At 34.0% G+C, this 71,410-nt stretch overlaps 4 protein-coding genes and 3 pseudogenes across 8 annotated transcripts in view; 4 read left to right on the top strand and 3 right to left on the bottom strand.

Annotated features, from left to right (window-relative positions):
* The first annotated feature begins 11,009 nt into the window (after positions 1 to 11,009).
* On the top strand, positions 11,010 to 14,308 carry LOC145596618 (tubulin alpha-2 chain-like). The gene is made up of 4 exons (XM_081652819.1): positions 11,010 to 11,219; positions 11,653 to 11,887; positions 13,003 to 13,373; positions 13,456 to 14,308. Exons 1-4 carry the CDS (start codon positions 11,127 to 11,129, stop codon positions 14,110 to 14,112), a joined length of 1,356 nt encoding a protein of 451 aa, XP_081508945.1. The 5' UTR covers positions 11,010 to 11,126; the 3' UTR covers positions 14,113 to 14,308.
* Positions 14,309 to 21,702: 7,394 nt separating this feature from the next.
* Positions 21,703 to 24,413, top strand: LOC145596619 (F-box/kelch-repeat protein At1g74510 pseudogene; annotated as a pseudogene). The gene is made up of 2 exons (XR_014103269.1): positions 21,703 to 22,111; positions 22,610 to 24,413. The product of XR_014103269.1 is annotated as an F-box/kelch-repeat protein At1g74510 pseudogene (transcript).
* An 11,761-nt stretch (positions 24,414 to 36,174) lies between these two features.
* LOC145597115 (transcription factor PRE6 pseudogene) lies at positions 36,175 to 36,836 on the top strand (annotated as a pseudogene).
* On the bottom strand, positions 36,775 to 46,640 carry LOC145598848 (large ribosomal subunit protein uL2my, C-terminal part pseudogene; annotated as a pseudogene). 3 transcript variants are annotated; one of them, XR_014103633.1, is made up of 2 exons: positions 45,933 to 46,640; positions 36,775 to 36,924 (listed from the first exon to the last, which is right to left on the bottom strand). The product of XR_014103633.1 is annotated as a large ribosomal subunit protein uL2my, C-terminal part pseudogene, transcript variant X3 (transcript). The 3 variants fall into 3 exon arrangements; XR_014103632.1 differs by lacking the exon at positions 36,775 to 36,924 and adding an exon at positions 38,458 to 38,834; XR_014103631.1 differs by lacking the exon at positions 36,775 to 36,924 and adding an exon at positions 38,458 to 38,812 and having other exon boundaries at positions 45,933 to 46,638.
* A 7,254-nt stretch (positions 46,641 to 53,894) lies between these two features.
* Positions 53,895 to 58,892, top strand: LOC145596615 (microtubule-associated protein RP/EB family member 1B-like). The gene is made up of 8 exons (XM_081652816.1): positions 53,895 to 54,331; positions 55,614 to 55,682; positions 55,769 to 55,855; positions 56,564 to 56,670; positions 56,797 to 56,936; positions 57,054 to 57,130; positions 57,580 to 57,693; positions 58,603 to 58,892. Exons 1-8 carry the CDS (start codon positions 54,224 to 54,226, stop codon positions 58,726 to 58,728), a joined length of 828 nt encoding a protein of 275 aa, XP_081508942.1. The 5' UTR covers positions 53,895 to 54,223; the 3' UTR covers positions 58,729 to 58,892.
* Positions 58,893 to 59,609: 717 nt separating this feature from the next.
* On the bottom strand, positions 59,610 to 63,567 carry LOC145596616 (HVA22-like protein a). Its single transcript, XM_081652817.1, has 5 exons — positions 63,367 to 63,567; positions 62,638 to 62,664; positions 62,014 to 62,136; positions 60,199 to 60,448; positions 59,610 to 59,950 (listed from the first exon to the last, which is right to left on the bottom strand). Exons 1-5 carry the CDS (start codon positions 63,429 to 63,431, stop codon positions 59,885 to 59,887), a joined length of 531 nt encoding a protein of 176 aa, XP_081508943.1. The 5' UTR covers positions 63,432 to 63,567; the 3' UTR covers positions 59,610 to 59,884.
* A 2,327-nt stretch (positions 63,568 to 65,894) lies between these two features.
* The window catches only part of LOC145596614 (uncharacterized), a 10,357-nt gene continuing 4,841 nt past the window's right edge, over positions 65,895 to 71,410 (bottom strand). Inside the window, exons 7-10 of the mRNA XM_081652815.1 lie at positions 69,754 to 69,831; positions 69,169 to 69,234; positions 67,001 to 67,081; positions 65,895 to 66,180 (exon numbers count right to left, since the gene is read on the bottom strand). Coding sequence (XP_081508941.1) covers positions 66,073 to 66,180; positions 67,001 to 67,081; positions 69,169 to 69,234; positions 69,754 to 69,831 — 333 coding nt within the window. The 3' untranslated portion in view covers positions 65,895 to 66,072. The remainder of the gene's footprint in view (positions 66,181 to 67,000; positions 67,082 to 69,168; positions 69,235 to 69,753; positions 69,832 to 71,410) is intronic.

Genomic DNA, 71,410 nt, shown 5'->3' with positions numbered 1-71,410 from the left:
TAGTTTAAATGAAAAAGACATCAAATTTTCACGTCCAAATCCATAGTCATGTTATTTATTCAAACCCAAAACACATGTTCATTTTTTATTCAAAAATTTAAAGAGCATAGGTCGTATTGATAATAGCATAAAATATAAGAGCATTTATATTTCAAAACCAAATTAAAGAACATATTATGAACGAGTGCTCTATGAACATCTGCACCAATTAATTTGCAAAAAGAACATAAGTTATTTCAACATCTTACTCTTTATCTTTTATTCAAAACTAACGTTATTCCAAACCGGCCCTCTCCTAACTATTCTCTCACTCTTAGCTCCATCCAAATTAAATAAACTTTATAACTTTGACTATAAAGTAAAACCCTAATTTTCTTCAAACCTATAACTAACAAATTAAAACCTCCAAAATTATCATCTACAATTCCATATTTAATTTATTCTAATTGGGAGCATAATCTCCAATCCAAACCCATACATAAAGTTAAGGGAAAAAAAAACTTGTGAAGCCATAAATGAGTACACAAGAGCTCTAAAATTTTAATGAAGAAACATATAGAAAAAGGTTGTATGTATACATTAAGTTATAATCTAAAGTAAAGGTACATATCTCTCAAATAAAAAGACACATGCATGGTTCAAACCCAAATAACATGTCTTATTATCTCTATTCATAAAAGAACATATGTAAAAATTAAAGAACGTAACATACAATGAAAGAGCACATAGTTCTTTTCATGCATTGAGAATTGAAGGAGGCATACATGTATTCTTTGTTGGAGTTGTTATGCACTGCGTGCTCAACGAGCAATGCATGTTTACTTGCCTGCACTATCTAATTTGCGCAACAATTTAGGGCAAAGATGAAACTTGCTTCTCTAGTTTCATAAAATTGTTAAAATGTCTTCACATTAATGGCCTAGAAATACATACATGTTTTTATCACTACACTCCATATTAATAATAATTGAATTATCGAAAATAATTGATTTATTAAATTGGCCCGAATAAATGTTCGTGTGCTCCATCATATATTTCATCTTAATTTTTTTTCCCTATGTGTTACATTATTAGTATAGCAATATATACTTTATTTATATATTATATAGCTTATTGATACACTTTGCTAGTTAATTAATTCAAATACATACTATCTCCGTAAAGTATTAGTTACAACTTTAAAATATTTTATATCTCAAATAATAACTCAAAGTTGTGACTAATACTTAACGAAAATAGTACATAAAAAAAGAAGAATATAACTCTTGAAAATTAAGTAATAGATTGATCGATTATTTAGGAAAGTATCCAAAGTTCCCATTTTTTAGGTTAGTATTTTGTGTTGCTAGATCATTATATATTAATTATTTTTAATCTTATCTCTGACCCTCATAAGTCATTACATGTGAGTTTATATCCTTTTAACTTGTGGATCGAATATATTATTACACATGAATGTGAAATTTTGATAATATAAGTATAAGGATTAAATTAATATATCACCAAAAAACATAAGTCGGTAGTATGTGACTTGTTAAAGTAGAGGATTGTTCTTGTTGCATGCAGATCACACGCAGAATACTGGATGAACACGTGCTTATTCACCGTCCAATAGCTGATCAGACATTTAAGATTTGGTCATTTAGGAGAAAAGATTGCATTTGTACAACTTCTATAGATTTTTAATCATTTTCTCATCATACTACCTGACTAAATCTTGTATTATCGTCTTTCTATCATGGAACGGTCAGCTTAGGTCATAACCCTATCATTACACGTAAGGTTCAATCCACTATAACTGGAGAGTCGTACGCGTGTCACCACAAAGGATAAAATGATGCAAATGAAATTCGATTTCAAGTTATAAATACTAATTTTTTAAGAATTTAACCAGCTACTTTGTAATAAAGTATGTAATTGACATTCACGAAAAAGGTAAGGTGATAGTAAATTTGTTATAATAGTGTTACTCTTATAAATTGGTGTCATGATGTGGTTTGAGAAGTTTCAAGAGTTGAATTGAGTGGGAGCTTTATAATGAAATAATAGAAAAGAAGATCGATCTTATAAGATTATTTACATAGTTTTGGACCACTTTTATAGTTTGAATATCTGGAAGAATCTATGGAAGTGTATAGTGTCCTTTTAATTGATTTAAAACCAAAAACAATTAGCAATTAGTACATGAAATTACAGGGGTAATTTAATTATGCCTGATAAAATGGTCGGTTCTTTTGAAGTATGATCAAATACAATTTTATTATGTTAATAAGCGATTATATTGGCTAGGTCAATGGCCCCGGCCCTTCACTATATGATTTTTAGCAAAATTATAATGTTCGTTTTTTCTATAAATTTGAACGGATAAACATAATTACAAATGTAAATTTTTTCCCAAAATAGTTCCTCATTATCATACTACTCAGTTTGCCAATATATGAGTAGCTAATAATTATGATTATCCAAAAACCTATGTAATTATTTATCCTGATTCCTGATCAATATCAAGGCACAAAAACACTACAATCAAATCTCAACAAAGTTCGTTACATAAAAATATCTCAAACGAGTTACTTTAACCTAAGCTTGTTTCCACTCATTTCGAATTTCAGTTTCAAATTTCGTGTTCATCAAGACCCAATACCTTTATAATTTATTGTTATGTATTTTCTTAATCGTGTCTTTTGGATAATTACACATAATAGCTTTGCTTAACAAGTCATGTTATCGTGTAATGATAGTAATTGACAACTTTATATACAAGATTACAACCATATAATGTTAGGGTCTGTTCTTTTCAGCTTATTTTCAGTTCAGTTCAGTTCTAATAAGTTCAGTTCAGTTCAATTCAATTCTTATCTTAATAACCTTCTCTCATAAAATATTGACTTCAGTTCAATTCAATTCCAATAAGTTCAGTTCAATTCAGTTCAGATTAGGTCAGTTCAATCAATCAGAAAAAGCCCTTAGATCAATTTTGCTTTTCTATATACGATAAACGTAAATGAATAATATAGTATATATGATGCTCATAAACGTAAATGAATATAGTATGGTGCTCAATTTACTAGTACTGCATTTTGATTAAAGAGTTTAATTAATTATTTGATTAATTAGGGATCAGAGACTGGGTTTAATGCAGCGTGCATCGCGGAGCACATGATCTTGATCTAGTAGACAGCGAATATTGTGCTCGACATCACGAGAATCATTAATAAAATTTTGCAATGAGTAGTCCAAGAAATTCTTATGAATATACATATACTATTTGTTGGTCTTCTTAGGAAATTAAAACAAGGTTTCTGATATGATTACGCTTCTAATATTTATATAATTAGGACAATTAATTATGCAAGTGGAGTTTACTTAATTAATGATTTTATAAGTACATTGCTCACTTGTTTATAATTTAACAAGGACTTAATCAATATTACAACTTTGTTTTTGCTTGATATTATGTCGGTGAACAGGTGATTTATTTCCTTAATCAAGAGTTAACTGAGTAATTTTTTTTTATCCGAATGAATCACAAAGACATTACAAATAGTAGAAGGAGATTTAAATTTGTGTGTCATATACATGGAACATGGTACATATTACATAGGCTCTCAATCTTTGTCACAATCCATAGTTGGGACTAATAACGTCAATTTTTCCAGTGACAAAATATTTATGGTACTACTTCTAGTCTTCTACTTTGCAAGTAAATAGCTATAGCAATAGCGTATTAACGTGTTCTAGTTTAAATAGCTCTCAATATAATTAAGTACTTGTCTCGCTGGATCTCTAAAAACTTCTCATGAACATTAAAAATATTATTATATATGCTTGATAAAATACTTTTTTTCTTTTTTTTTTTTTTGACAGGACGCTAGTTAAATTACTTATGTTCAATATAAGTTTTCATAAATTGTCTTTGAATTGAAATTAAATGTAATAACAGTCAAAAGTATGTGTACATGCAATAAATATTGTGCTAAATACAAATGACAAGATTTTTAAGGAACTAAGGGCCGGGGTACATTTTTTATTTATCATATCTATCAAGTTTCTTCAAGGTAAGGAGAAGAAATCTACTAAATCAACACCTTTTTATAGGTTAGTTTAGTTCAAATTTTATAGGTTAGTTTAGTTCAAATTATACAAGTTAGCCTTGTTAAAAGTGAAATCAAAGGATATGGAAATCCTCCCTCGAGCTTTCCCTTTCTTTTCAAACAGTGGAACACTCTCCTCTTCTCTTTTATTCTTACCTTATAAAACCTAGCTTGTAAATGTGAGCACCTTTACTCGCAAATAAAAGAGAGAGATCAGAGAATAAGGTATTCAAAAAGCCTTTAGAAAAATTGACAAAATTATGATTATCCTATTTTTAATCGCCAGATTGATTTTATCTTGAAGGTGTTTTGGAGAATTTTGATAAGAAATTATCTTTAGAAAAAAATTAACTAAGTAATTCATTACATCTCGAGATTATCATAGGAGAATCATAAAGTCTAACCTAGTGTGATACGAAGTATTTAAAAATACACTCAAAACTCTTATAGAAATCATATCCTACACAAATAAAATCAATGAACTCAAAGGGTTTTAAAATCTTGGGAGTATAATTTCCGTAAAAAAATCAATCTACTCATAGGCTCTTGCAATCGTGCATTGCACAATGACTAACCTAGGTTAATTAAGAAGAGTATGAAATATATAGGGTTGTAAAATCTATGAATTAGGAAGAAGCTAGAGCATTGCACGTGTATAGCTTCATCTGAGCATCTACTGCTACTTTATACTACATGTCAGCTAATGAACTGCGGTTGACTTGCATATGTACTACTGCAGTAAATGTAACGTACGTTATTGTGTCATGAGAATTGAACCATACGTATATGCGATGATAGCGGAAAATGATTTTGGCACACCCTTAATTGATTTTGGCACATCCTATTTGTGCTCTTAAATAGGGGTGTGCTAAAATCAATTTCCGATGATAACACAGAGTATACAAGTACTAGCTAGCTTAGCTAGGTATAAACCAATAAAGTGTTGGCTCATTTGTAAATGAGATTTTCACCTCAAATCCTAAAAGTTTGGGGTTCGAATCCTACTAAGTGAGGGAGTTGAGGTAGGGATTTCCTTACCTTCCCCAGTTTCTCAAGTGTCTAGTCCGTAAATATTAGACAAAAAAAAAGGAAATCTTTTGTATACACCCGGTTTTCAGTAATTTACTGTACATCGGGTATACTTTTGTCAGATTTAGTGTCACTTTTGTCAGATTTAGTGTCACTTTTGTCAAATTTATCAATGAAGCATAAATAACTCTTATATATGTCAGGGTAACTTTTGTGCGTTTTAGTGTAACTTTTGTGCGTTTTAGTGTAACTTTTGTGCGTTTTATTGTCACTTTATAGCGGATGTTCAGTAATTTACTGAACATCCGTTTTATTTAAAAGTTTGTCCAAAGAAAATTATGAGGGTTAAGGTATGATCAAGATCTTCTTAACCATTAAAAAAAAAAACAAAAATTACTTACTAAGTATAAATTAGTTTTGTCAAATGCCTATTTATGGGTAAATTATATTGTAGATATTAGATAGTGAATACAATCAATTTGATAAGCTTGATTAGTGTACATGAAATTAAGCTAGCATCACAACATGTTATATATTACAATCAGTGAAGAAGGAAATTTTACCTTTAAAATTAAGCTTTTTTTCTGAAAAATTAAGGTTTTTTCCATAAAAATTATTCACTTGAACCCATTAAAATTTATAAAATATTATTTGAACCCGTTAAATAATTAATCTGGATCCGCCACTGATAGATCAAGTCTGGCCGGATCAATCACCGTTAGAGCCTAGGGGCACTTGTAGGCAAGTACCTTTTTTCTAAGTTTTTAATTAATTTTGATCTAATGTTTAAAGCAAAAAAAATTTAATATATTTTTTTTCATTATTTGGTTAGATTATTTAGAAAGTAAGAGTTAGATCGAGTTAGCTCGAGCAGCTACTGTCTAACTCTAGTTATGGGTCATAAGCCAACTAAAAAAAATAATCACTAGTTTATTTTGTCTGATAATTGTATAATTAGCAGAGTATAATTGAGTATATACACTTGTTTAGTTTAGTCCTCCATTAATTAAATAATGCTTAAAGGACACTAATTATTTATTTCCTTAATTAAGCATATACTACGTACTTCCTTTGGCAAAATGGCATCATAATACAAGTTGCAAAATGTTGCAAGTTGTAAGATTTTTGATGCCTGATATAAGTAATTCATTGGTTCTCGGAAATCCATGTCTTAAAATTAAGAGCCACAAAATTAAATAACCAATCAACCATATAGTATAAAATAATTTAATCGTATAGTATATAGTATAATGTATGATTAAGCATATAACTCGGACGTGGAAACATTCATGGCCTCCGATCTTTGTAACACGACACCCTTAAGTTTGAGTTAAATGGAGCAATTTGCAAACGCAAGCAAATTTATACAGAATATACTGATTCTCCACCATCCACTATCCTTTTTAGGCATCTATCTTTGTTTTATTAAATCAACTAGGATTAATTTATGATGTAAGTCCAAAAGCTATAAACTTTTTTTGACAAAAATGAATTATGAGTGTGAGATCATCAGTAATGTAACTTTAACTTTTTATTTGTTGAAACTTGTATTAGTTGTAGATAATTATAATTGTAATGATATATATGTAGTTCAAATTCCTATCTTTAGGGTTTACAAAATTAATTAGGCCCTGTTTGATTCACCTTAATTTTGCTGAACTGAAATTATTTTTACTAAACTGAACTTATTTTTACTGAACTGAACTTAATTTTACTGAACTAAAATTATTTTTACTGAACTGAAATTATTTTTACTGAACTTAAATTATTTTTACAGAACTTAAATTATTTTTACTGATTTTCTATTATAATTCTTCTTTAAGAAAACTGAATTTTACTGAACTGAATTTATTTTTACTGAACTAAAATTATTTTTACTGAACTGAAATTAATTTTACTGAATTGAACTTATTTTTACTGAACTGAAATTATTTTTACTTAATATTATTTTTTTAAGGTGAATCAAACAGGGCCTTAAGAAATACTTCGTATAAGACAAAATCACACGTCAATACATACATGTATATATGTAATTATTCTAATTAATATTTTATTTTTACTTATTTGTATTCCACTTTTAGCTCTTTGTTATACATATATAAGAGCTTTATCAATCATTTTTAGGATTATATTTATTCCACTTTTAGCTCTTTTTTGAATTATATATTATTTTTTGAATTACTCTATATTTGGATGTGTCTACTATATATCAGTGGGGGCAATTTCAAGGAGTATTTTTCAATTTTATTACCATGCAGGGTCGATAATGATGCTTTAATGCTTTGTTCTATTCACTTTATTATATTCACCTATTATTCAGGTTTGATAAATTTAGATAAGATTAGGACTAATAAATTTAAGGACTAATAAGTTCAAATAGTACAGTATAATGCATCTCTTTAATTCTTTGTAAATACCAACAAGGCAACAACCTAACTATAACATTATTTGAATTTATACTATGGCTTTGTATTTTATATTTTTGAAAAATGACCAAAATGATTATAAGCAATTATTGAGATGTGTTAATCATAGTTGCCTTGTTTGGCATGAAATTGAGGTAGAGAGTAAAGAGCTAGATGACATGCATTATAAATATATTTATCATTAGTCATAGATCTTTAGGCAGCCAATGACTATGCTCTATAACAATCATGTGTTATACATACTATGAACGATAGTACAAGATATCATTGAGATAATTAGCTTTTGCAAGTCTATCATCCACCTAAATTAAAGGTCTAAAGATATGGATCTTATCTCATAAAATGATGCTTTTTTTTTTTTTTGCTTCTTTTCTAGTTGACTTAATAAGTTTAAGTGTATATTATTGTAAGAAAAAACAACTTAAACATGTAACTACTATACTGTAATAATTATGAACATTTGTAAGAGCTAATTGATGTCAAATAACTAAAAGAAATTATAGGTTTCGAACAATTTGTGCTTAACTTGTTGAATTCTATTGAAGAAACACGTGAAAACAAGAGGATTTTTAGCAATTAAAGCTGTAAAAGCTAAAATAATTATTCAAGTTTAGCCAGAAAAGGTTGACAATTAAGTACGTAAAATATAATTCAAACATGCATGCATGTTATATATGGCCAGATTATTAACAGATGATTCTATTAATTTGTTCAATACAGATCATCATCAACTAAGATAATTGTGTATTCATCTAACAAGTAAAATCCAAAGTATATGAATCTGATGTTCATCCACGAGCTAAATGACAGTGATGTTGATACGCCATTTGCGGTTGCCTAAAGTACTTTGTTTAATATTGCATTCTTATTTAATTTAGCTACTACGGTCTAATTATAGTATACTGTATACATACGGAATTGAGACTAGATTAATGGCCATTGTTATGCTCATACTCGCGGAGTTAGTAGAGGATTTCGTTAAATAGTAGTAATAATAATAATAATAATAATAATAATAATAATTATTATTATTATTATTATTATTATTATTATTTACTAGGATCGGCTTTTCTATAGCTAGAGGAGTGGGAGCCCAGATTGTATCTCGGCTTCCCACTAATTTTCTATAGGTTATATAACTTTGTATGTTTTTCAGATATAATAATAATAATAATAATAATAATAATAATAATAATAATAATAATAATAAATATATAAATAAATTAATAAATTAATAATAAAAAAAATAAACTTATAATTTATACAATGCGAAATACTTTTTATTAGGCCTTATAATGTTCACCTTACTTTAACGCATTTCATGTCTCAGCTCATAAGTATAATTAAGATATAAGTTATGGAAAATAAGTTCTGATAAGGGTTTTTAAGTTCAAATTAAAACTAAAATAAGTTTTAATATGATCTAATGAATTTAAGTTTAGATAAGTGAAAATCAGATGAACACAACAAATCCTTAGATGATAATACATGAGTAATAATGTATATACTTTGTATAACCCTCTTGTGATAGGAGGAACACCCGGCACACCCCCTGTTATCTTGTATCTAATTACCGTATGAATGAAATATGTATATGTAGTACTATACATGAAATTATATGTGAAATATCAAGTATATATCTATATTTTAGTAAGACAATGTGAGAATTGACATTTCAAAAAGGTATTATAATTTGATACTTATTGGATGCATCATGCATGGCTGCATGCATCCCAAACCTTTTTACTACGGTGTGAGATCATCACCAAGTAAGACTTAATAAACTCAATTGATGAAGTTCCTTAGCCTCAAATTAAAATTTGAAGGTGTAGGATTCAAATATTATCAAATGAGAATTTACTCTGTATAAAGATAGCAAATGAGCTTGCACTTATCAATCTATATATACATACTTACATACTACCTTCGTTTCTTATTATTTACAATAAAGAAAATTTTTATGTCTCACACATAATATCCTTTTGTTGCAAATAGTTAAAAAAAAAAAAAAAGATAGTACTCCGTATTATATTTGAGAATTGAGATATACTCACATTGCATATCAAAGGGTGGGGCCAAGCCGAGCCAAAATAGGCCATGATTTCATGTTAAGTGATTGGGTTGGACTAGGTTTTGTAGGGCTTTGAGCCAAATATGGACCAGTCAATTGGGCAAAGAGAAGATTAGCTCGAAAATTTTGGCCTATTGATAATGGACCTTGATAGTTCGTTAATTTGGGCTTTTGCCTAAATACATTTGTAGTACAAACAAACTAATTAAGAAAGCAACTAAAGGGCAATTATGAATTACATTCGAGCTCGCCTCAAGCTCTGCCTTCTTGGCTGTTAGTCTATTGTTCACCATTGTAACTTGTCCTTGACTATGCTAGCAGAATTAACGCGATCAATGAAAATATTTATACGACATCTACAAATAATTAACTATAGAAAATGATAATCTTAAGCGTCAATAGGTATATATATTTAATCAATCTATACAAGAACACTTGGTATCATTTTTCTTTTTTCATTCTGTTAACCTCTTATGTTAATAAATTCTATTTGCACAACTATATCGTAAATAATGTATATATGTCTCATTACTTCCTTAGCATTTACGAAAAGACTAAGAAGCCGATGGAGAGAAAATTATAGTTCCACTTTGTTTTTGTACGTCCTGCGTTTCAAAGTTTTTATATATTTTTTTTTGACAACAGCAGAAAGTAAACCAACTAAATTACATAAATTTAAAAAGAAATCAAAGTAAGACGACACTAATTAACATGTCTCTGTACATAGAATCTATTTTACACTCAGCTACACTATATTTAGAATCTACTTTGTATTATACACTCAGGAACACTCGGATAAAAAGCAAATTCTCCCTTAAGAATGACTTTCTACTCCTGAATTTAACCGAAATTACTGAGAAAACCCGAACCCGACCCGAACCGAACTCGAACAACCCAAATGTGACCCGAATTGACCCAAAGTTTATATTTCGTAAAAATAATCATTTTTACACTATTTTTGATAGTTTCTAAGCATATCTCGAAATTGACCCAAAATCTGACCCAAACCCAACCTGCTAATCTAAATTGCCACCCCTATCCACTCCTAAATACACCACCTAAAATAATATCTTTGGGTCCTTGAAAAAAGTGCACCATCCTTTTCAATTATCATTTCAATAATGGCTAAAGAGACCTTAAGAAAATTCACCTTATTAAGCCCATATAACTTAACACCCTTTTCCAAATTGGGCCATAATATATAAACACTACTCCAACCCAATAACAATAAAACATAACGGTCCCAATTTTAAAAAATTTAAAATTCAAAAAACATAATTTCCACCGCCCCAAAATTGACAAATCCCCATTTTTCGAACTGTTTTTTCTTTTTCTTTTTTTCTTGTAACGCCAACGGCTACAATTTTTTACCATAAAAGTATAAAACTCCCAATTTTCACTCCCAAAAATTAAAAAAAATTAAAAAAACCCTACCTCATTTTCTCTCTCCTCCTTTTTCTCTGATATTTTTCTCTCTCCTAAATTTGAATCTCCAGAAAATCGAAAATGAGAGAGTGTATTTCGATCCACATTGGTCAAGCTGGAATTCAAGTTGGTAACAATTGCTGGGAACTCTACTGTCTTGAACATGGCATTCAGGTTAACTCTAATTTTTTTGAATTTATTCACAGTTTGTTTGATTCATTTTTACATGAACTGAGTTATGAACCCTAAATTTGTTTTGAATTTTAGAAATGAGCCCTAATTTTGTTTATTTGTTGTCAGATTTTTCTGAGAAATGCGCTTTAGTTTTGTTTATTTGAAGTGAGGAATTTGAGAAATGAACCCTAATTTCGTTCAGATGTTGTAATGATATCTGAGATTTGAACTCAAATTTTGTTTAAATGTAGTAATAATTTATTGGATTTGAACCTGAATTTGGTTTGTATGCTGTAAGGAAATCTGAGAAATGAACCGTAATTTTGTTTACATGCTGTAAGAATTTCTGAGATTTAAACCTAAATTTTGTTTTTATGGTGTGAAAATATCTGAAATAAACCCTAATTTTGGTTGTTATGGTATGTTGTAACAGCCGGATGGGCAAATGCCTGCAGAGAATACAGGTGCAGGAGGAGATGATGCCTTCAATACTTTCTTCAGTGATACTGGGGCTGGAAAGTATGTTCCTCGAGCGATATTTGTTGATCTTGAACCAACTGTTATCGATGAGATTCGAACCGGGGCGTATCGACAACTTTTCCACCCACAGCAGCTTATTAGTGGCAAAGAAGATGCTGCTAATAACTTTGCTCGTGGACATTATACTGGTATTGAATTTTTGCTATTTAAATGATCTTGGTTGTGGATTGATTGGTATCATAATTGATTGCTCTTTGTTGTTGGTAATGGACTAATGGTATGATTGATATGTTAATTGAGGTCCTTTGTATTAAGGATCTATTGAGGCATTTTGTCGAGCAGTTTGTGTTGAAATTTTTTGTTTCCCCTTCTTTAGTTCTATATTGGTTTTGTTGTTGGTTTGATCAAGGTTCGGGCTACTTGTTTTGCTTTGTTGTGGGGGCTTGGGTTGAGGGGATTTGTTGAACATATCTCGAGCGTTGTTCTCTTTTCTGTTTCCATGGTCATACTGGACTTTGATTTTCAGTTTGGCATTGGTTTTCAGTTTTTTTTTTTTTATGCTGGAATTTTCTTCTGTTATGTGTTTGATCTGAATTTTAATCAGTTTTATTAGCTATGTTGGTTCTTGGAGGCCTGTGTTGAGGATTTTGTTTAAGTCATTTAGTAGAACAAATATTCTGCATCATTTTTGCATTTTTGCCGCCAACCTCCTCACGTCCTGAATTCTATCGGTTTTGTATACTGTGTATTATTGTTTCGGTTTGGTTTTCTACTTATTGTGTGATGGTGTTCTCTAGGAGATGATTGGTTTGTGTGAGTCGTTGTCTAGCAGGTTCATGAATTTCCTGTTATCAATTTAGATATTCTTCACTTTTCACCGCATTGTGTTAAACAATTGCACAACTTCACTATGTCAGTTTCATTATTTCAAATGCTGTTTATGATTATGAGAATGTGGAAATATGTGCTGTCTTTTGATATAAACTTTCTTCATCATTACTTTAGCTCCTTTTTATTCTTTGCATTCTGTCGGCATTTCTCTTACAAGTCTGTGGTTTTGTACATTAACCTTAATGGTTTGACTCAATTCATTACCATGATTGCTATAAATATTTTTTCACCTAAACATCATACATTCATGACAATATGACACCTTTGAAGCATGGATTTTTCTAATACAGCAAATCCTTTGTCAATCCTTGGAGCTTGGCTTGGTGAAGGATTTTTCCATATTTAATTACCATGATTTCCCCTTTTTTTCAATTATCTTATATTGAATGGAAACTTCTATGTTTGAATGCAGTTGGGAAAGAGATTGTCGACTTGTGCTTAGACCGCATCAGGAAGTTAGCTGACAACTGTACTGGTCTTCAAGGCTTTCTTGTTTTCCATGCTGTTGGTGGTGGGACTGGTTCCGGTCTTGGTTCTCTACTCTTGGAGAGGCTATCAGTTGATTATGGGAAAAAATCAAAATTAGGCTTCACAATTTATCCATCTCCTCAAGTTTCAACCTCTGTTGTTGAACCGTACAACAGTGTCTTGTCCACTCACTCCCTTCTGGAGCACACTGATGTTTCCATTCTCCTTGATAACGAGGCTATATATGATATCTGCCGCAAGTCACTTGATATTGAGAGGCCTAGTTATACCAATCTCAACAGACTTGTTTCTCAGGTATATAATTACTTACATTTGAACATTAAAGATGCTAATAATTGTGAGATATTTTTGGCTGAAATGATGGTGTTTTGTGTAGGTTATCTCTTCCTTGACAACTTCACTTCGGTTTGATGGTGCATTGAATGTGGATGTCACTGAGTTTCAGACAAACTTGGTCCCTTATCCTCGTATTCATTTCATGCTTTCTTCTTATGCTCCTGTTATATCTGCTGAGAAAGCCTTCCATGAGCAACTGTCAGTTGCAGAGATCACTAACAGTGCATTTGAGCCCAGTGCTATGATGGCCAAATGTGATCCCCGACACGGAAAGTACATGGCTTGCTGTTTGATGTACCGAGGAGATGTGGTCCCCAAGGATGTGAATGCTGCTGTTTCCACAATCAAAACAAAGAGAACCATTCAGTTTGTGGACTGGTGTCCTACCGGATTCAAGTGTGGTATTAACTACCAGCCTCCAACTGTGGTGCCAGGAGGAGACTTGGCCAAGGTTCAGAGGGCAGTGAGTATGATTTCTAACTCAACCAGTGTTGCTGAAGTGTTCTCGAGAATCGACCACAAGTTCGACCTTATGTACGCCAAGCGAGCTTTTGTTCATTGGTATGTTGGTGAGGGAATGGAGGAAGGAGAGTTCTCAGAGGCAAGAGAAGATTTGGCAGCGTTGGAGAAGGATTATGAAGAAGTTGGGGCTGAAGGTGTTGATGACGAGGAGGATGATGGTGATGACGAGTACTAGAGTTTGTTGTTAAAAAATAATGAACAATAGGATTGAGTATTACTAGGGTGATTAATATTCAGGAATACCAATGGGCTCATTGGTAAGTAGTAGTGTGCGTTAAGCAGTTGTGTTTCGGTAGTAAACAGTGATGTATTTCTTTGATTTCATTGTGGTTCAACTTTCAGCATATAACGATTTTTTCCCTGCGACTTCAGTCACTGTTAATTTGTTTCTGGTGTGCATCTTATTGTTTCATTTGTTGTACTTGAAGTCGTAGAAGAGGCAATGAAGCAATTAAAATCCCTTGTAACAACTATGATACGCTTCATACTATTTTTGTTTGTGGCCATTCTCACTTTTTCATTTACTTGTATCGTGGCTTTTTTAGGGTTGTTTGGTTACACAAAGAAAATGGGGGAAGTGAAAAATCATGGGAACTAGATGAAGCCTGTGCGATGCACGGTTTGTTTGATTTTTTTATTATTTTTTTTTATTTATTTATTTATGAGTTAAAATTTGTTATATATTTAGATAAAATTCCTAATATTAAAAGATAATATTTAATTAATTAAAACTTAAAAATCTCATTTGCCAATTTTGCTTACGTGGCGTTTAAATTATTTAATTTTAAATCAAATTAATAATCTCTTATTTAATTGGCTACTACTAAGATTTATAATCCTGCATGGCGCGCTGAGAAAATTAGATCCTACGTGGCTTTCTAAAAACTCGGGAAAAAACTCCCCTTTATATCCGTGCGATACACGCCTTGTTTGAATTTTCTAAAATATATTTTTTTTGTATTTATGTGCTAAAATTTGTTACATGTTTAGATAAAATTCTTAATATCAAAAGATAATGAGAAGGTTTTGCGTGAGACCGTTTCACGTGAGTCCGGTTTATAATACACACACTCAACCTACACCCATTGCTACTACCTAGCCACTTGTCGTCGGCGGCCGGCGACCACCCACCCCCTCCCATCCCCAGACGCAGCAGTAAGTAGGCAAGACCTTATAAGACCCCCCAAATCTTCTAGAAACAACCACAACATAAACCACAAACACTAAGACGACAACAATACCCACATGAATCAAAAACGCAAAATCAAGAATCGCAATCGCACGAAGTTTAGATTACTCGTCGATCCTTTAACCCCACTAACAACATCAAGAAGACAATGATCCTGCCAATTTCAAGCTCAATCGTCCTCGTTGTTAATGTTTGTTGTTCTTCAGTTGAGTCTTTAGTTTTTTATTTTTATTTTCATGTGTGTTGCTGTCGAGAGATATGATCAAGACCAACGGTGGCAATGATTGTTGATGATGGTGGATGGAGCAAGAAGAAGAAAAGGGGAGGGTTCTGATTGTTTGAGGAGCACAAAGAAGAACAGGGGGGGTCTGACTGAGGAGCACGAAGAATAGGGTCTGATTGTTGGGATGTTTAATATCTAATCAATATTGTCTAAAATCTGATGAATATCGTGTAATATCTGATACTTATAAACACTAATATCTGACTATAATAATCTAATTTCTGACACTTTTAATCTAATATCCGATAATTATAATATAATTTCTGACTATTACAATCTAATTCCTTACAATTAAAACCTATTATCTGACCTTTGTAATTTAATATCTGACCATCGTTATATAATTTCTGACACTTTTAATCTAATATCTGAAATTTATAACTTAATATCTGACCATTATATATCTAAAATCCGACAATTAAGAATTTTTTTTTTCTATTTGTATGACCGGACTCACATGAGTCCGTTCTACACAATACTTTGTGAAAGATAAAGATAATATTTTATATTTAATTAATTTAAACTTAAAAATATCATTTGTCAATTTTGCTTACGTGGCATTTGAATTATTTAATTGTAAAATAAACTAATAATCTCTTATTTAATTGGCTACAACTAAACTTTATAATCCTACGTGGCGCGCTAAGAAAATTAAATCCTACGTGACTCTCTAAATACTCGGGAAAAAACTCCCCTTTATATATATATATATATTAGATTAGATTATGGGTGAGTTGTTTGGTTGACAATAAAAAGTGGAAATGAGGGAATTGCAAATTCATAGGAATTGTGACTTCCCACAAAACATGGGAAGTTGATTACCCAACCCCCCCCCCCCCCCCCCCCCCAGGTGAAGTAAATTCCCATAGCAACCAAACGACACCTTAGTATGCTAGATTGTATGAGCCAAGTAACACTTGGCCTTTTAAAAGCTTGATAAAAAAAATAATAAAAAAGGCAAAACTATGGCTCCTAAAACCTAGCATCATACTGTGGCCTCCCGATTCTCATGGTCTCACAGAGTGAATTAGAGTATATGGAAATCACCTTGGCCCTTTTCCTGTGAAAATTTCGAAATCAAACTATTTTTTAGAGATTTTAGGATTCAGTATTGAAAATCAAGTGATGGTTTTGACTCTGTTGTGCTTCCGGTAGGGGCATATGTGGTTGAAATCTCTCAGAAATTACAGGCATAATTATTACACAAATTGGGCACTTTTCGAAGATTTCGGGAGACGATGTTGAGAATTAAGAGGTCAAGTAATGGTGGGGATGTACCCTAAGGTCTACAATGTCGTTTAGAATCACGTGCGTTAATTGTCAATTGCATAAGAGTCTATGGCGGTCTTGAGTCAATAATAGATTGATAGACTAAGCCTGTATAGCATAAGGTAAATTCACAATTAAGAGGCAAAATGGACACTTTCAATTACGTACACTTAGCCTTAGTCAATATGTACACTTTGTCTTTTTTGAGTATGATGGCTCTCTAAGCTTTACATTTTCGAGCACGAATCACATTGTTATTTGGAATCATTTACGTAAACCAAGTAAAAGGTGGTTAATTTACGTAAACTAAGAAAAAGTTGGTTCATTTAGAGTTGATCATGTCAAGCCCTATTCGCTGGATCGGCGCATATTCTTACTTTCTTAGGTGCACACTCATGCACCTAGAAATAGGTGTAACAACAGCATAATATGAACATTAGCTTTTCAGAAAGTGAACATAGGCATAAAAAATATGAATATTAGCTTTTCAGAAAGTGAACATAGGCATAAAAATGTTTGATTTTCGATTTTTTATGTGGTGACTTTGTGATTAACTTCAATTGATTAGGTTATACTATCTCCGTCAACATTTAGTTGCAACTTTGGGGTATTATTTGAGAGACATAAAATATTCCAAAGTTGCAACTAAATGTTAACGGAGAATTTTCTTAATTCTAATGAATTGAATTTTATTATTTTATCTGATTTTCTGCATTTTTTTTATTAGTGAACATAATCATGCAAAATATGAACATATGCATAGGTTCCCTTAAGTGTGAACATTAACTTTTCAGAAAGTGAACATAGGCATAAAAAATATGAACTTATGCATTTCAGAAAGTGAACATAACATTTCAAAATATGAACGTAAGCATTGGTTTTCTTAAAGTGAATATAAGCATTTAAAATGTGAACATATACGTAAAAAAAATATGAACATAAACATTTAAAAAAAGACAACATATGCATAAACATATTTAATTAATATTTCATGAACAACACTACATATTTACATTATGAATACTTGAAATTATATATGAACATATAAAATATTATAATGAATATAATGCATTTATTTGTGAACATAAAAATTTGAAGTAATAAAAATAATATGATTATGAATCATATGCATTATAAATATTAAATGTTCTTACGTGTTCATTTTTTATTATTAAATGTTCATTTTTTTCCATGTTCATATATTTTAACTAAATATTCATATTTTTTTACTAAATGTTCATTTTGTAGAGTGTAGTACGTGTTGATTTTTTTTACGTTGTTGCACCTATCTAAGGTGCACAAGGGTGCACCTTAGACTAATTGCTGGATCAGTTTGACTCGACCCAATTTGGGTGGGCTTTGGGCAAAAAATTTGGCCACAACATTTTCATTGTTTGTTTGAATAAAGAAAAGGAAAGGGAAAAAGGGGAGGGAGGGAAAGAGAACAGAAGAATAATGAGTTTTCCTTCTAAATCTCTCTATTGTTAGAGAGATTAATTTCTTACAATTTAATCCCTCATCCCCCCCCCCCACCATTTCCTTCATTCCTCATTTGTTATCCAAGTGAAAGAAATCTAATCCCTCCATATTAGGGATGGCAACGGGTCGGACTCGGAGCGGATTATGCAAAATCCGAATCCGACCCGACAGGAAGTCGGAGGCTAAATCCGACTCCGACATCCGACTCCGAGAATCCGACTCCGACTTTAATATCCAACCTCCGACTTCGACTTTGATCCGATCCTACTCCAAGTTTTTTTTTCCGTCATTCAATATACTTTGAGAAATTGGGCTATTTGGGCCTTTACAACCCAAACAAATGCCACCATCACCCACACCAAAATCCACGATCTATCGGAGTCGGATATTTGTTGGAGTCGAATTTTTTTCTCGGATTTTTTGTAGGATCCGACTCCGACCCTCCTCCCACTCGGAGTCGGATTTTTTTAACGGAGTCGAACTCGGATTACTTTTTTCTCGGACTCGGAGCGGATTTTTTTACCTCGGAACGGGGCGGAGTAGGGTCGGATCCGGACTAGATTGCCATCCCTACTCCATATCCCTGCCTTTCCATTCCCTCTAGTTCCTTCAATCTAAACACACTCTTAATCTTTTCGTGAGCCTTAGACATGCATTTCTAAGCTTTTAGTTAGTTTTTTAGGCTCGACGCTAAAAAACTCAAAAAGCCATCTAGGCTCGATTCTATTTTACGGGTTTTAGGCAAGCATTTTTGCCCAAACCTTGCCCCAACTCCACCAAGTGGGCTTAATCTTTTACCCTTGGCCCAGCTCGCTCTTTGATCACCTCCAGATTCTGCTTAGAAGCATTTATTAGGGAAATTGATTATGTTTTAGGTGGCGACTAAAGCATGTGGTGCTTTTTTTTTATATGTCCTTTTTATTGTTTAGGTAATTACTAAAAAAGGTAATATGTGCTAATTGGAAGCATGAGTAGGTTATTAACCAAAGGGAAAACCGTCTTAAGAAAACCAAGTACGGTAGTTTCAGAACTCTGAACACCCTCAATAGTTGGATCAATGGATAGATATATTAAGGATCAATATTATGGAGATAATAAGTTCAATCTTTTGGGCCGCATTGTGTGTTGTTAGAAGTGACAAACGATCTTTGGCTAGTCAAATAGTCTAAAACCCAATATGATGGATTCTATGAGGTCACACAATGTGGTGATGGATTGAACAAAGAAAGAGGCCCATCATTGGGCCTCATAGTAGGTGGTTGGCCATATGGGATTAAAAGGGGAGTAATTTGGGCTTGGTTTGGACTTTAATTATTGCTGTGATGTATAAATAGAGGTCTTTCCTAGGGTTTGACATATAACACAATTAGCAGTCAATTGTGAATTGGCAAGCAAGCAACCAAACCCTAGCCTCAGTCCCCTCTCCCCTCCTCACGTTCGTACACACACCGGTGTGTGCGAGTGGTGCACGGTGGTGGTTCGTGCTAGTTTGGTGGCTGGTATTCTCCTCCCCTCTCCGTCAAAGGTGGTTCGAAGGTGCTTGTGCCCAACTAACTAGCATTAGTAGAGGTTCAATCCTAGCTCGTGAACCAAGTAGAGGAATCGAGCTTGAGGTTCCATTCTCCTAGAGTTCGTGGTCAATCGTTATCGCACGCGTAAATCACGCTTCAAAGGTATAATTTCTCCTTTTAAATCTCCATACCTATGTAAGGTTTAATTATTGTCATCACATGAATAACGTTTGTCACATTTTGGATCTAAGCACGCAATGGTGTCTGAGTAGAAGTCATCAATTCAATCATATCTCAAAAGTCCAAAAATTCATAGTTTTATAAAAAAAAAAAAAAAAAGAAAGAAAAATTTAGGTAATGAGAAAATTGAATTATGAGAAGAAAGAGAAGCGAGAAAATAAAGAAATCGATTTACCATCAAACACCTAATCCAAGACAATCAGGTGATTGTGGCCTAGACTTTAAATAACGTAGATCTATAATTCTAAAAGAGGGAGAAAATAAATAAACAAGGGGGAAGTGATATTATCAACAAATTGAGTTAAGGCATTTGAAGAGGGTGACGAAAAAATCGACAAAACCTAGAAACAACCACACAAGATCAAAATGTACCTTGAATCTTGGAGAGAGAAAGTATAAATCTTTTAAATCTTAATTAGGACAAAATAGTGTTGCTATTGCGATAATTTTTTTTTTTAAAAAAGATACCTTGAAACCCCAAGCCATGCCATAGATATAAAGAGAGAGAAAATTAGGGTTCTTACAAAAGAATAAGATGAAGAAAGAAAAAAGTGAGATGACTCCAAAAAGAGAGAAAGTACATGTATTGATATAAATGACCGATGGATTGATGAATTTTAGGCATTGATACTCATTACTGAGTCATAACTCATAACAATCCAAAAATAAAGTAGGATATGTTTGATTCCTCAATTTAATAATAACGGTAAATCTGGGAAACTATCTGCTATAAAGGAGAGAATCAAAGTAGGAATAACTTTTAAAACGCCCGGAAAAAAGTACAAATATCAATGTAGATAGATTGGAGCGAGGGGTATTAATTTAATGATTTTATATATGACCGGGACAAAGGATTTGAACACGTGATCTATTGTACAGACGTACACAAGCCCTCAATCCAACTCCCTTAGTTTTCAATTACTTGCTCCACTTTCATTTCCGGCCGTTTTAAATTACTTGCTCCATTTCTTTATTTGTGTTCATTTTGTCTCAATAAAACAAAGTATTATGTTATGAGCCTCTTCTCATTGGATTTCACGAGCCCCGTCGTTTGTTTCTGCCCCCACTCCTTTTCCGGACTCCAAAAAATGCAGGGAAAGTGAGCAAGGGGTAGCCTTATTGCAGTTTCTTCTCCCTAAGGGGGTATTCGGGGAGGGGAGGGGGAGGGGAATGGTCCGATTTATCGGTGAAAAATCAAAAATACTGATGATACGAATTATGGAAAGAAAGTCTCATCCTTCACTCCCTGAAAGAATATTTTGAAGCATACCTTCGTTTCGTTTTGGGGCATGTGAAGGTGTTCAAGCTTGTAAGAGGGTCACTATGCCTCCGTCTTGAACACGTTCACGAACGTACTTGGAGTTTCGGAACAGGTGGGTCGAAGCTACTCGTTACAACATTTGATATAATCCTCTCGAGTAGTGGGTGGACCTAATAAAAATAAATTTTATTAATTTCATAGTCTCACAACTATTTTTGCACTTTACAATTTTTTATTCTTCCACCAACCCTCTCTACCTTCATATTTTATTACTTCTTCAACTTCTTCTAAAACTCCGCGCATGAAGAAATTAAGCAAATAATTTAAAGTTTCACTTAAAATGACCAACATACCCTAGTCTGTATGACGCTCCTGTATAGCACGGGTATGTATCTAGAATCCTCAAATACATTATTAAATAAATAAAAAAATAAAAAATACTCGTATAAACAAAAAAAAAAAAAAAAGGTTTGGATTATTTATTTTTTGAAACAAGATTATTTTTTAATTTAAAAGCAAAATGTGAATTTGTGTAGGACGAAAGACCACGTGTAAAAAGGGGCAAATCGGCCGTCAAATTGTTTATCTCTGTCAAAGCCGCCGCCTCCTCCATTCTCTCTCTCTCTTCCACCTCCGCCCACCTTCTTCCTCCATTTCCTCCTTTTTTTTCTCTCTCTTCTTTCTCTCTCATCCTATCTTCTTCATGAATCTCATTTGTACAGCCGTTTCTGGTCCCACTTTCCCAACAACACCCACATAAAAAAAAAAAAAAAAATGACACAGATTACAGCACACTCTGTAGTTTATGCTGTGTGATTCGCACTTTTTAGCATACTCAACCCCAGAATAAAAATACCCTCAAATTTTATTTATTATTCTTTCAAGAATTTCATTCAGCTTTCGATTTTTCTCTCTCTTTCCTCACCTTCTTCGATCCAATCGGTAATTTCCACTCTTTTGATTTTCAATCATAGTTATGTTTATGTCATGATCATCATTTGTTTGTTTTGTGAAATGGGTCCTCACTAATTTTCTGTTTTTTTTGTTCGATCTTAATTGGGTAGTTGTTTTGACCAATTAGGTGTTTTTGATTTATTGGGATTTTCGCAATTTTTACTGGGTATTTCTCTGAATTAGGGATTTTGTTGAATTTTATATTATTTTTCTGGGTTTTTTTTGCCCCTCTTTTTTTGTTTATTTCTTTGTTTGCTATTCTTATTCATTTGTCGCTGTTCTAGCTTGATTATTAATTTGAACATTTGGGTTCTTTTTTTCGTGCTTAAAGTTGGGATCTTTCGTGTTATAGATTGATTGGTTTATATGGTAAATGGTATGATTTCTGGGATTTAATTGAATTGATTATTATTCATTTATAGGGTTTTGTTTTGTTTGGATGAATTTATGAGTAATTGGGGTTTTGGATTTTAATTTGTTTTGCAGAGGGATTGGTTTTAGTGGTGGTTTGTTGGAGTTTTAAGTCTGTCATAATGTTGGAAGGTATTTCAATTCCTTTCTCAAGAGACTTGCCTATTGCTTTAGAGCAAGAATATGATTGGATGTTTGATGGATTTAGAATAATGGAAAACTCAAATTATAAGAGAAAATCGGAAGATGGGGATGATTGTAAACTTGGGAACTCAATTAAGCTAATGAAAATCACTAAGACAGGGGAAATGGAAGTCGATTTTTTAAACCTTTCCCTTTCTCTAGTTGTAAGTCCGTCTGATAGCATCGACAATGGCGGGGATATGTCTGATACTAGTTCCCTCATTCACCAAATTGGAAGGGACAATTCAATTGATAGTATAGCTCGCTGCTCTAGGTCCGACTATGGGTCTATTGCTTTGGTGAATCGAAGCTTTCGTTCTTTGATTGAGGGAAAAGAACTTTATAAGTTAAGGCGGCAAATGGGGAATGAAGAACATTGGATTTACTTCTCTTGCAGCCTGCTTGAGTGGGAGGTATTTGATCCTATTCGGCTTAGATGGAAGCACTTGCCAATTATGCCTTCCAATGACTGCTTCATGCATTCTGACAAGGAGTCATTGGCTGTTGGTACAGAGCTTTTGGTATTTGGAAAGGGTATAACATCTCATCTCATATACAAATATAGCCTTTTGACGAATTCATGGTCTGCAGGCATGGAGATGAACACACCTAGGTGTTTGTTTGGTTCTGGTTCGCTGGGTGATATTGCCATTGTAGCTGGTGGTTGTGACTTTTGGGGGAATGTATTTTCCTCGGCTGAACTATACAATTCAGATACTGGAATGTGGGAAACTCTCCCAAGCATGAATAAAGCTAGAAAGAAGTGCTCTGCAGTCTTTATGGATGGGAAATTTTACGTGATTGGGGGACTTGGGGTTGGAAATTCAAACCCTTTGACTTGTGGTGAGGTTTATGATCTGGAGAGACGGACTTGGACCGAGATACCAAATATGTTCCCTTCGAGGAATGGTGAGCCAGGTGCCCCTGAGGCATCTGCTATGTCAGAGGCACCCCCTCTTATTGCAGTTGTTAATAACGAGCTTTATGCAGCTGATTATGCGAGAAAAGAGATTTGTAAATACATTAAAAGCTCAAACTCGTGGGCTACTGTTGGAAGTTTGCCTGAGAGGGTAGTCTCGATGCATGGATGGGGTCTAGCATTTCGAGGTTGCGGTGATAAGCTAATTGTTGTAGGTGGGCCTAGGGCTTTGGAAGGAGGCTACATTGAGGTGAATTCTTGGGCTCCCTCTGAAAGCCCACAACAGTGGACTGTGCTCGGGAGAAAGCTTGGGGGGTTCGTGTACAACTGTGCCATAATGGGATGCTAATAAGATTATAGGATTGCACCACATTGGTGCTCTATAATTAAGATTACCAAATGCTGAATACCTTGAATTAGTCTCATGCTGAACAGATATGGATCAATAACTTGAAGCAGTGAGCCAATTTAGTGTGGCAGCAATTTAGTGTAGAAAAGTTATCGTTCATGAATTGAGGGGTTCTCACTTTCCTTCTCTTCATCGGCATCTGACTGTTTATTATTATATAAAACTTCAGTTTAGCTTGACTATGTTTTGCTTCTCACAATTGATATTCATTGGTCTCTTGAAGCTATAGCTTAAATATGTTTTCTCTGCTCATCAATTGTTGATAATACATTGATCACCTAGCCATGAAGTTAGGTGTCCTCGATTATTATGATTGTTCTGTATTTCAGTTTCTTCTCTATGAATGATCTAGTTTATTCATTGGATCAGTATTTGTGGTGGAAATGGAGAACTTGTGAGTAGATCTGGTATGTTATTATCATGTATTGAGAATGTGATCGCTTTTTTTTTGTTGCTTTAATCATCAATTTGTGTGTATGTGTTTGTAGTGATTTGTTAGAGAACAAAGTAAACTGCACATCATGATTTGGATGTCTTTCTCTAAGACTTGCTGGAATGGACTGTGATTGAAATCAAACTAGTTTCAGAATTTATTTGAGCAGCTGCTGTTAGCTTTCTAACTCAACCAAAGCTAACTTCTCTATCTTTGATAGTTTGAATATTTTGAGTTCCTTCAATAAACCCTATGTTATCCTCCCAATGAGTCCATGACATATTAGGTGATATTCCGAGATAATATCTCTAAAAGCCTTTATTTTCATTTTCTTTGTTAAACCTGTAATTCATTTTGTACTGTGATCTTGTGCTGTGCCAGTGTGCTGTGGTGTGCTCTGCTATCTTTTGACTGGCATTGTTTCATATGTGGGCTATCCTGCTTGTGCTATTATCAGTAGCGATGAAATCAGTTTGACATTCTTCGTTAGCCGTCAGAGAGTTCTGTGTGTAGGGGGCACTTTGGATCTTTAGATTTCTACATGCATTAAGCAGTTGCGATGTTTTCTTTTTGCTAGTCTTCAAAATTCTGCATCATTATCATATTTCGCCCCACCCACAAGCAGTTACTGAGTTGTTGCATGTTAGAAACTTCAGTCTAGTTTCTGCTTTTGCAATATTTTGCGGTTGTAATTGTCAAGGCAGGGTCATTAAACAGATATGATCATCCAGAAAGCTTCGCGATAATTAGAATCACTTGAGTGTCCTGATGAGTCTGATTAGTAAATTTAGTAGTGTTCAATGAGCTAGCAGATTTGCTACAGGTATAGCTGATCTATACCCTGATAGATTTCTTATCTGCTGAGTAACTGATAGAATTGCCACTGATTTCCATGCTGGCGTGCTTCCTTAAGCTCCGATTTTATAAATCATCAGCCCTCTTTCTTCTCAAAAGCTGTCGTGCTGGCGTGCTTCCTTAAGCTTTTTCTGTAGATCTTTAGATTTGATGTACAAAACCATCCTGATTTCTGACATTATAGTTCATAGTTAAGAAATAGTAAAGTTTTCAGCTTCATCAAATATGCACAAATTGTTTATGTACCATTGTTTTAAGCATATAAACTGTTATTAATCCAATCTTCTTTTCTTTCAGCATCCAATCTTTTCTTTCAGCATCTAATCTTTTCATGCAGTTTTCGCTTTCTTGTGCCCCATCTGTACTCTTACACTAGTACAGTAGCATTTTTGTCTGTTAGATAGTTGGTCAATAGTTTTTGTCTTTGTTATGTCGTACTCCATACTACAATAATTTGTGGTCGCGTGGTTAATAAATAACTTTTATTGTATACGGAGTACATATTTAACGATACCAAATCATCCACATCTCAAAACTAATGAAGTACTTCTCTTGCTCCGAAATAGGGAAAGAAAAAAGCAAGAAACTATTGAATGCCATTGAGATTTGTTGTTTTATTGAAAGTTCAGCCAAATGTGGTGGAAGATACATTGTACAATCGTACTTATAATTTATGTTAACGTACTATATTTTGTGTTCATGAGATTCTTGTATGTCACAAACCATATAGTTGTAATTTTTATGGCTCGTATTTCAATTTGTCGTGACATAAATGTACGAATTTATGTTAATATAAGACTATATAGTATAGTAATATGTTAGTGCTTTGTGCCCCTTTATTCCTTGTAACTGCATTGAGCACCAACTAAAAACCCCATAATTGTAAAGGTGACATCCCATTATCACACTACCTAGTAACTTGATTCTTGCTACATACAATCATTCTTAAAGTGTTTGTTTTTCTCCCTCCCTTTCTTCTTTCTTTAGCATCTTATTTTTTCTTTAGTGGTCCACTAATTCAACAATTTATTGTTTGAGAGGACATATAATGGTGGAAGGCTCTTCATGGGTCTCTTTTTCTTCTCTCGATTTCTTCTACGTTCTCCCTCTCTTTGAAGATTAAACCCTTAAGATCGTGATTAAAGAAAAATTAACAATCGTGATTTACTTTTATGTAGAAATGAAGTTAATTCATTTAATTTGGATCCTAATACAATATTTGAGAAAAAGAAAAGAAGATAAAAGAGATTGTGTGGTTATACTCCATTACTTAGACTTAAGCATATGTTAGATGTAAAAGAAATTATTTTAAAAAAATTAGATCTAGAATAGACCAAAATAAATAGGTCCAAATAATGCGAAAACTTTTGAGATGTAGATATGGTGTAGCATGTTATGATCTCTTCATTATTGCTGTAATTTGTATATATTTTTGCATTTATAAAAAGAAATTAAGTGAATGGAGCCTAATGTTAACAAAAAAAATGCTATCCTTGGTTCCATTTAGAATTTTAGATCCAAAGTAGAAATAAGAATTATGACTAGATTTAATCTTAATGTAGTTTGTGTTGAGCTTTGCAATCCAAATATTAAAAAAAAAAAAAAAAAAAAAAAAAAGGTTTAAATTTAGAAGCAAAATCATTATAAAGTTTTAATTTTACAGTTCTTAATGATCAATAAAAGCTTTCAACATGCATCAAGGTAATACTTATAGCTTTTAAATGTGAACTTATTATAATTGTGAATAATTTTGATTATTGATATCGAAATTAACTTATCTAAACATATCAACTTCTTGATGTGTATGAGGGATAAACTTACCTTAATTATCCGTACTATCAAATATTGACATGTGATAATTCATTCAAGAGATCAAGGCAGTTTCCAACTTTCCAACTATACATCTTCATGACATACGAAGTACGAATTTTAAGCCAATAATTTAGGTCGTATGATTGAATGAAAAAGTTAAAAATAAAAATCACGTCTTATAGTTGTTTACTCTCATGTGATGTTTGTTGTCACTCTTGTAAAGTTATAAGCTTTGTCGATTTCCTCGAGCAGTACTACTTCTACTTTGAGTCATAGTAATTGCCACGATTTTTTTTTTTTACTTTGGATTTTGGAAGCTGCAACTTGTACTTTATAACAGTAAACACTTTTAATTTCAACCTCTTTCTACCCTACATGGTATGGTTACTACGAGTAAAGTGACAATGAACTTTACCACAGTAGATTACCACTCGTACCTTCATTTCATTTTATTCTGCTTATATAGGGCCTGTTCTAATTGACTGAACTGAGCTAAACTGAATTGAAATGAACTGAATTGAGCTGAACTGAACTAAATATTTTATGAGAGAAGGAAATTAAGAACTAAACTTATTGAAACTGAAGAGAACAGGCACATGCTATAGCACTCGTTAGCACCAGTTTACCTTAATTTAGAAAAAAAATTCTACTCCATTTTATAACAATCGCAACAATAGGCTATGCTTTTAGTCTTAGAAAAATCATAGTGTATAGAGAGTGAGGGATATCTCAAGTAGTTAGAGTTTACCCGTTTAAACTTTGATTCTAGAAGATATTAGGGTCGATTTTCATCGCCTGTTCTTGTGGCCTGGCTATCTAAACAAAAAAAACATAAACATAGGGTTGGAATTAGTGGGAGTGAAATAATAAAATAACAATGAATAATCCTTACTAAATTACTAAATAAGAAAGTATTGCAATTATTGGACGTACTCTGTAAAAGAAAAATGTTCAATTATTAATTACGAAGTATTACAAGACAGAGGAAATTCTTGATAATTTTGACAGTTTTATTTTAGATTGACGAAAATTAACGAGGTAGGGGTCAAAAACTCAAAACATCTAAAAGTTGATGTACCATCAACAAATTGCATTGTGACAAAGACTAGTCCCTGTAGTCTGGCGCCAAGTTCTTCCAATACCGAGCCAGGGGTCTGCCTTCTTGCTTTGACCATTTCTAGCGTTGTTGGCTCGATTTTGCTTATTGATTGAGTCATTTTCTCACTTTTCTGAACCTATATGTGTTCTACATATGGAAATAACCCTCTGGGGGTTCCTGCTTCACCTGCCCAATGGAATATTCCACTATCATGTGCAAAGTTCAGATTTGGGTACGTGTAATGTTTGTGAATCCACCAAACCATGGAGTCGAGTTCGATTTCATCACGAACTCGCGAAATCCTGTCCATTCGCTCCAACCCTCCCGGTAGGCTTGTGTGCAATGCATATGGATTCATAACCATGGACCTTTTTTACTTAACCCATATCCTTGAACTTTAGAGAACTAGAGCCATGGTTAGGTTGCAAACTCATCTTGTGACTATGTGAACTACTTGTGCACCCTTGCTTGTATTTATTATATGTGTGTTAACCGTTTGTTTGACTTGTGTTCAAAACTAAATAAATTGACTAATGACTAAAAGGACTTTGTCTAATTAATTAATTAATTTTGAATTAATTAAAGGTTAATAAATTAATCAATTCGACTTAGTACGACTTTAGGTATGTCCATTTAGAGTAAAATTACTGGAAACAGTCCAGATTAATGTTCCAGCAATGGCGCAGGAATTTGGACTGTGGCGCTGCAGTTTAGTGTCTGTCGCCTGGCGACAATTTTGTCGTCTGGCGACAGGCTCTAAACAGTGGCGACAGTTCTGTCGTTTTAGCGACAGTTCTGTCGTTTTAGCGACAGTCCAGTTTTCTTGCTCGAGTCATCACGACGAGTCTAATTAACAGTCTACTAATCAGATCAATCGATTTGTTAATAGAGTCTTAAATTGAGTTTAGGCACTTAAAGTCCCATGGTCATACACAAGTAGTCAAAGCATGTCACTCACATACACATAAAGCACACACATAACATGTTTGTCACATTATGACCATGTCTAGAAAGTCTTTGAATGCGTGTTTTCCGTCATTTTTTTAGGGGGGTAAGTCGGATATTAATCCTCCAATTTTTAAATTCCCTTAAAATATATACCCCCATTTTTTCTTTTAATCTTTTGAACATAAAGTCAAGTCAATTAGAGTCGAGTATTAAAACAAATATGGTTTAAATTACAGCGCGTGGTCAAGAAAGGAAGGGCGTTTAATCAAGGACAACACTTTTGTTCAAGTCTTACTTTTTGACAAACCAATCGGTAGGAAAAGGAAAGCTAAGAAGGCAATGACTAGTCAAGAAGAACTTAATGAAGTCAAGGGACAGGTAGCCAACTTGGCTGAAATGTTGCAAAACCTATCGCTGCAAATAAGTAATCCTGAAAAACAAAAACAAATGGACCTAATCCAGGAAAGCTTGGGCAAACTGTCCAACGACTTTAGATTTCAAGAGATTAGCTCCCAAGGGGTCTCGGTGGATAAGGACCTTCTCCCACAAAAGTTCAATCCCAATGACATCCCTAAGTTCAAGGCTATGGACAATCCTTATTTTCATTTAAGAGCTTTTGAAACTGTAATGAGTATTAAGGGGATAGATAGAAAAGCATTTCATTCTGTATTTTCATTATCCTTAGAAGCTGTATGTCAACAGTGGTACTTTTCACTTGATAAAGAAAAGACCTCTAGTTGGGAATCCATTGTGAGCGCTTTCATTGAAAGGTATAAATGCAATATACAAGTTGAAACCGATCATAGAGAATTAGAAATGCTAAAACAAAAAGAAAATGAAGGTTTCACCTCCTTCTTTAATAAATGGAGGGAAACTACAGCAAAAATGGTTGAAGTGCCTAGTGAAAAAGAATCCGTTAGGATGTTCATTAAGAACCTCCAAGAAAAATACTCTAAGCACCTTAAGTACCAAAGCAACTTAAACACTTTCAAAGCTGTATATGATATTGGAATTAATATTGAAGATGACCTTGCTAAACAAAAAGTTGCTAATAACAACTCAAGTAGTGGCTGGAAAAATAAGAAGAACGACAATCCTTCTTCATCCAAATCTACCCACTCAAATAATGTTAGCACTTTTCCTCTAAACGAAGTTTTGGCAATGAATAATAATCAAGGACAAAAGAAACCATTTAGGAAGAATTATACTCCTATTGGTATGAGTTATGACACCGCATTTGATTGCTTACATGCAAAAGGTCTTATAACTCCTATTGGACCATTTGGGGACCCACCTGTCGAAAGGAGAACGGCTAGCTGGAACCCAAATGCACATTGCAAATATCACCAAGGTAGGGGTCATCCTACAGAAAATTGTTGGAGACTAAAGGAAGCCATTCAAGACTTGATCGATAGTAACAAGCTCCCATTGCCTCCTGCAAGTAAGAAGCCAAGTATCAATACCGCACCGCTATCAGATTCTTTGGCCATTTCTGACGAAGAAAACCAAGAGGATCCATCTAGCCTCATAGAGCCTATCGAGACCATTGAAGAAGAAATCTTCGAAGATGCTCTCGAATTCCTTGGTCAGGAACCTGCAACTAAGCAAGAAGTATTGGCGTTGACATCAATATTGACAGAATTGAAAAAGTTGATCTCACAAACCTTTGAGGCTATAAAAGAGAAAAATGAGTTACTTAGAAGTAGACCCCCACCGAAACAAAAGAAACCCTTTTCTCTCCAAGTAATTGACACTCCCAAAAAGAATAATAGAAAATATACTCCAATTGGGACGTCATACACAAACATGTTCAAAATGCTCTTCGAGAATGGAAAAATTCAACCTCTCGAACCAAGGCCATTTGAATCACTGAAAAGAATAGACAAATACTATTGTTCATATCATCAATCAGGGGGACATACAATAGAGCAATGCTTCAAGTTTAAGGACTTGGTTCAACGTTTGATTGATGAGAAGAAATTAGTTCAACTTCCACAAGATGCCATGATTAATGGAGTATGGGACAGTGACGATGAGGATGTTTACCTTAAAGACATTGAAGAAACTCCTCTATCAACAATATACCCAGTAAATGACATTTGGGACGAGGAGGATTCGCCCATAGATGTCCTCACTAGGTCCGGGAGAGTACAACCTCCCATTTCAACACAACCTATACCTTCTATTCAGCAAATTCCCGTGCCTATTATAGAAGACAACGATGTTGTCAAACAGTTAAAAAAGACTAAAGTGGAAATGAATGTATGGAAACTTTTAGCCACATCTCGAGAACATAGAGTTGCAGTCATGGATGCGTTGGCTAAAGTAGGCATAGATTCGGACACTACTCCTGAGGGACTTGCTAACTTCCTCACGAGTGACCTCCCAAGTCCAATCAATTTAGTCACCTTTTCGGATAAAGATCTACCACTTGAAGGTGACAAACACAATAAAGCTCTAAACCTCATAGTCATATGCAAAAGAATGAATGTCCCCATGACTCTTGTGGATAACGGTTCAGCAATTAATGTGTGCCCACTTAGAACCGCAAGAATGTTGGGAATAAGAGATGAGGATTTATCCCCATCAACTCAAGGCATAAGAGCTTATGATAATTCACGTCGTCAAGCACTAGGGACAATTACCATGAACATAACGTCGGGTGCAATTGAGCATGCCACTACATTTCAAGTAGTAGATATCAAGGCATCTTTTAACTTGTATCCATTATGATCCCAAACTTGAACCCCACTGTGATCATACACTAAAGTACGGTGGCGTTCCAAAGGGAAAGACAAAGAGCAAAAAGAGTCGCCAACAAATTTTAGGAACTTGTAAACCCAAAAGATAATCCAAAAGGACCATCAACTACTCCATAAGGTCTTGAACCAAACAGGGTCCGGGGATGAGGGTACGAATCCAATCTACAAAAGAAAGGACCCGCCCTATAAAATAGGCCTCTACTTTGTTCTGCTCGTATTCATGTGCGCTTTTTGAATAACATACAAACATTATATTAAACCTACCCTGTTTATCTATGTTGGTTGAGATTAATGCACAAATAATTCTACTATTGGCGATCACTTGAGTTAAAATCACATTAGCCTAAACCAAATTAATAATTATCTTATTAAGCATGATTTCAAATACAAATTCCCTTTAACAATCATAAAAAGGTGTGATCAAGCAATAACAATAAATATATAAATCAAGAAACATAATAAATAAATCAATAACAATAATGAGGATGATAGCATGATAAGGCATAATAAAGCTTAATAATAATAGCAAGATCCTAGGCATGATACTAACAAGATTAATAACAAATCCTAGCATGTCACTAAACGATAAAGATCAAAACTTTAAACCTAACATGGCATTAACATGATAACATGATATTAGAAAAGATTAAAGGCACCCTAAACATGATACTAGAAAGCATAAAATAACATCCTAACATGATACTAGGAATCATAAAACAATAATAAGCATGCTTTCTACACTGAAAGAGAGTAATAAGATTACATACTTTGAAGCCTCGTACCTCTTTCTAATAACAAAATACACAAGTTAGTAAACTTCAATAAAAATAATAAACAATAATTAAAGAATTAAAGAATTAAATTGAAATCAAATTAAATAAAGTTTTGACTAGTTTTGGACCAAACCCTCAGAAATTATCAACCCTTGCACGTCTAGGGCGAAGGCAACTTCGAACTTGGCTAAGAGACTCTAAGTCTTGTGAATGCGGAATATTGTATGAAAAGCTAGTTTAGAAAAAGAGGGAGAAAGAAAAGAATTAAGGATGAGAATTGATGATTGTGAATTATTTTTGAAAACAAGGGATTCGGACGCTATTTATAATGAAAATAGTCCAGAGAAATCATAGAATTTGATAAGGAATAAAACTCCACGCTGTCGCCAAGAATCAACTCTGTCGCGAGGCGACAGGGTCTGTCGCGCGGCAACAGAGTCTGTCGCGTGGCGACAGATTTGTCGTTTGGCGACAACCTGTATTAGCGCGTTTTTCTTCACGCGGAATCCGATCTTTAATCAACTTGATCTACGGAATCCGTACAGAAGATAAAATATATATTTTTAAGATAACAAAACGATATTTTATTCCAAATAAAAATCTATTAAAGATAATTAATTATTAAATCTAATAATATTAGAATTAAAAAGAACTTTCTAGAAACTTCTAGAAAACTATAATTAATCCTAATAATTTTAGGAATAATAATTAATATTGGGCCCTCCTCTAGATCATCGGGCCGTATTTAAATATTTAACCAGGCCCAGTTTAGTATTTTGGCCATAACTTCCTCAATATTCATCGGAATTGATCTTATAATATATCGTTGGAAAGGTCTCTTTGAGCCCCATCCATCTACACTATTATTGGACCTTAATTATGGACCAAACTAAACTGGTTCGGTTATTTCCAAATAAATAAAGCCATTTTCAAAAACAGAGAGAAAAGAATTTAATTAAAACTAAACCGCAACACTTGACTTTCAAACCACTTTCACCTAATTCGATAATAACACAACGTGAAAGGCATTCATCACTGGGTTTGGTTTTGGGGAGACACAAATGGGTGTCTACACCTACAATGTACTCTTATCGCTTAGACTTGGATATAGTTCGTACTTAAGTACTAACAAGTGAACATCAAGCCAACCATATTTGTCATTGCACTCAAGGGGTGAATCTACGGCCTAATAAGGGGTTGATTTACAACATGAGTAATGGTGCCCACAACCCATCCATGGGTCAACTATGACAATGATCGAGTTTATCTATCTCTATTATTATACGTACACAACTTTGAGTATATACTCAGTATACAAAGTTTTTTTTTTTTAAACTACACACTACCATTCTTTTTGGTCATATATACGAAGTAAATTGTTTTATATTGGAATAGACGGAAATCTATTCATTTGATAAGCTTGTGGAGTTAGTATTTCTATCAACGATTGATTTTGGAAATAATTTATTAAATCTAGTATGGATTTGTAATAATTTATTCCTGAATACGGATTAGCTTGTTGTAATTTAATCAATGAAAACAATTTTGGATTCAAGATCGCTTATCTTTTATATCCAACCATCCAATCAATCTATCTGCGTGAATAAACTATCGTGACAAAGGGATCGAGTAAAGCAAAAATCAAACCTATTGACATCTCTATATATACAACAACCATTATCATACGGACTATGGAGTACATAGTAGGATTAGTTATTTGAATCATACATAATGTTATGCAAATACATTAGTCATTTCTAAGTTAAGCAAAGAACAAGAGTGGGGGAAGTTCAAAAATAACACAGCTGTTGCCTTAGTATTTGTGCACAATTTCCGACAAGACATTTGGTGCGAGTTGCCAAATCCATGAGCCAACAAACTCACAATAGTTTTAGTTTTATGCCTCGTTTATCTTTTAAAATTGCTTTGTCTACACCACAATACTACGATATATATTTCGAGTGGTACGTGAGAATAGGAGTTTAAGGATATAAGAGTGGAAAATGGGTTGAGAATTTAATAAAATATTCACCTTCGTGTATTTGGTTGGTGATAAGTATTGATTGGGAATAAATATCAAAGATAATAACATTAATACTAATTTTATACAGAGTATTTTTTTTTTAATTTTCCCCATATATTAGTGGTAAAATAGGTCTTAACTAACGATTAACTAAGGAAGGTCTTAACTTTAGGGGTCTTCAATATAGTCTTTAACATAATTTAACTAGTTTGATAGGTTAATAATTCTACATGTCATGTTTTATTTCTTTATTAGTTGTAGTTTAAAAAAAAAAAAAAATCATCCTCCACCGCTCTAAAGTCTATGCCCACCCCCTCCCTTAAGCCTTGTTGTGTTCACCATTCAACAATTTAGTAAAATAGAGCATTAAATATTCAACATGTGGCAGTTTAATTGGTTTACACGGTCATAATCAGTTAAAGATTGTTTTAAGAAGGATCCCGAATTAAGACTATGTGAGTTAATCAATAAATTAGGACTTTACAAGAAGAATGTTCATAGTTAAGACTAGTAACATTATTTTTCCTTTGCAACATAAATCCCCTATAAAAGTTAAACTCTTAACTATTACCAGACTCTCCTCATAACCAAGAAGACTCATCTAACGATTGATAAAACCTAACAAATCTGCTCCACAAAGGAAACAACGAAGATTGATGCTTCTAATCAATGAGAAATCTACCTACATAGAACACACTAGCTCCGTTTTATAACTTCTCAACACTTTACTTTTTAATGTCTGTATGTTTTAGGTTTAAAACTTTGGCTATTTATAATTCTATCGTAAAAACTATATAAAGTTGATACTTCAAAAACATATCTTGAGACAAATTTAACATGACTCAAGTGTACATATTACCATATTACAATAAATATCGAGAAATCACAATATAAAGGGTAAGAAGTTTTGGGCAGACAAAATTTCAACCAAAACATTAAAATGAACAATATGGTATCTTTCTGGTAGCTAGTAGCCATCCAAAATATAAATGCTCAAAACACACACACACATTAATGGACATGTGTGGTTTGGCAAGCTTAATTATCAATTTCTCATTCTTGTAAAGTATTTATATTATGTAAGTAAAAATTTAACAAGTCATATGTTATTAATATAGCTTCTCTTGTACATTGCATATGCACTAAATTGCTAATTTCATTCACCTAAATCAGAATAATTAGTGAAATTGTGGGCTTTGACAAAAAAATCTTCATTTCTTTAATAGGATATGGCCCACGTTTGCTGGGGGCCCATGTCCCAAAACCTTATTCCTATATTGGACAAAGTTTTGTGTTAATAAAGTCATTATCATCCTCTTCCTTTATAAGCCATCCTTTTGCACCATATTAGTCACAAAAATCTAAAAGTGCAAGCCCTAGCATAAGCGAGAAGAGTATATAGCACAATAGCTTTGTGGATAACAATGTCAACGAGTCGAAAATCGTTAACATCGCGATGTGCTAGTGAAGATGAGATTAGTGAACTAATCTTCAAACTACAAGCATTGCTACCGGAGAGAAGGCGTAGGCATTTAAGGAGGGTATGTAAAGAAACCTACACAAACCTCATTTCTAAGCTTATTGTCTGTTAACATGCATGAAACCTTTTGTTTTCACTACCTCTAAAAGAATTTAATAGAACTTTCAAATCATTCAAGTATTCAAGCTAATACGAAAAATAACAGGCAGCTATTCCATCTCTTCATGCAACCATAAACCACCATAACAATAATAACCAATGGCCTTAAGAATGTACAATGGCTTTTTGCCTTGTGTTAGCAACGATGTACTACGTCTAACTTTTAGACTTGCAATATATGTCTATCGTCGACTTTGGTCATAGAATTTAACAAATAGCATGTACATACGTGATGCAGATGTGTATATATATAGTTCATTCTTGTGCTGATTAATCACATTTTGCTTATCGTATGAAAAGGTTTCAAGAGATGAAGTTCTGGAAGAAGTATGCAGCTACATCAGGAAACTACACAAACAAGTAGACGACACGAGTGAAAGAATATCTCAGTTGCTGGCTTCAACAGACCTTGATGCAGATGTTCTTAGATCCCTCTTGCAACAATAGTCCCTCCTCCCTCTTTGTTGGTGTAACTTATAAACTGTTGGTGTAATATGTTGGTGTAATTTACGACAATATTATACCTGAATGTAACCTTAATTGAAGTACAGAGAATTATATTAAAACGAAAGAAACTGGACTTTTGTACATTTGTCTTGTTCTCAGTAAACATAACAGTACTTCATGCTTAAAATATAGGTTGATTAGTAGTTTAAGTGGTTTTTTTTTTCGGATATAAGAATACTCTATAAAGGGAATGTTGAGTTGATTATCTAAAGTCCACCAAATAGAATAATAATCCTGATTATCAATCACTTTTTAGATAAACTTTAAAACTCTAGTCAATCAGCTAGCTTACCTAAATACGGAGTAACTTGACTCTTGAGCGAGCGAGAGAGTACTATCAATTAAAGGGATTACAAATGTACAAATAAAAAGTACAAGGACCGTATTTATGCTTTACTGTTTTTTTTTTTTGAGATTATAAATTTTATTCAGGAGTAGAAGTTTAGGTAGGGATCAATTCGGTACGAAAAGCAAAGCAAATACTTCGAAAAACACAAATTTCTTTGAAAGTCGGTGTGTCAAAAAAATTACTCATATTGGTTTAGGTAATCAAGCCAAGCCATGCCATGCCATACCCAAACCAAACCCAATGTCAATTTTTCAAAAGATTATTGAAAAATTGGTAAATATTACAGTGATATGTGGCAAATTATTGATTTATGTACTCCGTATAAGTCTAACCATTTCCAATTCGGTTAACTCTATATTTTCTTTTTACATTTATACATGCAACATTTAAACTTTTACGCCTTACAACGACAAGTTTGAATAAATATAAGATAAAATATTAAAATAAAACAAAAAATTATACATTACGAAGTAAAATTTAAAATTTTACACTGACATTAGGCCAAGACTTCATTTTTTTTTTTCCCCAATTTCGTCACTAGTCATCGTATGTAAAGGTCAGAATTATTGAATCTTCACCTTAGGGCAGAGGTAACAGTACGAGAAATATGAACAATACAGGCATTCAAATGCAAGAAGCCAAAGCACTTACATTCCTTGAAATATCTTCTAAACATCATTAAACACTTTGAGCATGTCATCCAAATCAAACAGATCCTTTATCGGTGTTAATTTAGTAATCCCTCTGACCTCCAACCAATAATATAGTGTCTATTTCTATCTTCATGATCATATTTTTATATGTTTGACTAAAATTTCTCATTAATATAAACAAAAATCAAGTAATGTGACATATTATTAGATTCATCTCAATACATAACTTCATAATATAAACTTTTTATAGTTTTTGTTAATACGAAATTAAAGATAGTGGTGATTAAAAAAAAATATATATCTTAAAACAATACAAATAGAAAGACAATTATGTGACAGAGGGAGTAAAATTTCTATTTGCAGCAAATTCTACAGTACTCCCAAGGACATGGTGACTGAAGAGGGTAATAAGATTATAAGACGACATAGAGAGTCAAGATGGGCGGAAGGGTAATGGTTGAGCAAGGAGGAAAGACTGCACAAATCTTATGGCCCGTTCAGTGGCTAGCAGAGTAAGCAACTACTGTTGTAATTCCAAATTGACCTTATCAAAAAATGGTTGAAGAAATACTACAAAAAATGGACTTCTTCATGATCAAATTATTCACTAATCCTAAGGATATTCTCCTAAAGAAAAATGCCAAAGAGGGAAGCATTAATAGATAACAGGACCATGAAAGATGCAATATAGCAAGGAAACCTTAAAAAGGACCAGCCACAATATAGAAACCGTACCGTCAAAGAAGCATAGCCATACTTACTACAGCTATGTTTGACAAAAATAGAACCAACATGTAAAAGTATTTGGTCATGAGATCTATCAAGCCTTCTACAGGAATTCCAAAGCTTCCAAAAATGACCAGAAGTTGAAGATGTTCCACTAGACTTAAATGGCAGCTGCTGGAATGACCTAACTGCAGATCGGAGTGTAATTAACTGTGGAAATGCTTCATTAATTATGGAAATTACTAATAGTGAATTCATATGCAGTGAAGGCATGAAGCAGTTCTCAAGAGATGCATTGCAGAATACTAAACACAAACAACACTTTCAGGAAATTAAAACAGTTTGAGGTACGTAAGAAACAAAAATTCCAAGTCTTTTAACAAAACACCGAGTAACTTCTCATAGATCATATCAAAGGCAACTAAAGTCACAGTCAATAGCCATCTTAACACATAATTTTTTAAAAGATGTGTATAAGTGAAATACAAGCCAATCCAATTCATATCCTCAATTCCCCAAAAGAAGCATAATTTGAAAACATTGATGAACTCATGAAGTGAAATACAAGCCATCACTGTTGCATGATCCAAAAGTATCTCATATTAGAAAGTGAAATCATGAAGTCACAAGATCCCTCACAAAAGGAATAAAAATCACCTCCACACATCTCAGCACTACATTCTACTTACACAAGGAAACCATTAGTGTAAATGGCACCCAATAAACTAGGAAACATAGAATCCTTACTACAATATATCTTGGTAATCTACTAGCACATGCCTGATCACAAAAAATCAAAATCCTCAATAAGAAACACTAGCCATCAATAGATCTTCAATATAAATATTGCATATCCCACCCACCAATCTTCCTCCTGCGTAATAATGGTGTGTTCTCTTTTCAGACTTTTCAAAGACACTCAAATGCTTCTATTAGGTCCATTTTTGCAACCTTTTGTGGCCTCTATTACTTCCATATATTACCAATAGTTGAAGTCAATGGTGACCAAAGAAATCTATTTTAGGCAGCTCATAAGAGTAATCACTTGGCGTCTTATTATGAACCATCGTATGAGTGTCAGAGTGTGTGTCAAAGAAACAATACCCCTACCCTAGATCCACATAGAAAAGTAAAAAAGGTCAAAAGAATCATAATCTAGAAGAACCCCACGTAGTCAGCTCTCACAAGTTATCAAACTAGAATCACATCTTATAACAAACAATTGAATGTGTACATTAAAACAAACAGCACAACCCTATCCCTGATTCCCTATAATTGCAAAGGAAGTCAAAAGAGTAACATAATCTAAGTTCATCCAAAGCATAATATTTCTTATGGACCAAAAGAACCCAAAGATGAGGGTCGGGAAAAAGGGCACCATAGAAACCAATAGACCCCTACAATATCACTCAGAGGAAGAATCCGTGCCAAGGGGAATCTTTAAAATTGAGAACAATTCTCCAACCTTACAATGAAAAACAAAAATAAAAACAGAAAACATTCGGGGTAAATGCGCTAGTCACAAAATCATTAAAAACTCAGCACACTATCTTGATCCTCAGCTAATGCATGCCCAAAGACATAACCTATGACTTTCAGTCACATTATGGAATTTTTACCATCAATTGATCTTTCCATACAATAATAAAGATACCCCTAATCTGCTTTCCATATAACATAAATATTACTTAAAGACCTGAATTTGAAGCATCCATTGTTGCAACCTTTTCAAGATGGCCTCAGTGAAAACCACTTATATACATCTCAGCCCCTAGCTCCTTACCTAACTCACTAACAGATCCTACAAAACTAAACACGACTATCTTCACTATAAGCTGCCAGATAACAAGCAAATATTCGATAATAATACTCATACAAATCACTCCCAATTACGATATGATCAGATTCTCAATGATCAAGCTAAGTACTTCACAAAAACTAAACCAAAACTAAAAATTTAACTAATGATCAATAAAATAATGCATGTTACACCAAAACAAACTCCCTTTGTAAAATCAAAATGTGAATGATCCATGATATTTCAGTTGGATCAGTACCCCATGTCATTTTGATTACAAACCCCTCCACTAATCTCCACACCTTTTCTCCTAATGTTCACCCCTAGGTATACAAAAACCAATATAAAACTCCCAAAGCTCTCTTTACAATGAATTTGAGATCAAATTTCAAAATTCTATCATGCCAGACACCAAATAAGACAAAAAATACACTCCCAATCACAAACAAGAACCCAACTAATACTAAACTAAATTGAACAAACAAACCCAGTAGCTTAAATAATACCTCCGTAATAATTATTTAACAGCCCATTCTACAGGAAGTAGAGGAAATATAACATAAAACTACAAGTTTCTTGTTCCGTGATCCAATTAAATCTCATATTAGACAGTGAAGTCTCGAAGTTTCCCCATATAAAATCTTTGTAGAAAGATTCCTCAAATGAATAAAAACAACCTCCACACATGTCAACACTATTGTCTACTCACACAATGAAACCACCAACGTAAATGACACCCAATAAGCTAGGATACATAAAATGATAAGCACAATATCTTGATTATCTACTACAGCATGCCCGGTCACGTAAAAATCAGGATCCTCAATACGAAACTCCAGCCATCAATAAAATTTTAATACATATTGCATAGCATAACCCAACCACCAATCTGCTTAGCCACTATTACTTCCACAAATTACCAAAGGGTGATAGATTCAGGCCAAGCACAACCAAATAACAAAGAAATGCAATAAAATAGTAAAATAGAGAAGAACGGTTGGCTTTAATTAGCAAACAGCGGTTTACACAATCAATAGCCCTATCAGGCTCTATAGCAATTTAAGGTCACAACTCTCCAAATAGTAACTTAAGGTCACAACTCTCCAAGTAGCGACTTAAGGTCACTACTCTCCTAAGGATTCACTCCAAAATTCTGCCTACTATATCCTTTCTTCTCTATTTATACTAAAACTAAAGACTACTACCTAATAATACTATATTACCAATATTACTCCTCCTAAAGTTAGTCTATTACAATCCCGATAGGTTGTGGAAGCCAGACATTAAGGATGATAGTGACCATCATTGTCGAGGCCGGATACTAAGTGCTGATTTTAAACTATCTTGAGGACAAGGTGGAAGCTTAGGGGGGTGGTATTTGTAATAGACTAACCTAAGGAGGGGTAGTACGGGCATTCTAGTAATATTACTTTACTAGGTTAATACGAGTAGTCCTTAGTATAAATAGAGAGAAGGGAAAGCAAATAGGATACAGAAATTTGTGTTCAAGGGAAACCTTAGAGAGTCATGGCCTCAAACCATTGGTAGAGAGTAATAGCCTCAAGCTATCTTGAGTGTGGTATCCTCAAGCTATTAACCTACCTTTTGTAAACCTTTCCATTTTTAATCTTTATTTTCTTGCATTGTCAAATCTGAAATATTAAGCTAGAAAAAAATATGGCAGTGGGTTGAGCATTCTCACAGATGAATACTTGCCATTTTAAATCTTTATTTACTTGCATTGTCAAATCTGAAATATTAAGCTAGAAAAGAGATCTGGCAGTGAGTTGAGCATTCTCACAGATAAATACTTGCCATTTTCAATTTTTATGTACTTGCATTGTCAAATCTGAAATATTAAGCTATAAAAGAGATCTAGCAGTGGGTTGAGCATTCTCACAGATGAATATTCCAGCGGTGTTTGACTGTTTGAGGTGCTTTTATAAAATTGGGTGAGGGGTCAGTTGAGGACTATAAGGAGTATAGAAGAAGCTTTGTAAAGAATTCTGCTAACTGGATATTCTAGAGAATATTACAAAGGGTATTCCATAGCAAAGAGGATGACTTCAGTCGTGAGAGGTCATGTGCTTTGCATTCAGTATGTGGCATAGAAAATCAAAAGACCCAGTTGGGAAATACTCCACCGTCAATTATAAAGCTATATAATCCGAACCCTCAATTTATGACCCAAACCAGCTCAATTGCAAGTAAGCCCAACCTTCCATTAAAATCAAAATCTCCCAATTACTACTACAATTTAAAAATAGAAAACCCAATCAAAAATGAAAATTTTGGGCCCATATCTTCCCATTTCTCAGCGTACACCCCCAATCAAATAGGTCCAGCCCCATTTGTCTACTCCTATACTCACTACTCCACCAATGTTTAAGCTCAACCTTCTCCCTCATTCTTCCAAACTCACATTTGACTTCACTCAATCAAGACCCACTTCCCCAACCAAACTTCTGCTATTTGAATTCTACACCTTGGCAGTTTCCTGCAATCTTAAAGAACACTTACCATAACTTTGCAGGCAAGGAAAGCAAGAGGCCTTACCAATGAGGCGTTGGAGAGACAATGGACGATTGGACGCCAAGCATCTGTTGCAAGAATGTCATTGTTCATCTCTGCCAAGGCTGGAAACTTAGCACTAGTTACTATCAACAACCAAAGTCCACTTACTACTAGTTTACAACTGACTCACAAGGCTACAACACAACACAATCTCACTCTGGGTCATCTAATAGATCCCAAGATCACCTGGCACTAGATTCTTAGAGGCATTTGGAGAACTAACCACTGAGGAGCTCAATAGGTTGTGGAAGCCGGGCATCAAGGATGATAGTGACCATCATTGTCGAGGCCAGATACTAAGTGCTGATTCTAAACCACCTTGAGGACAAGGTGGAAGTTTAGGGGGGCGGTATTTGTAACAGACTAACCTAAAGAAGGGTAGTATGGGTATTCTAGTAATAATACTTTACTAGGTTAATAGTCCTTAGTATACATAAAGAGGGAGGGCAAAGAAAATGGGAGGCAGAAATTGGTATTCAAGGGAACCCTTAGAAGGTCATGGCCTCAAGCCATTATTAGAGACAGATAGCCTCAAGCTATTTTGAGAGTGGTAGCCTCAAGCTATCTTTTGTAAACCTTGCCATATTCAATCAAAATTCAAGCTTTAATCCTTATTTACTTGCATTGTCAAATCTGAAATATTAAACTAGAAAATCAGTCCATTACACAAAGTTGAAGAATACAACGGTGACCAAAGAAACCTCATTTAGGCAACTCATATTTATTGTAATTGTAATCACTTGATGTCGTACAATTAACAGGTGCATAAGTGTGTCAAAATTTCAATACATCCTTATCCTTGATCCCCATAAATAAGTAAAAAAAGGTCAAGAACCATATTCTAAAGGAGCCCCAAGTAGGCAACTCCCACAAGTATTGAAACTAGAATCACAACATCTTATAGCACACAAATGTATGTGTGCATTGAAACTAGCCAACCCAACACTATCCCCAATTCCCTATTGCCGTGAAGGAAGTCAAAAGAATCATTATCTAAAATCATCAAATGCAAGGTATTTACTACTTATTAGCAGCTGAAAGAAACAAGAAACTATTGATGTTAAAGCATTTATATAAGAGGACTAGAAAACAGGGTGCCATAGGAACCAAAAGACCCCATGACATAAATCAATCAGTTGAGAAATCCATGATAAGAAGGTACAGAGTAAGTTACAATGAGAATCTTACAATTTGGAAAAATTCTACAGTGAAAAACAGATAACAGCAACAGAAAACGAAAGGGCTAACCGACTAATCACAAAACATAAAATACTCCAGCTCAATATCTTGATCCTCTACTAATGCACACCAGAGGCAGAGACTAAGGAAAAATTCACTATCACTTACAGTCATATTTTAATATTTTACCAATATAGATCTTTCTATAAAGAAGACATTGCATACCCACAAGCATCAATCTGCTTTCCATATAAACATAGTGTATTACTTAAAAAGCCTTTCCCACAAAACTCAAATGCATCCATTGTCAGGACCTTCTCATAAAGGCCTCGGTGAGCAGCACTTAAATAAGCTCATCCTCTAGCTCCTGATATAACTCACTTCCAGTTCGTACCAAAACTAAGCATGATTGCCTTCACTATAAGCTCCCAAATCATGAACAGCCATTTGATCATCATACTCATACAAAGCACTCCCAATTAAAATATGAACAGAAACACCCGATGATCAGGCTAAGAACTTCACATATATGGGGCAAAAATTTAATCAAAACTAATAATTAGGCATGTAAAACTAGAGTAAGAGACCAACCTTTCTTTGTAAAACCAAAATGTGAAAGATTCATGACATTTCAGTTGAATTAGCAGCCTATGTCATTTTGGTTTCAGACCCCTCCTCCATTAATCACCCTACCTTATTCTCCTAATATTCACCCCTTATTTTCAAACTAAAACATCCAAAGCTTCCTAAGTTCGACCACCTTGAATCAAACTCAAAACTTTCAAATCACTTCCTTCATATTAAACACTAAATTAGGTAAATTTTAAGCAATGCCAGTCACAAAGAACTCCACTAATCACTAAACTGAACTGAGCAACCAAAATTCACCAGAGAAACGAAACGATAACTATAGCTTAATTATAGCTCAGCCTCTAGCAGTCTAGCTCCTGGCAGGCTGGCATAACTCACTGTCAGGCTATCAGCTCCTACCAAAACTTAAGCACGATTGCCTTCATACAATAAGCTCCCAATTGATCATCATACTCATACAAGGCATTCTCAATAAAGATAGGAACAAAATCCTAATGATCAAGCTAAGAACTTTTCAAAAACGGGGCAATGTAAAACCAAAACTAATATGAAGTAATTATAATAACAAGACACAATAAAACAATGCATATAATCAACCTTGCTTTGTAAATCCGGAATGTGAATGATCCATGATATTTCAGTTGGATCAGCAGCCAATGTCATTTCAAATCCCTCCTCAACTAATCTCCACACCACTTTCTTCTAATTCACCCCTTATTCTCCAATCACCAACATAAACTTCCTCCCTCCACAATGAAATTAAGATCAAATTTAGAAATTCGACCAGCTCGAATTGAATTCAGTGCATTCAAATCATTTTCCATGATACCAAACACCAAAAATAGGAAAAATTTAACCATCCTCAATCACAAACAAATCCATCACTCAAAGCCTAAATGCCATAAACAGGAATAAGTTAAACATTCTCAACCACAAACAAAGAACCCCAATAATCACTGAACTGAACAGCTGAACTAAACAACCAAAATCCAATTATCACAAACAAATAACTACAAAACCAAATGATAATTATAGCTTTCTTCGTATAATCACAGCCTTACAGGAGCAGCAAAATACATATCAAATCAAAATGACCAAAATAAAAAAAAATAATTAAAAAAAAAAAAGTTATGAAATTTCCAACAAAAAACAAAAATAAAACTTACCCAACATGAAAGGATCCTAAATAAGGCGATTCTTCTTCTTAGGACAAGCAGTCTTATACCCACCTTTAGTAGGCTTACCCCAAGGAGAAACAGACAAATGCCCTTTACTCTTCCCTTCACCACCACCATGAGGATGATCAATAGGGTTCATAGCAACACCACGAACCACCGGTCTTCTTCCAAGCCACCTACTATTCCCAGCTTTCTTGAGCTTCTTAGCCCCATGAGACAGGTTCGAAACAGACCCAATTGTAGCGCGACATCGAGTATCAATAAGCTTGCTAACCCCAGAAGGGAGGCGAACCAGGACGCGGCGCGTGGACGAGGGTTCCTTGAGGATTTTGGCGACGGTGCCGGCGGAGCGGACGAGCTTTCCGCCTTCACTGGGTCGGAGCTCGATGTTGTGGATTAGGGTTCCAATTCGCATCATTGAGATGGGCATTGAAGTGCCGATTTGGGAGGCGAGATCGTTGGTTAGGAGATAGTCTGCCATTTTTGGGGGTTTGGTTTCGTTGATGGGGGTTGACGAGGAGGAGGAGAAGGTGCGGCGGAGGGTGGTAAGGATGGTGGTGCGTGCTCGGAGGAATGCCATTTGCGGCGGCTGATGGGGAGTGTGGTGTAGTATGGCCCGTAAAGGGTTTTAGAAAATTCAAGAGTTGCGAGAGTGCGACTGGAGTGTAAAATCGTAAGACTCGTAGAGTCGTAGATAGTACTCCCTGTGTCCCTAAATTATAGGGTGCTTTGTATTCTTATTTGTACTAGTATTTATTCCTTAAATTACAGAGATAAGTAGGAATGTAATTTAGGAAAGGGTGGACCACGTAACTCGTAAATGGCAAAATTGTGAGGCTTTGTTCACTTTTTTTTGATGATGCAAGGCTTTGTTATACAAGTATTTTGTAAAAATAATTTAAGTTCACTAAAAATTGGTAATTTCAAAAAACAAATATATTAGAGAATCCATAATAATAATTTCACTTTTTCTTTCAAAAAAAAATACAATATTAAACTATTAATATTTCACTTCAGCAAAATTTATTTAAGTTTAATAGAATAATTTCAGTTCAATAAAAATGTTCATTGTTTTATTTACCTCAAAAAATAATCGTAGCTTTAAGTAACGAGTTGGTCAATTTTGCCTCGTTGTTCATCATGGAGATAAACAAGGGCTCCCTCGATGGAAAAAGGTTTGACTTTTAGCAATAAAAACTAAAATGACCGAGGACTTTACTAAAAATGACATAAATAGATTAAACTTATTCAACCTATCTCAATTGATCAAGTCAAAATGGTTTCAAAAAATATATATATATATCATAAATAAATAAAAATTGATCAAGTCAAAATTATTTATCTATTTTTTGTTTTTTAAAATAAAGGCCAAATGGATTAAATGAGATTTAACTATTTAAGGCCCTAGTCCAACATCCATCAAGTGGGCTCAAGCGGGTGGATAAGGGTGGCAAATCGGGTCAATAGGTCGGCTTCGGGTTAAATTTCAAGTCATTTTTTTGTTTGTGCTTCAAAACCATCAATCAAAATTAGCATTTAATTTAACATTTTTACGAAATATGTTATTTGGGTCGCGTTCAGGACATGTTATCAGCTTGGATTAAGAATTACTAACCCTATGTGTGGAGATGTTTTATCATAAAGACACATAAATTTGATTAGAGTGGTAATTAATAAGTTAAATAAAATAAAACCTGAAAAGGTGTACATATACTTTATGCAATACGTAGTATATTTTTTTGTGAAAGAGAAAGGCAACCCCGATATATGTATGTGGTTATGTCCAGGGGCAGACCTATTAAGGATCCTAGGTGGCACCGACCCCCCCAAAATTTTTTATTTTTTATTTTTTTATTTAGGTAAAGGTGTAAATTTATAGGTTAAATACAATTTTAATATAATAAATATCATTAACTTAGTTTTGTCATAGTGGTAATGCATTAATTTTTGCAAAAAATCTTAGGTTCAAGCCTTAATACAAGCATTTTTTTTGGTTTTTTATTTAGTGCCCCTCCATCCTAAATATTCTACATCCGCCACTGGTTATGTCCCATTTGGTATTTCATGTGTTAGCTTACACGGAGATGAGATTTATTTTGTGACCTACTTTTGAGTCCACTAGCACTTAAAAACGAGTAAAGGATAGTCAGTGGAGAGTCACCCAAAGACATATAGACATATAAGAAGTACTCCCTTTGTTCCTATTTATTTACCCCATTAATTTAAAAAAAAATAAAAATAAAAAATAAAAAATATTACAACAACTTACACTCACAAGTAGTACTCCTTAGTACTCTTTATTTACCCCATTTTTATAACTTTACAGTCACAAAAATTACTTTAAATTCCAGCACTTTTCTCTCTCATTAATTCATTCAACCAAATCTTAATAAAGTAGAAAATTGACATAGAATAAACAAATCTTTAAAAAGGCGTTTGATTCAAATCTTAACCCTAAGGGAATGAAGAAGAAAAAGAAGGTAGTAAGACTAGTAACACACCTTGAGTATATTTCAAGGGAGGAACATGGTGACACTCACATCTTAAGACATTTACTTTATTTTCTTGGAAACACGACAATTGTGCTCAATGTATTAGATAGTTCATCAATAATAAAAGTAAAATCTATAAAGAACATCAATAGATTTACATAAATACATGATGTGAATTAGATATCAATTTCACTGCTTTGTTGCATAGCACCTTTCTCTTATAATGTAGTAGTACACCATCTAAAGAGCTGCCAATACTAATACCCTACAAAACGTTATCAAGCCCTCGTTCTATATCTAATTATCTATACAGAGTATGTTGCACTGTTTTTGCTTTGACAGCAACTGGCTCACATAAAAACTTATTGTAGGAACAATAATTATAGACAAAGGGACGATGAGATAAGATTAACATTTGTACATTACTACTCAATATCATTAATACACACTGCACACAAATCACCCATGCAATGCATTATGCATACCATAATTATGAGGTCAAAGTTTAGTAGAAACTCAAAAAATTAAAGAGGGGATGGTAAGTGGTTGACCTACCTGTCTAAATGATTATAATAATTTTCTAAAAGGGAAGTTTCCACAATCCCATAGTGCCGGATCTGGAGCAACATTCTCATTTTCTATATATTTTCCTTTCTTGTTCATTGTTGATAAAGTGATAATTATACTTTAATACTTTATACAATGAATAATTATAATAAGTAATATTTTTATAATTGTGAAAGCTGTATGTGTCAGATTAAAGCCTTGATGTTTTTTTTGCTTTGCTCTTGTGATTCCTATAAACTTTAGCTAGGCTAAAGCTTAAGCTTGTGAGCTTGTGTTGTTTCTCACAATGTCACATGACTAGTAATGATGCACTTAACAAGCAACTCACTTTGAGAATTCCTATCTTGGGATCCAAGCATGTAACTATATTAAGGTATATATTCCACCAAGATGTTTGTATATAGAGTAATACTCATAAGAGTTTGATTATTGATGATAGTTAGGATGCCAATTATTTGATTTGATATATAAGATTCAGATTAGATACTATAACATGGATACAATTCATACATACAAATATTATTGAGATTGGAGGTTAGAGCAGTTGGCTAATTCTTCAACTTTTAAAGGTCGAATCTCATCAATCTCATTTTATAAGGGAATTCCCCAAACAATATTCATACAAACATCACGTCGGTAATATATGCTGATATGCTTTAAACTCATAGAAAAATTATATATATAGGACACGATTAGTCGATTACATTATCAATTTATCACAAGTATAATGATTTATTTTTGCTAAATTACACTTGCCAGACGGACCATTGGCGACTTTTTCCGTACCAAAAAAAAAAATTAAAAATTGAATATCTCATGGGTGGGTTGTAAATTGTAAACACCCCTCATTCTTTACCGGGTGTTTGCCAGCCTTTGTCTCTCTCTTTTAGTGCTGTCAAATTTCAAACCGAAACCGTTTAACTGCCCGAAACCGACCGACCCAAATGAGAACCGAACCGATTAAAAACCGAATTTTTTGAAATCGAAAACCAACCCGAACCGTATTTTAGTAAACCCGAAACCGAATTGACCCGAGTAATGGTAAACCGTTTAAGAACCGAACCCGTTAACAAACCGAACCGAATATAAACCGAACTAAATGAAAACCGAACCGAAAAGAACCGAACCGTATCTAAACCGAAACCGTTTCCAACCCGAAACCGTTTAAACTGGCAAAAAAACCGCTTACACCGAACCGTTAGCAAACTGCTACCCATTTGCATCGAACCATTTAAAAACCGAACTGATTGTAAACCGAACTGGTTATAAACCGAACCGTTTATGAACCAAACCGCTTCTAAATCGAACCGTTTACAAACCGTTAGTAATCAAAACTTTACTTGGTGTCATGTTTGCTTTCAGACATCTGAGTTGGTGACTATGAGAAGTGGCTTACCAACTGCTCAGCATGATAAGCACACTGACAGCTGAAAACAGAAAAATCAAGCAGTATGAACTATGAAGTATGATTAATCATGTACTTCATAGTTCATATTACATGTAACATTTGATTAAAAGAAAGAGAGTATTAAGTTACAATCTATATACTCGTATGTAATATTTGGTAGCAAGACATGATAAAAAAAAGGGGATATATTGAAACATCTGAAAGTTGATCATGTTACGAGTTTTGGAAGCAATTACATACAAATAGTTGGGAAATCTTCCTGCCCAACTAGGTCCTTAGCCTCACAAAAGCCTACACTAAAAATGGCTGTGCTATTTTGCTACAAGCATATATGAAGTCTAACAAAGTCCTAAAACTGTACTATAGCATCGAGACTAGAAATGTAACAAGCAAAATAATAAATCTTCCAGAATCATCTCAGGATCATCTTTGATCAGCTATCAAGACTAAGAAGCAAAATAATGTCTTCCAGGATCATCCCAGGATCATGAATCATGAACACAGCAGAACAGTAGAGACACAGCAGAACAGCAGACACAGCAGCAGCAGACATGGCAAAACAGCAGACACAGCAGAACAGCAGCAGCAGAACAGAAGAGCAGCAGACATGGCAGAACAGCAGCAGCAGAACAGAACAACAGACATGGAAGACAAATTGTCTTTGAAACAGCAAAATAAGACTATATAGTATATACTAGTCCAATTCTGTAATTGGGAGTTAGAATCAAGAAATGTAACAAAATCAGATAGATAATAATCATCCAAGATTATGCCAGTTTCACATGATCAAGCTCATAAGTTATTGACAACAAAATTATTATGGGCTAAGACAACGGGGGATTTAAAGGATCACTAGACTGTGAGATTCAAAGAAATTGGGATAATCCCTGCTTTGATTTTAATGGACAGTGTTCCCTCTTTTGCTTGAACTCCTTTTTCTGAGCTTTTATACTTTTTTCTTGTCAAACAAAAAAATGGAAACAAATTTTGGAAATCCAATCAACCAATCCTGCCTTCCAGACTATTAAATTTTATCAGAAAAGGAGAAAAAAGCATATCTTGTTACCTATGCTATAGTGGAAAAGATACTCATACAGAAAACATAGTTTCTTGTTTCTCACAATAACTAAGCAGCCAAGTAGTGATTTCATGTGGAACAATAAAAAAGTATAAGATGAATTTCAGGAAAAACAGGATACCAATTTGATATCTCAGTATAAATTGAGACTTCCACTAAGTAAATGAAACTAAATTGACTGAGGGTACATCAAAAAATATATGCCAAGTAGTGATTATGCCTCTTATCCATGCAAGGAAATAAGGAATACATTTTGCTCTCCAGTAGACAAATCGATATTGCTCGAGCAGTGGAAACAAAGAAGTCAAAATATTAACAAAAAGTTGATGAAAATGGATTTACCCATGAAGCTTCTAATTTTCCTCTAAATATAATATTTCCTTCTTTCATTAGGTATTAAGCTTTAAAAGAGACTAGATGAATTTACAATTACATTACTGCAGAATCAGTAAACAAAACCAATATATCCTTAATTCCTTATAAACAAAACCCCATTCTTCAACACTTTCAGTCAATTCATCCATTCATCCCCAAATTTACATTTTCAATTGCCATGCATTACAAGAAATACATATACAAAATATAAATAATAAAAAAAAAAACCAATTCATACCATGATACCAACAAAACATATCAATTAAAATCTACAGAGAGAGTGTGGTTACCTGAATTTGGAGCAAACACCAATGACTCAATGAGAGAGAGGCGCCAGGACAGCAAACACCGTGAATGAGAGGCGCCGTGAGACGGAGAGGCGATGAGACGGAGAGGCGGTTAGCCGTGAGAAGGAGAGGCGCCGTGAGGATGAGTGGTAAAGTGAGAGTGAGAGTGAGAGTGAAAGGGTTTCAAAAGGGTGAGAGTGGTTTCATGTAAATCTAACCATTGATTTTTTAATCCATGGTTCAGATTGGTGATCCGTGTGTGTTGTGGGAGAAAGAATCTAACCATTGATTTTTTTAATCTATGGTTGAGAGTGGTGATCCGTGTGTGTTGTGGGAGAAAGAATCTAACCATTGATTTTTTAATCTATGGTTGAGAGTGGTGATCCGTGTGTGTTTGTGTGTTGTACATTTATCTACAAAAATATTATTCCCTCAATTCTTTAGTATTTTTTTGCCCCATTTGATCGGGATCAGTGCCCAAGACACGTATTAAAACATCTACTAGTATATCTTTATTTTCATACACGTAAAAATTATAAAAACGTTATATTAATAAAATGTATAAATAGATAAATTTAAAAAGATCACTAATGAGTCTATAACTTTGTACTAATACATACGAATAACGATGATACGAATATTTATCTATGAGATGGTTAGATGCCACGTGTTAATAATGTGTACATATGATCGATTGAACTAATCAATATTACCTTGTTAATTAGTCATTAGTGTTTTCTTCCATTATACAAATCAAAGCACTTGTAATATCTTCATAATTTCATGAAAATATATAATGATAAACGAGTCATAATTATCAGTCTTGTTGACTAATCAAGTATCGAATTACCAAATTGCAAATTTCCATTTCACAAGAAGTCAAGAACTCATCAAATCATGATTATGATAGTATGCGTAGTATATAAATGATTAAATAAGAAGCATATAATAACCTAATTGTATAACAATAATACATTAATACACTAACTCTTATAATCTACTTCGTAATAAACTAGTAAAATCAGTATGACTAAACTTGAAACAGAACATAATATGTATTTATAAAATCAATGAGAATTTGTTTATAATATGTTGCCTAAATATGAAATGATTCGCGACTTGCCGACTTTATATAAAACTTGTGAACGCAAAAGGTTAGCAAGTACTATCAAATTTCAAACCAAAGCCATTTAACTGCCCGAATCCAAACAACTCGATAAACAATTTATTTTTTGAAACCGAAAACCGACCCGAACCGTAATTTAGTAAACTTGAAATGGAACCGATATGAATAACGTTAAAGTGGTTAAACCATCGAAGAACCGAACCAGTTATAAATTGAACCGAAAAAGAACCGAACCAGTTAAAAACTGAACCGAAAAAGATCCGAACCAGTTATAAACTGAACCAAAAAAGAACCGAACTGTTTCTAACCCGAAACCGTTTCCAACCCGAAATTGTTTGAACCGAGATAAAAACCGTTTACACCGCACCGTTAACAAACCGCAACCCGCCTGCACCGAACCGTTTACTACCCGGACTGTTTACAACCCGAACCGAATTAAAACCGCTTAAAAATAAACCGAAACCGAATCGAACCGATAATTATTTAAACCGAACCAAAACCGACCTGCGAGACAATTAAACCGATTCCAAACCGACCCGATTAACTACCGAACCGATTTCAAACCGAACCGAAACCGAACTGTCAAACCGTTTTGACAGTGCTACTCTCTTTGCATTCTCTTGAGTCTTGACATACAAAACCCAATTGTCACATCATTTCTCGAATGTAATTAATAATGGCGAACCCTAAATTAAAATGAATTAATAACGCTTACCCATAATTCTTTAACGTTCTTTTCAATAAAAGCGTGGGGTCTCCTCTATTCAATTCCTATTCCTCAAATTTCCTCTTTTGATTTAAAAAAATACCCAACAAAAAAAACCAATTTTTTTTCAATATTTTGGGTTGGAGAATTTAGAATTTCCATAAAAAGACCCAGATTTCAATTGGGTTTTCTCAGAAAGTTGCACATTTTGGTAAGAATTGAGAAGAAGAGAGAGAAAGCATGGCGTCGAACATAGGAATGATGGACAGTGCATATTTTGTGGGGAGGAATGAGATTTTGCAATGGATTAATAACAGCCTTCAACTTAATCTCTCTAGAATTGAAGAGGTATATACATTTTTAATTTCTTTCAATTTTTTTTTGTTTTGAAATTTGAATTTTGTAAGAATTTTGGAAATTTGATATTATTTAAGTTATTATTAACTGTTCTCTCTTCTGGGTTGATGGATTTTTGTAAATGTAGAAATGTGGAGTTGAAATTCTGTAGGGTGGTTTACAGATTTTGGATGTACATTGTGCTTACTTCTTTTTTTTTAGGGAATTGTGCTTACTGCTTAGTTTATGTAAAAAATGTTTTTATTTTGTTTCTTTGGAGTAAAGAATGCCGACAGTGATGTAGACGGGATTCGATCTCCGGAATTGAGTTCCACCATCAAAACACTCGAAAAAAGAATTTGCATTTGTAGTTTAGTACCTAGTTTAGTGCCGCTTCTCATGATTATGACCCTTTTGTTTATGTTTTGTTTGGTGTGTTTCTTTGTATTAAAGGCAGTGATGTCGACATGTTTTCAATTTGTTTTGGGTAATGCAGATAAACCTTTAACTAATTAAGCCGGTTGGCATCCACATTACGGGTTTATGACCTTATTGACATTACCCGGTTTTTTGTAAGAGAAAAAGTATAATTAGAAATTGCCTTATTATTAGATAAAATTTTAGTTTAAGATTTGGAACAAAGGAAAACGAGGCCATGATTGTCATTTAAGTTTAATACTTATAGTAAGGCCAACCATCAAATATTCAAATCTGCTCCAAATGGGCAAATGGTATGCTATAGACTTACTGAAGACATATTATATGTGATGGATGATTTACGGAATGATGGGTTTGAATCCTTCAGTTGGCAGAAGTGGAGGATTGTGTGAATTGGAATGGTGGATAGTAAGATCTTATTTCGTTCCTTTAGTAACTTCGTTGGAGTTTTGGAGAGGAGTAACTAGGACCATGGGTGTTGAATGACAGAAGATGTACATGCTTAGATCATCAGATTCTCCGCTTTATTCCATCATTATTTCTGGTTTAAATAAAAGCACTAAAGCTGAATACATTACCTGAGTATTATGTATGGAAATTAATGTTTCTGTTTTTTTTAATACAATGTGAGTGCTAGCTATACTGTCTGCTGGCGTAGTCTTTTTCCTCCCATAGGCCATAGCCATATAAGGTTTCAATATCCGGTTGTTACCTCATTCTTTTGAGTTTAATAGGTTTTGACTCTTTCATGATAATAATAATAGTATATGGTGAATGTGTTTGAATCTTTTCTTGTTCTCTCCATCAAACATCAACATATTTTGTTTACATTATGTGTTTGTGATGCGGTGAATAGGCTGCATCTGGCGCAGTGCAATGTCAAATGATGGACATGATATATCCAGGAGTTGTTCCCATGCACAAGGTATGAAGTTTTTTCTTTGTCTGATTTTATTACAAAGCTTGTAATTCCATTTGGTATACCTTCAATGGAGTTGGTTTTGTTTGTAGGTAAACTTTGATGGCAAGACAGAATATGATTATATCCAGAATTATAAGATTTTGCAAGATGTTTTCAGCAAGTTAAAAATTGATAAGGTAATTATAGACGTTTCATGATTATCATCTCATCAGTATGCCCCTTGTTCTTGATTTCTCTTTCCCAACTTGCACAATGCAATATAATCTAATTGGAGCAATGAGACTGATATGTGTACCTGCACTGCACTGTAGTTGCCTTGAATTACTATGCACAAGAAACATATGAATTGTCACTCCCAAGTACTGTGACACCACACTTAGTCAATTATTCAGTTGCATGAAGCTGCCGAACTCATTAGAATTAATTGCCTGAAAATAGAAGAATGCAGTAATGCATGTCTGTACTGTTCTGGTGTTATAACTCATTTGCATTAGTCATGAGTTATCATGATAATTTGATGTTTTTTCTGCAAATTGTGGGTTTCATACGAGGACATGAGGAATTCAATTAAAGGCTTCTTAGGAGTTTATGGCCTCTCTTGTTTTAGTGAAATAGAAATGAATAATGGAGTAATGGACTACATGTTTTGTTGGATATTTTCATACTCTTATTAGTCGCATATGTCAGTATCCATCAGATTTTCCAAGTAGTTGGTTGTATATAGGTATGTTACTTCCCGTTCCCAGTTCTTACACTGTACAGTCTTCAGCTGTAACCAAATTTTAAATTAGTTTGCATAATAAATGGAAGAGCATTTTTTGAAGTAGTTAATATGACTTTTTTTAATTTTGTTTTAATTAATACTTTCTGTTGCTTGATACCAGCATATTGATGTTAATAAGCTCGTAAAAGCTCGAACTTTGGACAATCTGGAGTTTCTGCAGTGGTTGAAGCGCTATTGTGATTCCATCAATGGTGGAATGATGAATGAGTATGCAATCTTATTCTGTTTTTTATATCATGAGTTGTGCTTTCAAATATCTAGTATCTACAATTGCATTTATTTACTAATAAATTTATACTCCGTATTTTTTAAAAAAATTTGTTCTTTATGCAGGAACTATGACCCAGTAGAGCGAAGATGTAAGGGTGGTAACCGACCTTTGAGGACCACACAGAAGAATTCAAAGTCTCTGCAGGGGAACAATTTGCCTAATTCTGGATCTGGTGATAGAGTTGGTCCTAGAAAAACGGCTGGTCAGCCTTTACCTTGCTCTTTTTTTCGTACCACCAAATTTTTCTTCCTGTTCCTATAGTTACGAGTACTGAGCATGTTGAATCACTTGCATGTTTTACCAATGTCCTTTCTTATAGGCCTCAAACAAGGGAAGGCTCCTTCCCCGCCTGGTGAGGTCGACAATTCAGAAGAAATTCAGAATTTAACTCAGGAGGTAAAAGTATTATCTTCAACTGCAGCAGCCCTTTTGCTTCTTCATTTCATTTGCCCCTCTTCCGTAGGTTCTTTATTTAAATGCTTTCTTTAGAGTTGGAAGTTCGTTTTCTGTTGTAATAACGCTGATTCTGGTGTATTGTATCATAGTTCCATTTAGCTGCTTGTTAATTGTGCGATTTAGATGATTTAAAACTATTGATTCAGTGCCAAACATTCCCAAGTCAACATACTAATGATAATGCCACTAAATTAGCAGTGTGGGGCTCTTCTCCCATTCATGCCTGTGTTCGCATGCTTGGGTGCTGTAATTATATAAGTCATTGCTTGAAGACCTTTCTATGCTTTTGATTTCTCCTTTCGATGTGGTTGTAATTTGAGTAAAAATGGTCAATTTAATTAAATTTAAACACATTCCGGCTTTGTGCTAATATCAACTTCTTCACACAGGTTACTGATCTAAAGCTTTCAGCGGACCTGTTGGAAAAAGAACGAGACTTCTACTTCGGAAAATTGAGGGATATTGAAATGCTTTGTCAGGCTTCTGAAGTGGATACTCTGCCGGTGAGAATCTGCTAAAAATATTATCTTTCCTTATGGTTTAGACTTTGTATTTTGTCTCATGGTATGTGCTTCCAAGTTCCAATTTCAACACAGTGACCAGAAAGTTAAGCCATTTGTAAGTAAGGGGCTTAGTAGGGTGCAGACTGCAGATGTAGTACTTGTATCAGGCTTTGCATAGTGTTTCTGTCACAATTAATGAGGATTTGAAGAATTTCTACTCCACTAAGTAGCAATGAGATCTTCCTCTTTCCCTTGGATTGTCCTGGTCTCAACTATCTCTTGATGAAATTCCAGGATCTTGTTGGCTCAGACCTATTTTTTGGGATAGGATAGTGATGGCTAGCACGGAAATTCTCTATTAACTCATCTGGGATGAAGCAATTTGCTGCTTCATTGTGAGTTTTAGGAGTGAGTTGAGTGGTTACTGAAGTTGCTGAGCCTTGTTAATGAAGTCAGCTTTCATTTTATTTCTTTCTCAAAGTCTGTTATCGATCGATGTTCCTGGAATATATTCTAGAACTCCAACATCAATATTTTTTTTTTCCATGTAGAGGGTTGGGAAGTGTTTGATCTGCCAAATGAAACTAAAGAGATTGATATGGTTAAAACTTAAAACTATACTAAGATGTCTGAAATTGAGGGTCATGACTCGTATAATAATATTATATAGGTCCAAAAGATTGGGGTGTTACATAAAAAAGTGGTGATAAATGCATCTTTAAGTGTGGTTTGTTGACAAATCTTATAGTAATTTCTAGCTTATTTATTAGGGGTGTTTAAAGTGTTGGGGGAAAGAAGTTTGTCCACCCCTAAAAATTGAACTCTCTTTGTAAATTATCTACCTATGCTTTAGATTGCTTTCAGACTGGCTAACTGTAACATTACTCCTGTGGTTTTCACCTGCTGCAGTTGGCTGTTGCAATTAAGAAAATACTATACTCTGCTGATGAGAACGAATCTGCGCTTTCTGAAGCTCAGCAACTTCTGTCAGCATCCCATGATTCTAGTGCAGCTGATCTCAAGGATGACAATTAGAGTGCAGGCTGATGTGCTGTAGATGGTGGAACATTAACAAAGGTCACGCGGTTTACAAGAGTTTGAAAACATGCCCAGATATAACTACCCTTAATCATAAGTATGTAATTTATCAGGGAAACGTATCATCGATTGAACTTTAGTTTCTCGTCAGAAAGCTCTTGTACTAATATAACTTTGACCAAAACTATTTTTAATTGTCTATTAGTAAAATTTGCTTCAGTATAAAATTTTAAGATATCATGAAAGTAGACAATGAAACTAATCTAACAATATTTTACTAAATCAGGCCTGTTTAGCTATTTGATTTTGTCTGAAATTTTCTTATCAAAATTTATCTTAGTTTGACTAAATTTATCTAAACTTATTTTATTTAGTTTGAAGTTTGAACTTATCTGAAATTTTTAACTTGTTTGTCTGCAATATCTGCAATAATATGAAAATGAAATTTTCTAATATAATCTGACACTGTGCAATTAACTTAATTGTATGAAATTGTTTAAAATAAACTTAAAGTTTGTGGAATTAAACTTTATTGTGTAGGAAGTTTTGTCAAAAACTCCCTTATTTATTGTTTTTTTTTGTTTCCTCGAGAAACTACCTAATTTTAAAATAAAAATAAAAAAAAACCAAAATAACACAACTTGACTCTTCGTATCCAAAATAACATTACAATCACATTAGGCCATAACCTTTGTAGCCACTTTGAATTCGAATCATACGAAGTAGCACAAGAAAGTATAGACAGAAATGAGTGAAAGGTCGCAATGAAGACGAATTTTGGGAAAGAAAGGACAATACCAGTCCTGGGAAATAATCAAGGTTAATGTTATCTAAGATCATATTAGCTGCAAAAGTGTTAGAAAGCATAAGCAACAAGGTACAAAATAGAAGGATGGCACCCCCTCCACTCTTCTTTTCTCTGTTAGGCTGCTCGAGTATTTCCAGACAGTTTAAGACACACAAAGGATGTATCGTACAGAAATCTTAACTACTGTAAATCACTAAAAAGGATGAAAGGCCATTTTAATTACATACTAAAAGACACCAAGCTAATTACAGAGGTGAAAAACAGCTTAAAAAGATAACACATGGCACAAATTAAACTGTAGTCGAAAAAAGTTTACATTATTGGGAAATCAGCAGACTGCAGCACTCAGTAGTAGTGATCATTCTCAAAAATGCCATAATCAGTCTTTGGCTTTGTACTTCTGTGATCAGCCTACCAAAAACAAAAAACAGAACATATACGGTAAGTCAGTCAAATTAGGACGATTCAAATCCTCAAGACATTTAGACATGTAACTACATGGAAACAGAACTTCCCAAGACAAATTAATTGATACTTTGTTGTGCTAGATTTCAAAGTACTGCCATAATGGGCAATCTATTCAACTAGTAATAAAATTGTACTGCAGATAGTAAAACGTCTCAAAGTAGATGATTAGACTTCTTTCATGGCGAATTTACCTTGTCAATTAGATCTCGAAAAGCATCTGTTCCATTCTCCTGTATGTATTTTTCTGCTGCTGTTATAATATCATCCTTCTTATTGAATACATCCTTCTTCCTTGGGACATACCAGATGTTGACAGTACGATTCTGGGCATTGACAAATGTTGGTCTCACAAAATGCTCATATACATACGCAGCTCCATTAAAGTAAGGTATGACCAGCCAGCAAGTCATAATCAACTTGGCATATGACCAAATAGGGATCCTGTAGATAGGAATGCAATAACTTCATCAAGAACTTCAATCAAGACATTATCAGGATATCATCATACAATCCACTCATCTCGTGAATCATGTGAGGCTGTGAGCTTCTGATTGCTTACAAAGACAGGATAAGGTGTGCGGCCTGGCCATTGTCTGATTCATATTGATTATAGTCCTAAATTTAAGCATTTTGATCAGGTAGTTTAAGAGCAGCGTAAGTGTCATAAGCTATTTAGGTAGTCCAATGTCATAAGCTACTAAGCTAGCTAGGGTACAGGAATATCTTTCAACCAAAATAAAAATCTACATGGTATCTAAATATCTAATTAAGATAGATTTCTGAGTAGGTAGTTTTGACAAAACATAATTTACTATGTAATTTTCTACAAAAATACAGAGCACGAGTAGGGGAAGTGGGGGGTAGACGGGCAGTTATAGCAGTTGCACCTACTGAAGTTCCAAATGTCTTCAGAAACACAAAAGACTATAGAAATAGAAAGAAAAAAAGTAGTCCAAAATGAACAAGATGATGGCAAAACGAGAATTTGAGCTTTCACAAAATGAGGCAAGCTGGGTATTTTAAGGAGCAACATGAAAATTTAGACAACCAGACCATGCGTTCTTGCATCGGTTGATGTTCCAAGACTTGTATGATTTTCAATATGCCTCCAAGATATAACCATTTCCTTTGCCAACCTTTTCTCAGTCCACTCAATCCCAAACAATCTTTACTCTTTAGATTGTGAAGGGGCTACCTGACAGTCCAAAATATGCTACAGATAGCTCAGAAAACAAAAACCCTATTGCCCAATCCACATACACATAATACGAACAAGAAAATCCTGCCAAAGTTTACGTTTACATGAGATATTTGAAACTTACGGAAATTATACACGGAGTATTTATATTTAAAGTTATTACTAGTTAAAGCACCGAACTCATATCAAAATCAACACTCAAGTAAGTCAGCAGCAAATAATATTCCTTGAATTTCAAAATACTAAATAAGTTCCTCATCAACATCAAGACTATCCTGATGCCTCAACTGATACTCAAGCACAAGGCAAGGTAAGGAAGATATAAATGGTCAGCACTTCTAATCCACTAAGAAGTTGCAAACAGCTGCCGTCTATTAAACTAATGGTCAACCAAAAATAGCCTCTCTATTATTGCAGTTGTAAGGCATTGTACATCTGAATCCCTACCCCTATTAATAGTTGTGCTTAGTTAGATACATAGAGGTAATGTAATGATGTTTTACACCATACTTTTCACGGAACATAAAAAGTCTTGACTTGAGAAGAGTGAGATTAACAAAGAAAACCAGTTCAGGGTAAGCTAGAATTATAGTGAATATGTTAAGACATGCTCCTATCAGCAGTAAACTGACATTCCATGGGCAGGATACTGACATCTAGATGACATAGCACCAAAGAGCAAAGACTTAGTTAATTACGAAGACGGCTTGTTTTAATCCACTATAGATGATATTTATCGTAGTATGGCCTCGAAATAAGCCAAGAAATATCAGCTGAAAACAAAGATATCAAAGCTAAGGAAACTTACCATTCAATAACCTTTGCAAAGGTGAGCTCAAAAAGAGTGATCATGGAATATAGAATCCAATAAGTGAGCCATTGCTGATCATCAATAGGAGACTTGGTTTCAATAGCTTTGATTGATGCATACCTAACAGAAAATCATAATTCATATCTTAAATCCATGTAAATCAACTAAAGTTGTTAATAACTGACTAGAACTTTTGGACTCCTACTTTGTACTTTTGTAGATAAGAGAAATAAAACACACGGAATAGAAATTAGTTAAACTAACCTACTAACCTACCACTAGTTTGACTAGCACTAAAATTACAAGGACTTAGGAACCCATGCCAACACATATATGGCACAATCAGCCTCAAATTATCAGCAATTCCAGGTCTGAATTAAATTGTCATATCGTAATTCTCATGTCTAAGTACGGAGTACCAAACACCGAGATTTTTTACCAGGCGAAATGAATATTCAAAATCCATTATCAGAATTATTGTTGCATTGCTAACAATCTTTCCCGTCATTATGCCTAACCCTCAGGATATTAAAGATCAGAAACGTTTTATGAAGCATTGCAATTCCATTATTTCAACCAAAATCAGCACAAATTAACGAAGAGTAAAGCAAAAATACTTACAGAGGATAAACAAGACTAACCACAGGCCTGCAACAAGCACGAACAAACCTTATTTTAGATACTATCACATCCAAAATAATAATGACAATTCGAAAAATTAACAATCATACCAAAAAGGGTTTTGCTATACATATAAGCAATTAAATTTATTAATATAATACGAAATATAATTTTCGGAATGCATGACAAAATCAAATGTGGACTTGTGGAGTTGGTTTACAATGAAACAGAAACCCAAAAACCTGAGCAAGACATTGAGGGATATATGTAATATTTTAACCAAACAAAAAAGCGAATTGGGTTGCCATAATTTTATTACTAGTAAATTAAGATCAATTAGCTTGACACTCCCAAATAACACAAAAATATCAGAAATCATTGAAAAATAAAAAAAATAAAAAAATTACAACAGTGAATCAGAAAACCCATGATCTGAGCAAAAGATTGAGGTAAAGATGGAATCTTTCAACAATACCAACAATTAAGCTGCCAAAGTTTTATACAATTTAAATCAATAATATGCTCCACACTCCAAATTCACACAAGTTAACAAAAACCCATTAAATCAAGCAACCATAAAAGTCTAAAGCTTAAATCTTTCAATCAAATGAGTAATTAATTGCAGTAAATTGTAAAATTTAGTGCAGAAAATAGCAAATTTCAAGCATTTAATGGTAATTCAACAGAAAAAAAAAAAGAAAAAAAGAAAAAAGAGAAAGAGGGACAAACCCAGCAAGAATATCGAAGTTCTGAAGCACAACTTTGAGAAAAGTAACACCCCCACTTCCTCCCATTTTTCTTGGCTAAAATGTATTTGAAAAAAAAAAAATTACAAATCTAGCAAGTTTTGGATTAGTGCAAAGGATTGCTTGATAGGGGGCTTCAGTTGGAGAGAAAAAAAAAAGGCACAGATTTTGAGGCAAGAAAAAGAAAGAAAACTAAATGAAAGGTGAAAATGACATTATTTTTCTAGAAGTATTAAAAAAGGAAAAGAAAATAATGGTAAAGTAGGTGATTGATTGTGTGGCATAAGCTTGTTTGGTATTCACATACGAAGTATTTTTTTTTTTATTTTTTTTTTTATTTTAACCAATAGACTAAGGCTTTGTTTAAGCTGTTCCGTTGAAATCGATTCTATTTTGGTGAGCTCTGCTCTGCTCTGCTCTTTTGAAATATGCTCAATTGAGCCCTACTCTGCTAAATACTGATAGAGTATAAAACATATTCCTGGGCCTCAACCATCAGCTTAAGCTTTTGGTTGAGATGGTCCTCTAACATGGTATCAAGAGCCAGCGTGACACAAAGGTCAGTATAAAACATATTCCTGGGCCTCAACCATCAGCTTAAGCTTTTGGTTAAGATGGTCCTCTAACAAATACGACAACAAGTTTTTGTAATTTACTCTGCTGAAATAAGTTCATTATAAATCTAGCAAGTTTTTTTACTGATTATAAAACAAGGAAATTGTACATGGATATTGCATCTAGGTGCATCAAGAGCTATGCTATATAGTAATTTTTGGCTAATTTGATATTGTTTTTTCATTTCATAATCAACAAATGATGTATCTACCTCTTTAAATGAACCATGATTCATGTAAGAATTTTTTAATAATACAATTATTATGATATTTCTATTTTAGGAAAGTGATGCAATTATTTTATTTTAGACCAAGTACTAAGTATGAGAAAGTCATAATCTTTCTTTTCAATCCAAATCTTCTCTAAGACAAGGTGTAAATCAAAATTACAGAAATTAATTTTGGCACACTATTAATTGATTTAGGCTGAGAAAAGCATAAAAAAATTATGCTCTCACACAAGGGTGTGTCAAAATCATTTCCCAAAATTACCTATATTAGTATACGTGGCAACATCAATTTTCCGATGACATGGGATGAGTTTGTCATAGAGTAGCATATAATGTGACAGGTAGGAGTAGTAGTAGTTTAGTTTAGCAGGTGGAGGGTTGATTATGAGATGAGATCATCCATTGAGTTTCTTTAACTTTCTTTTTTGTTCCATTAAACTTAATTAGGTCAAAATTGCTACATTAAAAAAAAAAAAAATTAGATTGAGTATATACTCAGTATTACGTATTTTTTCAGGCTAAATTGAATACTCATGGGTGTATAGTACAACCGGGTGTATATAACACCTTCTCACGAAATTGACATTAATACGGTTCATAACAAGAATTGAAAGCTTTACAAAATTGAAAATAAAGGTAGTTTGAACTCAAATGTTTTTAAAATTGGAGATAAAATCATAAAACCAAGGAACAATTGGTAAATTTAAGATCGAGGAATTCGGGGTACACATCCTACGCCAAGGTTAAAAATTAAACTCTCAAATTTCCAAATTAACACTTCGTATATTCTAGCATTCAATCCAGCAATTATTGGAGTCAGAATTCAATAGTCCTATCTAAGGCTTACATTTGCAGAAACCAAAAACATCATGAGATCCACAAAAGAATGAATTGTCCAGCTACTTCTTAGCATGCCATGAGATGGGCACTATGATTTTGACGTACCAGATACACCATAAAATGCTGAGAATTATTTTGTAAAGCTAATAGTATACAAGTAATATGCAACTAGTGTGTACCCCGGGTGTTGCAACGGGTTACTACTTCAAAACAAAATGTAATCCAAAATCCCATTGTTGAAGATATTACATTTTCATTGTTTTGGAATTGTTGAGGTTATTCCTCTTTATTTATAATTTCAGGCTACATATTTTTTTTTTTTTTTTTGTGCTTACTTATACATATATTTATTTATATGTATATAGAGAACATAAATTGGTCGTGGCTCGGATGGTAAGGTGTGTGTTCTTGTAATCATGAGATACAATGTTCAAACCTTGTGGGATTTTTTTTCTTATTAATAATGACATGGAATAAATGTTGCAAAGCTAGAAGTGACATGGCATAAAGATAGTTAAATGATGATATGGCGCAATGTGGTGCAGATTTATGTGACGTATAAACGTTTTTAGGAACGCTTTTTAATAGATAAGTATAGATATAGATTATGTATTTCAAATGTTTAAATCAGCATTCATTTCTAAAACTCATGTTCTTTTGTACATTCGTGTTCACTAGCATCAAAATTACGCTCCTAAAATAGCAGGAAAGAACACTCATTTCTGTTCTCAAGCATCAATATGACAAAATGACTTAAGACTTATACAGAACAACTGTACAACTGCTATTAGAAGATTATAGAAAGTTGAATTCACAGAATAGCTCTGTTTCAATCAGGAACTTCAGGGGTTTTTACCAAAAATACAGTAGGATCTGATCAATTTCAAATGCCGCTTAATATGCTATGTATGTCCCGTAGTATCTATTAACAACCTGCAGTGTCTTATGAAGTGGGCTTCCCAGATATTGCCCAGGAAAAAGTTGGTGATCACTAGTTTGATACTCTCAGGTGTTAGAGCAGCCGAGATGAAATCGTCGAACCTTCATTCTTCCATCCAATCCAAGAGCGAGCACATCGAGTTCCTCTACATACCACAGTTCAGAAACAACGGCCTACAATGATTCACAAGTAAAAGAAAATAGATATAAGCAGTTCAAAATCTGATGTATGTCAGATGAAAACAACGGGATTAATAATTTATCGTTTGACACCACACATGTTTCTTCACGAAGCTAACAAGAGTTAGTTTCTCTACAATTATTCACACTTCAAACCTAGAAAAGGACGATAGTACGCAGGGGATAGGACTTTCCTGTTCCATAGCTAATTTGAATTAATTTGGATACTTTTTTTAGTCTAATCTAATCTATTTCTATCCAAAATTTTGACGAAGCCCCATATTTTGACAAAATAAAATGCATAAATTGAATTTCAATATTGAAACGTACAGAAACAATCAAGCACAAAAGTATTATGTGATGAAAGGTCAATTTGATAAAAAAAAAAATGAAATTTATACGAAGGCCTTGTAACTTAAAGTAAACTGAGTTCAAATTGCATCCACATCAATCTAATTCTTAGAACTTTTAAAACCCATCTCATTCAAAAAAAAAAACAAATGTCCCGCCCAGTGGGTGTCGAAAGGTTTTTCATAAGGGACATTTTGCAGAAAAGTATCATTTTGGTGGGAAACACCTTACAAGACAATCCTGTGGCACTTAACAAAATTCAGATCTCTGGCCGACCAAGTCAACTTTCAGTTGTAGACGATTATAACCCTCACTTATGTTTTTGGTCATTATTATTCTGGATTGAAGTGAGTTCTAGTGAATTTTGCCTTCGGTTTTGAATTTTAACACTCGGACTTAACATAGCTACAGATCTTCAGAGATGCGTAGAAATTCCTAACAATAAGACGTACGATCACTTTACCTGAAACCCACTAATTTGATTGTTGAGGTGAGCCACCAGCTTATGAAGCAATTGAATGTTGTCTGAAGTTTTACCTGCCTCCTGCACATGACATTTAAACAATACTCAGAAAAGGCAAGAAAAGGAATATTAAATGAAGAAATAAATGCACAGAAAGACCAATATGAATATGTAAAATCATGAGAATCAATCAGTAAGCTGTGAATAAACATATATGGGTGTTTATGAACTGCATTTTGAGCAGGAAAATTGAAACGGAAGATGAACATGTGCAATTAAGGCTGAAAATTATAGAAAATACATACTTTGTATTAAGAGTATATTCAAGGTTTGGAGAAGCTTGATTCTCTCCAAAATACAAACTGAAACTAAACTGAAGGTCAATAAATTTCCACATGATTCTCTTCTCCTAATCCTCATTATAGACTAACTTATTCCCCCTCTAGCTGGTTTCCATCTTCTTTGCTCAAGCTAGCTCTAACACTTTGTTTGGATTGAAAGAAAAGAAGGGAAGACAAAGGGAGGTGGGCAATTTCTCTTTGTTTGGGTAAAAGATAGGGAGAAGGAAGGGGAAGGAAAGGGAGGGATCCATTTTCCCTCTCTCTTTAATAAGTAGTATCCCTCCAAAATTGGAGAGATTTGGAAGGAAATTTGAGCTCACCTTTCCCTTACCTCCCCTCCCCCCTTCTTTCCCTCTCCTTCCTTTCCTTGAATTCCTTCTTTGCTATATCCAAACAAAGCATAACTGAAGTATAATGACAATTACTAATGTCCCTGTCCCCTATACCCAATGCATTAAAGGGTGGTGGTTTCCCCTGTTTGCATCCTATGCAAGCTTAAAGAACTAAGGATGAACTCCTTATCACAGGACTGAATTCATATCATGACTCGCTTTTCTCAGGAAACTAAGGCCTGCATTTATAGGAACTTATTCTGTGTTTGGGTATTTTTTTTCTTGGATCTATGATAGGAGTGCTTCTTAGATTTAAGAATTTGAACCTTTAACTTTATCACAAGCAAACTATGAAGGAAACAAAAAAAATTTATGTAACTCCAGTAGTTAGTTAGACAGTATAGGCAGCCCTCTTGTGTGTCGAACTCATATAATTAACGCCACTAGTAAGCTCAAATTACCAAGATTTTCACAGGATTGCATGGACCTCAATTTCACAAAATCAGGGACTACATTGTAGTATTGTAATATGGCCACTATAAATGTCACATCAAAATTTGGGTCTAGTGTAAGGAAATACATATAGGTTCTGCAAATAAAGAAGGTTGATTAAGCTAAAAAGGATTCCTAACCTATGTCGTCGGGCTCCTTTTACAGGTGGAGATACTTTAATATTTGCTGATAAATCTTTCTTAGCAAGTTAGAAGATACGGTCACGTGGAATAATATCTCTATTACATAAGCCAACTCTTAAGGTGTTTGGTGTCCACCTAACATAACTAACTTTTAATTCAAATTTACTCTTCAATATATTCAATGCTAATATACTATGAGTTATTTTATATGTTTTTCGAAATGTGAAGTAAGCATCGTATGCATTTAGATCTAGTTTAATCGATCTAATCCCACCACCAAAAACAAAAGATAAATTTGTTAAGTAGTTTTCCTTCAGCATTTCCCACAGAAGTCACTCATTCAAAAAAGTGTCTGCATGCTATGTTGGAAACCTAGAGGATCCACTGTAACCCACATTTAGCTTTTACAAATTAGAAGCAATTTAGTCCAATTTAGAAGCAGAGTACGTAGATTTTCCCTTTATAGGCTACCCACTGCTAAACCCAGTTCGAAAAGTTGACTCAAGTAACTTAGAATACAACAGTTACTCTCCTTGTGGGTGGGTGCACTGTGCACAGCAGAGACCAAATAAGGATCTGAATTTCTGAAATTGGTGGAAAGTATTAAAGGAAAAGAAGGGGTGATCTCATCATGCACACACATTAAACACAACAGTTCAAGAGACTCACATTTCCATCCTACCCACCCCTTCATTCCTTTCACATAAGACTTGAAAAGTACCAGCTTCAGCAACAAACCCCAAACTCAGGCTAAACAGGATGGAAGAAGCATATTCTCGCAAAAAGTAAAGCAAATTAAATTGGAAAAAAAAAAAATCACCTTAGTAAGAGAGTGCAACACTTGACTCTAAGTTACTAACCTTGTCTAGAATTCTTGGAGGACCCAATAGCCTTGCAAATGAAGTATGAAGTATAGCATCATCATACTGCATCAGTTAGACAAGATACATGCTTAATTGATGAATTGTGAAGCAAGCACTTGGATTTCTATCATATTAATGTCAAAAATGAACAAGATGATGGAAAATCACCCGAATAACCACATCAAGCCATAATTGGATAACTATTGAAGGTAACCATATAAGAGAGGTAGAGTTATTGGTAGAGCCATAGAGTTCATTGCATATTCATATTATCATGCATCAGTGTGACATTCACAGGAGACGGCCACATGAAGACATGATGCTATTATTCCTCACTATCAGCTTTTTTTTTTTTTCCTCAGTTACCAAACCATGACACCATAAATTGTACTTTAAATTAGCAAAAATATTGGCCTGTGTGGATTTTCATCATCAAAAAACTGCATGAATCGAAAGCCAACCTGTGGGGGCTTAAAAACATCTTCACATATCCAAGGCCAAAAGAAGGTAAGAAATTTGAAAATATTATCATAGTTGTATTGCCTGTATATGTAAATATGTAATGTTATGGAATTCTCTTACAAGCTGCTTTTCCGGTGCATGTGGAAGGGCTGTCCTCAGCTTAGCACGTACAGTAGTGGGATCAGTACCAGAGGTTACCTATACAAAAAACAGTTATTAATGTTAAGAATAAGATTCATCAAAAGCCTCATACAGACAACATACTTCAGAGGCTGGTATCCACATTGCCAGGGATCTATCATCTTTTCTCTTAAAATAGTATTTATTTTTCTAGAATCACTAGGCTTATTAGTAGTAAAACTAGAACTAGAAACAGACACAGTGCAAAGGGATTCAAGGTCTTAAATTATGTAAATGGTCACAATTATAATCAGGTTCTAAGACAATTAAGCAATTCCAACATCATCTGAATTGTCAAACTACTTATTAGTCATTCCCAAAAAAACTCTTCTACTACCTCCGGTCCACATTAGTTGCAACTATTTTCTTTTTGAGCCAGTCCACATTACTTGCAACTTTCCCATTTCTTTCCTTTTTTAGTAACTTTTTAGCGGTAAAATTACCATTTTAGTGATTTTACCCTTACTTTTTTTTTTAAAACACCCTAATTAAAAAACTGATTTATCTAATTAGCTAAAACCCTAACGTTAATTCAGTTAACTATTTTCACCAAAATCAACCCCTTTCCATCTAATTAGCCACCTTCATCCACCTTCATCTCCCTCCTCCTCACCATTATTCATCAAATTTCTACATCTTCTTCCTCATCCCCATTTTTTTCTCTCTCCTCCTTCAACCTTCCTCGTGAATCGGCGAAGATTTCAGCGGCGATTTCCGCGCAGATTTCAGCGGCGATTTGCTGGGTTGGTTGCATCGGTGGCCTCGTGGGTTTGCTGGGTTGGTTGCGTCGGTGGCCTCGTGGATTTGCTGGGTTGGTTGCATCGGTGGCCTCGTGGCTTTCAAATCGGTGGGTTGGGGTTGGTGGTTTCGGTGTCGGTGTGTCAGGTTTGCTGGGTTGGTTGCGTCGGTGTGCTGGGTGTGGTCGACTGGTAGTAGGTTAGTGGTCGTGGCTAGGTTGGTGGTCGTAGGTTAGTGGTCGTGGTCGGTGGTTTGGTCGGTGGTCTGGTGGTCGTGGCTGGGTTGGTGGTGGTGTACTGGTGGGTTTCTTTTGGAAAATTGGGTTGAATTTGTTTTTTTTTTTTTAATTACTTGATTAAAACTTAAGCATATACCCTTATCTTTCAATAATCATGTGTATGATCTTTTGCCTCGGCCTCCGCAATCACCCCCAAAGTTGCAACTAATGTGGACCGGAGGTAGTATATTTAATTTCCAGCAACAATATCGGAAAATTGCAGCCTATGCACAGAATTCAGCTGAAAAACAGAAAATAATAGCAATAACAGATTTTGGATTACAAAACATTAAGAGAAGCACTAATCGCATGACACTTATTCTAGGTTTAAGATTTTGGTACTGAATTTCTATGGCCAGCATACAATTGCTGTTGGATGGTAAAAAGAACTTTGAAAGCATTTACTCAAGCAAAAACAACCACTACTCATCACAAAAGTCAAATGTATGAAATTGTTTCCCATTCATGGACAAAAAGTTTCTCAAGTTCTTAACAAGCTTTATGGTCTACATCGTGTGTGGAAGTGTGGTTGAAACTAAAATGAAACACTTCCAACCCTTCAAGATTTAGAAACTTCTGCTG

The sequence above is a fragment of the Chenopodium album genome, chromosome 20 (genome assembly GCF_948465745.1).
Source record: "Chenopodium album chromosome 20, dcCheAlbu1.1, whole genome shotgun sequence".
Lineage (NCBI taxonomy): Eukaryota > Viridiplantae > Streptophyta > Magnoliopsida > Caryophyllales > Amaranthaceae > Chenopodium > Chenopodium album.
This window is presented reverse-complemented; position numbering and strand designations above follow the sequence as displayed.

Coding starts and splice junctions, on each gene's coding strand:
- LOC145596618 (XM_081652819.1), top strand. CDS start 11,127: ATGAGAGAGTGTATTTCGATCCACATTGGTCAAGCTGGAATTCAAGTT. Junction 11,220..11,652: donor GTCTTGAACATGGCATTCAG/GTTAACTCTAAT, acceptor ATGTTGTAACAG/CCGGATGGGCAAATGCCTGC. Junction 11,888..13,002: donor TGCTCGTGGACATTATACTG/GTATTGAATTTT, acceptor GTTTGAATGCAG/TTGGGAAAGAGATTGTCGAC.
- LOC145596615 (XM_081652816.1), top strand. CDS start 54,224: ATGGCGTCGAACATAGGAATGATGGACAGTGCATATTTTGTGGGGAGG. Junction 56,671..56,796: donor AATGGTGGAATGATGAATGA/GTATGCAATCTT, acceptor TTCTTTATGCAG/GAACTATGACCCAGTAGAGC. Junction 57,131..57,579: donor TTCAGAATTTAACTCAGGAG/GTAAAAGTATTA, acceptor TTCTTCACACAG/GTTACTGATCTAAAGCTTTC.
- LOC145596616 (XM_081652817.1), bottom strand. CDS start 63,431: ATGGGAGGAAGTGGGGGTGTTACTTTTCTCAAAGTTGTGCTTCAGAAC. Junction 60,449..62,013: donor TTTGCAAAGGTTATTGAATG/GTAAGTTTCCTT, acceptor TCCTATCTACAG/GATCCCTATTTGGTCATATG. Junction 59,951..60,198: donor TTCGAGATCTAATTGACAAG/GTAAATTCGCCA, acceptor TGTTTTTGGTAG/GCTGATCACAGAAGTACAAA.